This window comes from Polyodon spathula, chromosome 8, assembly GCF_017654505.1.
Source record: "Polyodon spathula isolate WHYD16114869_AA chromosome 8, ASM1765450v1, whole genome shotgun sequence".
Taxonomy (NCBI): domain Eukaryota; kingdom Metazoa; phylum Chordata; class Actinopteri; order Acipenseriformes; family Polyodontidae; genus Polyodon; species Polyodon spathula.
Genome location: NC_054541.1, coordinates 6,340,783 through 6,394,924, shown reverse-complemented (window position 1 = coordinate 6,394,924; position 54,142 = coordinate 6,340,783). Strand labels below are relative to the sequence as shown.

General features: G+C 36.8%; 1 protein-coding gene across 1 annotated transcript; it reads right to left on the bottom strand.

Annotated features, from left to right (window-relative positions):
* Window positions 1-5,288: 5,288 nt before the first annotated feature.
* On the bottom strand, window positions 5,289-52,782 carry LOC121320167 (regulator of telomere elongation helicase 1-like). The gene is made up of 34 exons (XM_041258424.1): window positions 52,711-52,782; window positions 51,945-52,055; window positions 49,772-49,967; window positions 47,005-47,098; window positions 45,936-46,017; window positions 44,954-45,014; window positions 43,660-43,735; window positions 41,179-41,263; window positions 40,695-40,760; window positions 36,599-36,746; window positions 36,244-36,282; window positions 34,524-34,602; window positions 30,919-31,009; window positions 29,975-30,076; window positions 28,824-28,895; window positions 28,498-28,579; window positions 27,707-27,839; window positions 26,947-27,060; window positions 26,664-26,704; window positions 25,765-25,850; window positions 25,605-25,682; window positions 25,189-25,266; window positions 23,467-23,613; window positions 21,820-21,935; window positions 21,353-21,476; window positions 20,815-20,989; window positions 20,497-20,648; window positions 13,865-13,960; window positions 13,425-13,632; window positions 12,055-12,192; window positions 10,468-10,614; window positions 7,642-7,875; window positions 6,629-6,790; window positions 5,289-6,165 (listed from the first exon to the last, which is right to left on the bottom strand). Exons 2-34 carry the CDS (start codon window positions 52,044-52,046, stop codon window positions 6,086-6,088), a joined length of 3,684 nt encoding a protein of 1,227 aa, XP_041114358.1. The 5' UTR covers window positions 52,047-52,055; window positions 52,711-52,782; the 3' UTR covers window positions 5,289-6,085.
* Window positions 52,783-54,142: the final 1,360 nt, after the last annotated feature.

The following is a 54,142-nucleotide window of genomic DNA, read 5'->3' as shown; positions in this document are numbered from 1 at the left end:
AGAGTGTACTTCAATACATTTTGATAAAATAAATAAATAAACACAATAAAATAAAATAAAATAAAAACTCACCACAAACAGATGGTTTCGCAATTCTTAACGACATCGGTGAAATTTAGTGCTGTGCTCACAATCCGTTTATTTATGTATTTAATTTATTTTATCCCAGATAAGTTTCTCAGAGGTCCTCTGATTGTTATTATTATTATTATTATTATTTATTATTATTATTATTATTATTATTATTATTATTATTATTATTATAGGACATCGCCTCCTATAAAATTTACAATGCGTCCTGTCTTTTCACTCAATTGCGAATCAACCATGTAAGTGCTATATTAGAATTGACAGTATTTATGCAGTATTTCTGGAATATTCGCCTAAAAGCAATACCGGCCTTTACAAGAAACCGTAATATGGTACGCTCTGTCCTGAAATTGTACAGTTCGGTAAAACGCAACAATTGGGCGAAAATACAAAACGTACCGGTTACTCTTAAAACTGTGTGCTTTGAACGGTGCTTTTGCTCTGTGCAAGGACGAAATGGTTGTTCTAGCTTTTGGAAAAGAAAGTACAGTGGAACCCAGTTCACTGTGTTTACAAGTCATGCACAAAAGCGACGTCCGCTTGATCTACTCTGAGAACACCTGATTTTGTCCAAGAGACGTCAAACTGAATAATCGGGTACAACAATCATTCAGTACAATACACGTAAACAGTAATCCGTAACAACTAACTGGGGATCTTAAAGTAAATGTGGTAGAGACAAGCAGAATTACTATCCTCAGGGAAAATATTTCATAAACAGGGAGCAGCTTAAAAAAACGATCGAATATCAGTGTTAGTTTATATTGAGGGACAGTATTATAACGCCCTTTCATTCTTTTTCTTCTTCTTTAGTAGTAAATGCGTTCTAAGCAATCGCCAATCAAAATATCAGCAATTAACCACCTTTAATATTAGAACATAATGAACCAGTGACAGTATTGCTAGTGCTAAAAGGAGATAATAAAATTAAAAACGTGTATTGTCAGGGCCCCATTTCTAGAAGTATCCTGTGACTTCGATATTATCTTAAGATTTCTGGAATCAAACCCCCCAATTTCCCCTTGAAACAAGAGCAAAATAGATCTTTGTTTTCACTAATGAAACAACAATTGGCATAGTAGCATTTGTGAGTATTCCTAACTTTAGTGATAAATCTCAACAGTATGGAATGCTCACAAGATATACTGTAGAAATAAATCACTGCATGCACAATGAAGGAATGGAAATGCCATACACACATCATTGGTGACTAACAGAATCATATGGTATCTGAACTCAGTAATGACACATACTCATAAGAACGCTGGTTGAAAAATGTCACAAGCAGCTGATATCAAAAGATTAACTTAAAATATTTCCTTGGGCATTTGCTGTGTAATTACCCATATGCCAGGGGAGACACAGAGACATATAGAACTATTAGGGGAGACCGGGGTTAGTTGTCACATGGGTTAGTTGTCACAGTGCTCATAGCTATGAAAGTAGATGGTGCAGGCAGGTGATACTAACACTGAAATGTGTGTTCTGTTGTCTGGAAGTCAACCAACGTGTAATTTGGGGTCAATTCCATCAAACATGAAGGTTAGCACATATTTATTTATTTATTTATTTTTCATACCCAAAGTAAAAAATGCATATCTTTTTATTGATGTTATAACTCTTAGTAGTATTGGAGTTTGTTTGAACTAGTGGCCATGTTAAACAGAACCAGATACTGGCTAACTTTTGGTGTAAAATCAAAAACAGTAGGTTCTTCCAGTAGTCCGGAGAGAATTAAATTATCATGTCAAGTCTGGTTGGGGCAGGTTGTCACATAGTTTTGGGGGTTGGTTGTTACATGTAAATACTATAGGAAGAAGTCTTATATTTTTTCTTTCTACTTTTTTTACACAAAAATGTGGGATATGTCACCATGTAACACTTATTTAAATTATTTACTGTTTGTCCTCTGGTTCTGTGGAGGCTGTGATATTATTTTGTAGCATGGGTCAACATTTCAAATTATATATATTATATATATATATATATATATATATATATATATATATATATATATATATATATATATATATATATATATATATATATATATATATTTTATTTTCACATAAAAAGTAAAAATACAACTTTTTCTGTCATTGTACACAGTAAAAACTTTGTTATTTAAAAAAAAAAAAAAAAAAAGTTGCATTATTGTCTACTGTAAAAGCAAGAACATAGGCTGTGACAACCAACCCCAGTTCATGTTATGCGCATTTCTGAAACTTATTTTTAAAAGATTGAGATCTGCATGGTTCATGGCAGTATTTTCTCTCTAACAAAAAAAAAAAAATCACTCGTTCATCTCGTAAGCAGCAGTAATGTACTCAGCTAGCTTGCACAATTACAGAAGGCAAGACTATAGTCATATTATTGTCCTTAAATGATACAGGCAAGCACATATTTAATTTTGTACATTTGTTCTACCTTTAAGATCGAATATTTTTCAAACACAATTCTATTCTAAAGCCTCTGTTATTCATTATGTTTAGATTAGATATTAAATCTCATCGAATGACCACATGCACAGGTTGGATTTGATTGAGTAATTTTAAGAATATTTAACCAATGTGGTGCTGCACGAACAGTTTTTAAAAAAAAAAAAAAAAAAAAACATATGTTTTTACACACCATATAAAAGGCATAGATCTTTAGCAAATTCGTGTGAATACTCCCAACAGGTATTTTATTTAAAAAAAAAACAAACAAAAAAAAAACCCACTGTCATACTACATATCCTTAAGAATTTTACTGGCACTGAAAGAACAAAATCAACACTTGATGCCAGAACACAGCCAGCTTGGACATGAGAGCGAATTGTTTTTCATGTGTTCTCTAAAATGAGAGAATATCTCTGATCACTCGGGGCAACTTTCTGTTCTAAGTATGTTGAGACTTCGTCTGCTACCTGTTCTCCCACATCCACACTTCCCACAGATTAAATTCAAGCGGAGATGCACAGCCTGAGCCTGTTCGATCTGCTCTTGGATTGGAATCTACTGCTGGGACATTACCTTCCTGTTTTCTGTTGTGATCAGTCCCGGTTTCTGCTGTTGCTGTTGCATCATCCCTAGCTCTTCTATAGATCTCTTCCCTCTCTTGGTTGTTAAACATTCGTAGTTGCTTGAACTTCGGCCACAGCAATACTGCCAGCATACCGTGATGCACAAGTGCAATTTGGTCTGCAAATAGTGATTTGCAGCATTTTTTTCAGGATCCAGCACTCTTATGTTAGACGGAGAAGGCCGGCAATGACTTAGCAGAGTCGTCTTCCACAGCGCAAGGAGAATTGATAGTAGGATATTTTGACCCACTCACTTCTTCACTTGCACATTTAAATGGTCAGAGAAAACTAACAAGTAGCTGAAGCAGGTCCTTAATGATGTTGCTTATTCTGTGCATTTTGCCACGGCTCAGAAGCGTTTCAACATCTTCAAATGATTTCAGCACCGATTCCACCGTGTCAAACTTTGTATTCCACTGTGTTTCACACCTGAATGTTTGAAATAGGTAGAAAATTCCTTGGTCAAGGGCTGCAATTCTTGTTTCTGCGCTCTTTTGGACATGTGCATCAGAATTGTATATTGAATACAGCTCAAATGTGACCACTGACCATAAAGCTGCTTGAACATTGTCTGCCTGATCACTGACAAACACAAGATTGGATTGTCATCTGAAAAAAAATCAACAAAGTCTGATCTGCTTTACCATTTATGATTTTGTTTGCAGTAGTTTTTGATAGGTATGGAAAAGCAGAAGTACAAATCACACGACATTGCAGATTCCAGTTTTCATCGATAAAATGCAGTGTTATACACATGTAGCTGACTTTTCTGTAATCATCTGTCCACTTGACAATTTGATCACTGTCAAAATTTCTTTCCTCGTAGCACATTTTTCGTTACTTTAATGAGAGACGGTCACTGCAGAAGGAATGAGATCTCCTGCATTAACTTTTCCATGTGCAGCTCCTATGTCTACAAGTGACTGCGCAAGTTCTAGCAAAGACGGGCTTTCAAGCATTCGAAAAGGTCGTCAGTCTTTTGCACAAATTTTTAAGGCATTTGTCTTTTATCCTGTCCTTATATTTTGTAGGCACTGTACCTGATCTGACAACAAATTATGTAATAGATGTCTGGGTTGGTGTTGTTGCTTTAGTGCATCCCTATGTTTCAGGAGACTCAAACTTCCTGTTTTAACTGAATCGTATTGCAGCAGGGTTCCGCAGTCAGTACTTTTAGCTGCGCCCACTGTTTTCCTTTGTCCACAATGACAACAAATGTTCACCACATTGCAGACTTGGATTTTTCCTCATGGTATTCATTTTTTTTCAAGTTTTGTTTTCACACACTTCAAAAAAAACACATTACTTCCTCCGACTTATGTAAAATAAATACAGCGAGAGCTGCAACTCCTTCACACGCCTTGCGCACGCAAGCCATACCCAACCGACCCGAGTGTTTTGACAGTTTCAGACCCTAAGCCCGATTGGGTAGAACCGCGAAGACCTCTACTCCGATGGTTAGGAGACTTTTGAAAAACAACCACCACATTTCTGAAATTCAACCAAATCAATCTAAAAATTACAACAAAACACATGACAATAACAAAATAAAAAAAGACTTGACTTATACTTGATTTGTAACTTTCTTCTCTTCCTGGCCCCAGAACAGCAGTACTAATAAGAGTGGTGAAATACAGCATCCAATATAGAAAATAACACTAAGACATCTGAATTCACGATTTAAATGTATAAAATTACACCCTAAACCATTAAGCGCTTAAGTAAAATAATGCAACTGAATTAAAACAGCATACATAGTCAAATTAAACTTTTAAGCAAAAAAAAGATTTTATTAAAAGATACAATTCAAGAAAAGGTAAAGACTTTTTTTTTTTTTCCTCTTTACAAAACTGTACACACTGGTATTTACATATTTCCAGAACAGTGAACTGAGAACAAATTCTGATTTACAATGACAACCACTAGTTATAATTCTATTAACTGATTTGCATTCAGGGCAATTCCTGAGTCCTATCCCCATGGGGATATTCACCTACATTTCTGGGTATCTTTAAATGCAGGAGTGTCCAATCCTGGTCCCGGAGGGCAGTGTCCCTCCTGGATTTTGTTCCAACTGTGCCCTAAATTACTAAATTAGAACAATAATTGGTAATAATTGGTCTAATTAAATAATTTAGGACACAGTTGGAATAAAAACCAGGCGGGACACCGGCCCTCCGGGACCAGGGTTGGACACTCCTGCATTTAAATCATCCACGGCTAAAGACCTAGAGAAAAAGTGATGACAGATAAAAAAAATAACTGGTTCAATGAAGTAATTGAGAACGCAGGTGGAATCAAAACCAGAAGACCCTGCGGCTCTTCAGGACAGGGTTGGCCACCCCTGGTCTAGAGCATGTGAACTACTCAATCAATTGGGATGAAACTAGTTATGGGCCCTTCAAGTTCTTGATCACATGCATACCTTCTGTCTGCAGGTCTAATTTCTGATACCTTAGGAGTCACTCATTCAAATGGAATTCAAATTTGTGCAGGCATTGGTTGTTCCCCACACTGTGATAGTAGGTTATAGGTACTGTTGATGAGGGGGTATAGGTACTGTTGACGAGGAAGAGGACAGCCGATTGGCTAAAATACTGACATACAGTAGATTGGGAACCATGTAAAACACTTTTTAAGGCACCATCCAATAGCATATGCAGATGTATATTACTTCAAAACAATGGCAAAAGTGTATAAGTCATGGTGCTCATGAGTGGTGTTGTATGGGACTGAAAGTGTCACAGCTAAACATTATACAAATTATATTTGTTACTGTGCTGCATTTCTGAGGAACTATTACAGCAGCTATCCAACACGGTTATTTTCAAGTGTAATTGTTCTCCAGTTCAGAACTAGGGAGATGACACAATTCCTGATCTGTGCTTGGATGCTGTTTGTTCCAGTCTGTGCAAGCGTGTTTTCAGATCCTCATTTAGTGTTGTCACCTTTCATAAAGAACGACGTGATGTTGCTTTGTGCTTTGACAGCTTCGCCTGTCTTTGAAACTACTGAAACGAGAAAGATGGATAAATAATAACATATAGATTGTAATTCTGAACCCTTACTTTCCTCCAAAATTCTTGGTCAAACAATGGATATTCCAATCTGTTTAAATATGCAAATATTGTCATTACAAAAACACAATAATTTATCAGTCATTCAGTTAACTTTATTGTTAAGCAGATGACACACATGACAAACATAACTGAATTCTAACCTGCATTTAGATTGCATGTTTGCAAAGTGATTAACACAATGTTACAACATTTAAGAGGACAGACAACAATGTTTACTAAAATGATTATCCTGGATATGCATTCCGTGTTATAAATTTAGTTTAACATGCTATAAAGATAATGCAAATAAAATGACCTAATAAATAAAATGTCCTAATCTGGCTCCAATTTGAAATACCAAGTCCTAATTTCCCTATTAGCGTAACCACATATGGATCACTTTTATTTTTGTTACCTGACTGATCACGGCTTGTTTCAGAGTGTGCGCTGCTGTCATCTTGGCAAGATGGTTTTTCTTCCTTTTGATCCTGTCGAGTCTCCTCCGCTGTTCCTGTCAACTCTTTAGACATCTGAATAAACTGTTGCTTGTGGTAAGGACGAACAAACATGGAAAACCCTGAAATAAGACAACAATGTTACACAATTGTGAACCGACACGCCCAGTTTATTCCACAATCCAGAAAATGTAGAACCTGTGGGTCCACAGAAGTGGTGTACACTGCAGAATTAATACCAAGACAATGGTTGTGCTTTATGACCAACATCGTCCAAACACTGACCATGTATATATTGTATATGAGGCTCCCAGTATAAAACATGCACATTTTTCTTTTTGCCAATCTTTTTTTCCTGCATTCTAAGACTGCATCCCCTTTTCCGAATAAAATCTGACTTCTGAATGCCTTGAATCAAAATCTATGACGAATATCAACAAAAATATACTTGATGAAGCCTTTATTCACATTAAGGACCTTATTTAAAATTGGCAGTTGATCTTGAAACATTTACTGATAAGGGGCATTCCCAGTATTAACACTTTAAATGACAAAGCTTAGATCCAGCACATTTAGATTACTTGAACGACTTGAACTTTAATGCTCATCACAGTCTTCAAAACAAGGTTTTTGGCATAGTATCCGACAGATCACTTATGCCATAACTCCAGAAAGCTGTATTTGTTACTTTCTACAAATATTTATTATTTCTGCAACTACACACACAGATTATTTAAACTTTTTTTTTTTTGTGGCAGATGATTTCAACCAGTTCGACGGTGGAAACAGAAAAATCCCTATGCCCACATGACTTTCAAGGGCAGAAACAGAATTACCTGTACAACTGAAAGAGTCTCATAATAGGAATTAAGAGCTACCATGATTCTAGAAGGATAACCACAACCATGCATTATTACAGTACCTAACCCATTTATTATACATTGGAATATTTGTTGAGAATATTTACACTTACTTCTTAGTAACTCAAAGTCCTCTGTTTTTTCTGTGAAAAGGGCTACAGTTTCAGAAACCATGTTGTCATAATTATCTGTCCTTTTATATGCCTGTATTGCCACGTAGAACTGTTTGTACTTGGTGGGCCCCAAAGCCCTTTTCACATCCTCAAGGTACACTTCAAGACATAGCTTCTGTGGTGCAGACATATTCATCTCCTTGGAAACCAACTGAACTGGCAAGTGGGATTCCACTGAAAGGTATCAAGAATAAATCGCAATCATTTGCAACTCCAGAACACTTCTTATACATACTAGTATTTTTATTAAAGGGCAGATGTAGGTTAATATTTGCAGTCATTCATTTACAGTTCTATATTTTTAACAGCACTGTATTATAGAAGGGAAACACCACAGTAGATTTAGATTCACTTTCTCTGAATAATTATACTGGAGATTTGAGATCTTTAAAACAGAGTAGTGTTGACAAATTTGCCAAATTGAAACAAAGCGAGACACCATCTAGCCTCTTTAATTTTAGTTTATTCATCTGTGTAAACATGCTATTTAAAAATATTTCCATTGCGTATTTTATACAAATTATTTAAAGAATAAGCACAACACGCACAATTACTGCCTGAGACGATCTAACAGAGTGAGTCAAAAGTTTGCGTAAACCAGGTTTTTCATGATTATCTGTGTTTTTGACTGTATAAACTTGTCTATAAACACTTAATATTTCATTATATGATACGTGTACTTATATAAGCTGATAAACATAACTGAATTGCATTCAAAAAATACATTTTTAAATGAAAATTTCAATGAAATGGTCACCCAAAAAAGAAATGAAGGTCAATCTTTAAGACAAATTGCAAGAACTTTGCAAGTGTGTGTAACTGCTGTGGTCAAGACCATCAAACTATTTGAAGAACCTGGCACTCATGAGGACCGAACAAGGTCAGGCAGGCCAAGGGTGACCTCAGAATTAGAGAACAAATTCATTCGAGTCACAAGTATGCGAAACTTGGGGCAAAAAACACAGAAACTGGACGTTTGAGGAGTGGAAGTCGGTCTTATGGACGGCAGAGTCAAAATTTGATATATTTGGGTCCAACCGCTGAGTATTTGTAAGACGCAGAGAGAGTGAGAGCATGAGTTCTCCATGTGTGGTTCCCACTGTCAAGCATGGAGGAGGCAGTGTCATGGTCTGGGGTTGCTTTGCTGATGACAGAGTTGGTGATCTTTACCAAGTCCATGGCAAGCTCAACCAGCATGGCTATCATAGCATACTTCAGAGGCATGCCATTCCATGAGGATTATGGCTAGTTGGGCAGTCCCTCATTCTTCAGCAAGATAATGACCCGAAACGCTTCTCAAAGTTGTGTAAGAACTATCTGGCGAAGAAGGAAAGTGAAGGACAACTCAATCTAATGACCTGGCCTGACCTCAATCCCAGATAAGGTATGGGACGAACTGGACAGAAGAGTCAAAGCAAAGCTACCCACAAGTGCCCTACATCTCTGGAAATTGCTGCAGAAGAGCTGGGAAGACATGTCGGGTGATTTCGTGCTGGAACTTGTTAAACGAATGCCTCGTGTTTGTGAAGCTGTTATTAAGGCAAAGGGTGGCTATTTTGAGGAATCCAAGATTTAGAGACAATTTTAAATTTTCCTGAACATTGCTTTGATACTCCTTATGTTTTGTTTTGTAATGTTTATTTCATTTTCAAGTATTTACAGAAACGTATACGACGTAAAACTGTCAATTATGAAAAAAGCCTAGTTTCCAGCAAGTGTACTCAAACTTTTGACTGGTACTATGTGTGTGTATATATATATATATATATATATATATATATATATATATATATATATATATCGCGGGAAGGCAGTATTTAAGACAAGAACCTATGCAATAGTCAGCGTACCCCCAAACAGCCAAGTAAGATAAATTTATGCCCGTGTCCAAATTAATTTGAGGACCACTCATTTAACCCAATGTTGTAGATCTATACTGAACTACTGTTGAGTTCAAAAGTTTATTTTATATGACCTCATATGATTTCTTATATACTGTACAATGCTGCCATTTGTAAAAAAAATATTAACTTTGTAAATCTATTCTAAATGGTAGTTTAGTTTTTTAAAAGTTTTTTAAAAGTTTGCTGTTGGTGTTTGGAACTTGAATATGAACCTGCAGCATTGCACGTCACTCTGTGAATGTCAGAATTTACATAATGCATATGTTTATTGCCACCGGTACTGGCAAGAATGAAACCTTATCTGATTCTTACTTTTTCAGTTGCACAAGAGCTTATAATGGTCCTTTAACTTGACAAGGAAGAGAACAGCAATTTGCAACACAGAGCAATTTAAGAATGACACCCATAAGCTTGTAATATATTAACAAAAGATCAATTCTAACCAGAGTATACAATATTGGTACAGTGCATAATAACAGAAGGCTGTGAGCACAGAAAAGCTCTAAATGTAATAATATTTTTACATTTATTTTTAAGTAATACTTTTGCAAAATGAATTCCACATTTACTTATACTGCATACCAGCATTGTCTCTAGTCCTAGTCCTATCCTTACTCATATGGACTGCTACATAGTCTAAAGTACTACTAATATTCCCTTCAATTTGGAATGACAAATTACATTCCCTGATCACCTCAACTCCCCACAGAATATGAGAAGAGCAGATCAGTGTGTGTACTCTCATCCCAGTTAAGACAATCGCCTCTCTTCACCCAGGAGCTTGACAAGAGTATGCCAGTGAACCACAATGAAAACGTAACTTTGCCAATACCAGAATTAATTTGAAATTGCGCTGACTCACCTTTGGTTAACTTTTCAGTGTTGAGGTGGGAGCCTCCCTTGTTTAGTTGCTGACTTGTGTTTAACTGTGAGGATGAACTTGCTGAAGAAATGAAAGAATTCGCAGAGGCAGTAGGTATCTCCATCTTTGTTTTTTTTTCTGCCAGTACTTTTATTTCCCCCAGTAACAATGAAAGAAATAATAAAAGATTAATTTTACATGTTCTCACACACAATACAGTGGCACCAAAAATGACTGTAGCAGGTACAGATAGTTTCAATATCTGCAATTATATACCCTCAGCTAATTAGCAATGTGGTTACCTCAATGGGAAGCTCCTTTCATAAAAAATTTAAACATGTTGAAATCGCAAAGAATTGGCATAAATAAATACATAGTTTTAAATGTATTATTTATACAAAATAATCACATTATTTTCATATTTGCAAGTAATTTACCCAAACTAAGATTTAAGGAGCTATAAATTTACATGTGGGAATATGTATTATGATTAAATTAATTAACCTATATGAGATTAATACCTATACTGCTAAGCTATGCTGACTTCCCAAAATTGTATTTTATCCAAACTTGTCTTGACAACATCCGAATGATGGCAATTAAACATTTAATTTTAAAACCAGAAAGATAAATGTATTCAAAAATAATATAAGTGAAAGAAAGTTCAAACAGTTTCATAATGATATCGTCTTGTGCTACATGGTTTGCGCCTTTAACAAGAACTAAAAACTACATTTTTTTTTTTTTTTTTTTTTTTTTTTTTTACACCTTTTGACTGTTTATTTCTCCTAATCTTGTTTTGTTGTATGTCTGTCTTTTCTGAAACAAATCTGAATAGTTAGGGTCCTCAAAGTCACGGTAATTACTACATTAATTCTTACAGGTGAAAAAAAAAAATACAGCAAAGCCTGCTTAATGTCACCCTCTGCTCACCAACCTGTATACAACTATGCACATACCAAATCTGACATGAAATAGCACTTTTCTTATGCATTTTCCACTATGCAAATGCCCACACCTAGCTAACTTATAATTTGCACTGAACTGCAAAAAAGGAGTTTGTCAGCAAATTGAGAGATAACTGGTTCAAAGGGAAGTCTCGTTCAGTTATTTTTAGATCAATGACACATTTACAGGCAGGCACAGATTTTGTACAAGTCTCAGCTACTTGCAAGTCTTGAATGCTGTAATGCACTTGTCTTGTGCCTTTTAGCTACTGCAACGAATACAAAAGCATTTTGTAGTGTGGAGAAAACCAGGAAGGCCGTACAGGAAATCCAGCAGAGATTTGTTATTTCTTGAGGACGCCTGATCTGTGACCAAACGAATATTTCGCTCAGAATTTGATTAATATTTTTGCTGTGCCTAGGTTTTTCAAATCACCCTTATGCATGTATTAAGAGATGAACTCTTGACTGCCCTACAACAACATATTCCAGTAGGATAGTGAGAAGAAAGCAAGGGGACTCATTAGGGGCAGGATCACAACTGGACATATTTGTAAAGTAAATGTAGACATCCATTTTCTCTATTCAGGTGCCTTCTATTATACATCCCCTCAGTGGGAGGATGTACACTACTTCTTACCTGCTGTTTCCATTAATTTCTCCTTCTCCTCCTTGGACAAAGAGTGTTCAGATTTATAGCCACATCCCTCCCCAGTCAGTTCACAACAGGCCTCATGAAACTGCTTTTTGTGATGCGGCCGAACAAACTGATAAAAATCTACGAGAATAAAAAGTAAAACATGTAAATATAGAAATCGCATTATGCTTGTACTTACTAAGCCAGACCGCCACATTTCCCAGAAAAGTTGGTTTGGAACCCACCCAAAAAACATTTAAAAAATGTTTTTTATTCAGTGTGGCTTCTTTATCAGTGCATAATAGCTGTTATAAATACTCTTTAATTTCTTTAAGTTGAACAGCGGCTAACTGAACTCGTAGAAGACTAATGATCTAGACAGACTTGTTATGAAACAAGATCTAGTGGAAATCTGGCACTGAGGATATTACACATTATCATACAGTAAATGACTGAAAAGTTTTTTTTTTATTTTTTTTATGCAAGATGGCCTACGTAATTAAAATGGTAAAAAAGCTGCATACCTAAATGTTAACTAAGCAAAATATGCCAACATATGCTTTGCATTTGAACACGAAAAGTAAAATGACTCTCATTACTTTCCTGGCTGACATTCAATGGGTGTTCATTTGCATTTACGTCTTGCTATAACGTCAGCCGTTTTGTATCGGTCATTAGTCTTATTGCAATTCAATTACATTTGCATAACGGATGTGTGTCTTGCAAATGAATTCCCCTTAATGTTGTTATTCTGAGAATTATGCTAATGTAAAACATTGTCAACTTTCCTCCAAAATTTACTGTCACTGAATATTGCACTGATGAAATGTCTTTCATCTAAACCACCTCCATATTATAAAAAATATTCATTATTTTTTCAACACCCTCCAAAGCTTCTCTGTACTCTTTTAAACCTATTTATACTTTTCAGTTTAAAAATAAATGTACATACCACATGAATAAAACCATAAAAACCTAAAAAATATATAAAGCCCCCCCCACCCCCAGGAAAAAACCTAGAACATTCACTATGTATGACAAAAATGCTGCTAAAGCCTCATCAGTACCAATAGTAACTTGTTGCTTGGTGGTCCAGCGGATTACAGAAAGGGGCTTGTTACTAAGATGTTCCAGGTTCAATCCCAGCTCAGCCACTGACTCACTGAGTGTGACCCTGAGCAAGTCACTTAACCTTGTGATCCCTCCTTCGGGTGAGACGTAAAACCGAGGTCCTATTGTAAGTGACTCTGCAGCAATTGTGATGCATTGTTCACCCCCCCCAAGCTGCTTTGGATAAAAGCATCTACTAAATTACTAAATAATAATAACAGTCGTCAGCTCAATGTTAAATATGGTTAACCCGATTAGCCTACCTCTTAATAAGTAATGCTTATTAGGATCTCCAGTGAAGAGAGCAGCCAGATCAGCCACCATGGCTTCAAAGTCATCAGTTTTCTTGTATTTCTGCATTGCCTGTGTGAACTGATCAGAATTTGTCTGGCTCAGCGACTTCCTTACTGCAGCCATGAAAAGCTTTGCCTTTTCTGCTTTGGTCTGCTCAGAGGCTGGCACTTCATTCTTCTAAATAAAACACACAAAAGAAACAGGAATAAAGCTTTTACAGATTTTATTTTCTCAAGAGAACACACAGGGTGGCATTGCCACCTTTCTGATAATGTGGAAAGCACTGTCTTGAACTCTGGATCAATGTAGTAAATATGCAAAACATCCTGTTTTAGTGTTGGACACTGCAGCTTTAAAATGTTTCATGTCTTTATTTTTCTCCTGGTTGAAGTCAGTTAGAAGTACATACCCAATCATGGACCAGTTTAATTTTCTTTCTGAACCCCCGCTGCTCATCCTCCAAGCGCTTGTCATGTTGCAGAGACAAAGTTGATAGACGACCAGCCTTTAAGCAAAATGGTTTTGGTTGTTAGATTAAAATCTAAAAGCAGACAGCAAGATGAAAAGTTTGAGAATAGCATATACAGTAAAAATAGGTAATAATGATTATTACTGTACTTCTTCACCACCTGTTTAATGTTTGGTCACCACAATCTACATTCACAAAAAGTGGAATAACTTACAGTAAGAAAATTCAATAGAAATGTTACTCATTTGGACATGCAGTACTGACTTTGACGGGGATCAAGATCTTAAAACCACTAAAATATATACGTGACACGTGAACACACTCTCAGTGCCCTTTCTCAATGCACATTGACCTTGCAAACAGGACCCTCAATGAAAGAAACATGCAGGTGGTTATACTGTTGAATCACAAATGAATGACACTAGTCTCTGGCCCTTACTGTGCCACCATGGTTAATTATTTGACAATTGAAGAAACTGAAAAAATTACAACATGAAACCTGAATTAAAAAAAAAATAAATTAAACCCACCCGCTCACACATCCCTGTTTACTTTATTAAACCCACCCGTTCACACATCCCTGACGGTTTACTTTATTAAACCCACCCGCTCACACATCCCTGACGGTTTACTTTATTAAACCCAACCGCTCACACATCCCTGACGGTTTATTTTATTAATCCCACCCGCTCACACATCCCTGTTTACTTTATTAAACCCACCCGCTCACACATCCCTGACTGTTTACTTTATTAAACCCACCCGCTCACACATCCCTGACGGTTTACTTTATTAAACCCACCCGTTCACACATCCTTGACTGTTTACTTTATTAAACCCACCCGCTCACACATCCTTGACTGTTTACTTTATTAAACCCACCCGCTCACACATCCCTGACGGTTTACTTTATTAAACCCAACCCCTCACACATCCTTGACTGTTTACTTTATTAAACCCACCCGTTCACACATCCCTGACGGTTTATTTTATTAATCCCACCCGCTCACACATCCCTGTTTACTTTATTAAACCCACCGCTCACACATCCCTGACGGTTTACTTTATTAAACCCACCCGCTCACACATCCCTGACGGTTTACTTTATTAAACCCAACCGCTCACACATCCTTGACTGTTTACTTTATTAAACCCACCCACTCACACATCCTTGACTGTTTACTTTACTCAAAGAATAAGTAAGAAGTGAAAGTAAAAAAAGGAAACCTAAAAGTTCAACTAATCCTCTGAAACTATATTTATTTATTTATTTATTTATTTTTTAGACATTTCAACACCTGTAACATTAAATATTTAGAACGTCATGTGACTTTTAAAAGCATTTCATGGGGTGGAACATGGCCACCTGCTGAGATGTTTTAGGACATAAAGTTAGTAACCATTAACATATAAAGAGATGTTCTGTCCTTCAAAAGGCCCTACACATAACAGGGACTCCGTCATTGAGGAAACCCGAAAAACAGTAGGGGGGGGTTCAGTCGCTGAGGACACCCGACATACAGGAGGGGAGCCACCGTCTTTGAGGTGACCCGACACACGAAGAGGCTCACGAACCAGAAAACAAAGTTAGAAGATGTTAACACACACAGAGCGGGGTGTTCTGCCTCTTCAAAAGCCCAACATAACAGAAAGGGGGTTCCATCGCTGAGGAGACCCGACAAACAGGAGAGGGGTTCCGCAGCTTGAGGCCCTCACATGAATAGAGGCATCAGAGCCTGAAACAGAAGTAGAGGAGGGGTTTGGCCAGGGGTCCCCTCTGACTCACGGAGAACCCTCCTCTATCAGGTAAATGAAGCGACGCTTAACAAAGGGTTGGAGAAAGTGGAATCACTAATCCCCCAAAAGATGGACCCCCGGCTCCCCGCTGAAAACATTTATAGGAAGAAAAAAGAGAACCGCCGATGCACATAAAAAGAAAAAAAAACATTTAACACAAAAGAAAAAAGGCTTAACGTGACATAGGGGTTAGTAACTGTACCCTACTGACTCTGTGAAGACCCTCTGCACAGTGGGAAGGAAAAACCCTCTATTTTATTAATTTTATATTATTTTAATGGAGGAAACCTTCGGCAGTCCAGGCAGAAAGGTCGTTCCTGCTCTGGACATACTAGCAATGGACTGATGGCAGATGCTATTTCGGTTGGTGAAGAACAAATGTAGCTTCGACTGCTGATGAGGTCCAGCGTCCCATATTTTTGATTAGATGCTGGTTAATCTTTGCACCTGCTGCTGAAGTGGCTGCCCCGATTCTGAATTAATGGGGAGTTTAGAATTGAGGGGGAAGACCAGCTCTGGAAACCAAAGCGGACAGCTGAGGAGAAAACCAATGCCTTGAAACAGACCCGCTTGCATTGATGAACAGGGGATCGGAAGGAGATTTAGGATTACGTTCTGTAATGTATCTCGGTATGGAAGAATATGGGCATAGAGGGGAGTCAATTTTTGAAAGTTGAATACATTGTCCTTGCTGAAGCTGATCAGATTTTTTGAAATGTGAAGAAAGAGAATAAAATGAGAATCCAGAATATGAGTAAGGTCGCTGCAGCGAATACCCAGAGTGGGAAAACTGAAAATGGAAGGGACTGTATATTCAGAGCATCTCAAAAACCAAAAAATACAGAAAGAAACTGGTGCCAGATGCAAAGAATCCTTTGCATGAACTATAAAAGGCATGATCCAATTTTGATTGAAAGAAGTAGGATTGATCCTATTTTGAGAGCAGAAGGTTACATAACAAGCCCAACCTGTAGGACTAAGAAGATCTGGTAGAAGGAGCAAGTGCTGAAGCCATGTAATCTTGAGCTGAATTAAGTAGCTTATTGATGGTTGGACTCAGTTGAAAATGAGCTGGTTGAACTGAGGAGTTGTTGCTGGGAATGGCAGAGCTATAGGAATCAATCTGTGAAATTTGGCTACCTATGAACGAGAGAGAGAGCATCAGCTGCAATATTACACATGCCCGGTAGACGACAAGCTTGTATTAGAAAATTGTTGGATATTGAAATCCAAAACTAGCCGCCGCAGTAATTGCATGATAAGAGGGGAACTGGAACGGCCTTTATTTATAACATAAACTGTAGCAACATTATCGCAATAAAATAAGATTGATTTCTTGGACAGGAGATGACCCCATGGCTGGGCTGCTGCAACTATTAGATAAATCTCAAGAAGAGCTGTGGACTTTAGCTGTGGAGATAGATTTTCAATTTTCAGGGGCCATATACTGGAAAACCATTCATTCTTTAAAATACCTCAGAATCCAAGAGATGTCGTTTGGTGCTGAGATGAAATAGTCATAAAACATGGATAAGCCGTTCCAATGCTGAATAAGAGCAGACCACATTGTTATATCTTTCCTAGCTTCTGATGAAATATTAATGTAAGAGTCCAAATTTTTTGCTGTTGATGCAAGGACAAATAGACGAGATATAAACGTCCTCCCTTGGGGAATAATGCAAATTGCAAAATTGAAGTGTCCCTGCAATGAAAGCAGAGCACGTTTTCTGATTGTTTTATTAATCTGAAAGTTCTGAATAAAAAATCGAATATGATTGAGTTTGGACTCAGGGAGACTGGCTTCGAATTTTTCCGTGTCCAGAATGATTCCAAGAAAATCCAAAGAATGAAGGGAGGCTGATTGTTTTTTTCCTCTGAGAGCAGTACGCCAACTTCTGAAAACAAACTCTTGAGTTTAGTAATTGCTTCTGCTGGCGGATCAGATGGAGGGGAGATCAATAAAAAATCATCAAGCAGGTGAAGCAGAAATGGACCATGGTAGGCACTGAGCAGTATTCAGCTTAATGCTTCACAGAGTGTCAAATATCTTCAGGCTGCTGCAGCAGCCGAAAGTTAATTCAGTGGCAAAGTAAAACTTTCCTTCCCAGAATATGCCAAACAGGTGGCAAACAGGACGGACAGATTGGCATTGCCTTCAATGCATCTGATATATCTGCTTTAACAAGCCAGGAACCATGACCTGCTAATTTAATTAAATGAATTGCATCTGAAATAGTAATAAGCGAGTTGACACTGCTGATGCTTCAACCCCACAAGCTGATAAATCAATGATAAGACGTTTTTTCCCCGACATTTTCCGGGTTGCTAAACCAATAGGATTAATTCTATAGACTGGAAAAGGAGGAGCTGAAAAAAGGCCAAATATATATCTTTTTAAATTTCATTTTCAATGAGAAATTGACTAACTCTGGATCTTGATTAGCAGAGTGAAGATTTTTAATTTGAAATAAGGAAGAAGGAATTTGGGTGAGACCGGTTGAAAACCCGTTTTTTAATCCGGCAATTAAGTAATTGGTGAAATTGATAGCAGGATGGTTTTTTAATTTATTATATAAAGCCAGAATGTTAATGGGAGTGGAGACTATGAGCATTAGAGAAAGTCACTTGCGATTTAAAGGGCAGACTGAGTTGGCGTGAGCATCTCCATCATTGCTGCACATATGAATTAAATTACGTCGCCTGTTTGAACAGAAACCGGTGGTGATGTTGTTACAAATTTGTCTTCCTCCTGTGAATGGAATTTTGCGCCCGTATTTGTCTTGTCTTGTGGATAGATTGGGTAGAGCTGAGGAATGTATTGGATTGGGAAAGGAAGATCCGTTTGAATGATTAGCAGTGGTACCAGGTGCTGCTTTAGAAGTAGACGCTATAGCAGTCTTAGGGCAGAGGGATGTTGAATGACCCGTGGAAGCACAGACCCCACATGCGTTAGTTCTGAGGCCGCTGAAAATCTGGTTAAATAAATCTGGAGGTGCGTCCCGAGCCCGGAGTCATTTAAAACGACGAAGATTAGCTCCTTGGGAAGCTGGAGTACTGAGAGGATCTTGGTTGGGAGACAGCTGTTTGGATCTCACAGAGCCACTGGACGGAGACTGGAATGAAGGAGTGATTTGACCCTGATTTGAAGCTGCAGGTGAATGATCTGCTACAGACACAAAATCCTGGGAGTCCTCTGAATCTGAAGAGAGTTGCTGTAAGTAATCCATTTTGTTCTTTGCTAGTTTAACAAAAAAGAATGGGTTTTGTAGTCCGCTTTGGTTTACACAAGAATGAAAATACACAAGACAACTTGGAGACGGGCGATGATGATAGGGCGCACGGGCCTAGTATCAACCCCTGAACCTCACCTATAGGTTAACATTTAAAGGCTGTGGTTTCTTGAAACAGGAAAAGCATTGCTAAATGTTATTACTGGTAGTACAGTGTGTTATCTTGCCAAGGGATTTGAACTGCTCTCCCTTCAATGCCACAGCATGGCCCTTTAACTTACAAATAAATATGCTAACTAGAATAAAAAAATGAATACAAAAAAGAAAAAAGACCTTGGGAGTCCATTACAATGATCTAAACAGCTCAAGCTTTTTATTATCCACATGATAATAAATGATCTCACATGATCCCCTCTGGCTCTGACACAGACCCCTTTCCATTGTATTACACACACTTGAAGGGACAAATTGATAGATAATATTGAGTTAAAGGGTGGTAGTACACTGGTGGACATAGAGCTTATAATATTATTCTAGTAAATCGTTTTGAATATACATTGTAATCACTTCACAGGTCTCACAGTTCCCTACTTGAAAGACACAAACACTGCGGTAAACGTGTATCGATAGATCCTTGCTAGTATTTCACTGCTACCTTCTATTGATGGAATGCAGTCGACATTGATAAATACCAGTCACAGGAAAACCAGCGATTTGTTACTAAGGGCAAGCCTCTGAGGAGTTTCAGTTCTTGTAAAGAAAAGAAATGAAAGCAGTGCAGCATGTTTAAGATTCGTCTACAGAAATATGTATTTTTAAAAATAAATATGCTCAAAAACTGAATCAGAATCAGCTCCTATTCCTCCCTGCTTGTCAGTTACTGATTTCCCTCCGACTCATGTGTTTTCAATTCCAACTGCGTTCATGTTCGCTAAATGCCATCATTTGTGTGTCTTTTATAAAGGAAAGTGTTTTGGTAATACGTATTAGCCCATTGTCTCATACCACCCTCAACTGAAGAATAGCAATGATGAGGACTGATGTTGTCAGTGTACAAATGCTACAGCTCGCTGGTATGCTGGGATCGCAAAGGAAATTTGAGTCTAATTATGTTATGACATGTGTTTTACTACAACCCCAGGTCAGGTGTTGGCTAAAAAGGAGGTTTTCTTTGTTCTGTTGACAGGCTTTCTACATTCTCAGTCCCTGCACTGAGACAACTCCCTACATAATTATACTGCAGTAGACAGGAAAGGTTAAAACAAACAAGAAGGAATCCATTTAAAAAGTCAGACTGGTTTAATAACACACACCTGGTTTGATGCAAATCAAATGTGTCAGAAGAAAAGCATTTTGGTGTTCTTCATTAACCATCACACATTCCTTAGTTCTGCATTTTTTTGATAGGAGGTTAATAGTCTATAATTACTGACCACAGCAGTCAATCAAGATGTGTATCTAGACATACAGCGACTTTAATGCACCCTTTATGAATCACAATAGCAAACAATTTAGTCATGGAGGCTGGTGTTGTTGTTTGTTTACCTTTTCTTCCCCTACAAGTTTTTCCGCCTCTTGCCCTGGCTTATCATTGTGCTCCAGAGCATCCAGCAGACCCACTGGCTTCCTTCGCACCGAATCCATATCAGTTTCATACTCGATACAAAGAACATCCCCGTCGGAATGCAAACCAGTATCTGCAAGACAAGCGAGAGGGCGCACACAATACAAAATACTGCAAGAAGTTATGACATTAGGAAACTGCAGTACTTTTCCACTTAGCAACATTGTAAAACGTGTATAAAAAGAAATAAGGCATTAAGTGAAAATATCCCCCATTTCAAAACACAGCTTTCCCCATACCTAGCCGTCTCTTTTTAAAACTTGGCACGTGGGAATCCAGCATCTTGTCTTTCCTCACAAAAGAGTTCCCACCAGGTGAGAATGATCCACCTGATGACAAGCAGCCACTGGATGAATCTTCAGCTGAACAAACTGCATCACAGTAGGCTGAAAACTTGCTCTTGGGGGGTGGCATCTGGTGAGTAAAGAGCACCAGCTGTTATGAATACAACTTTCACACTGTATACTGCTTACTGGAGATGCCATCACTATCACCCTCCCCACATTACACCAGTTTCTCTTGCTTATTGTCCTTTTTCCTGCATCCCGATTTCCCCAACTTCACCTCCAGCAAGCGCACTCCTTTTTTAATATATGGAGTTACTGTAAATTCAGTGCAATGAATTAGAACTCCCTTGTTATAAAATAAAAATTCTTGGTAAAAACCCTTAACAGAAGGAGATTAGCAAGAGTGATTAACAATTCTAGGGAAAAAGAGAGAACAGCTTAAAACAAATATGTATATGTATGTACCGTAATCTTGTGCAGTTGGACTTACAATTTTCTGAGCAACTCTGAAAAACTGGGACACATCACGAATTATATGACCAAAGTTGTCATACACTTTTACAAAGGGACGAACCCATGATGGCAGCTGTGCTCTAGCATCGGTATTCATAAACCTAAAAAAAAAAAAAAATGTATGCAGTATTAAAAATCATGCTTGGGAAATGGGTGGCAGTTGCTTCTCAGAAAACCCAAACTTCTTCAAACTCCACGAACACAATTCCCATTATACAGAAGGTTTTTGGTATGTGGATAATTAAACATTTCAGGATAGGGGGCCACTTAAAGATTGTTAAGTAGAAGCTAATATTAATTTGCAGCTGCCGGTAACATGCTTTATCATAAAAAACAAACAAACAAAAAAAAAACAGCCGCTCACACCTTGTAAGTACCCAAAATCTGGGACTGCTTTATAGACAAGAATAACATTTCAAAGAGGAGCTTGAATGTGCTGCAAACCTGTGATCACAGAGAAATATTGCTCCAAAATCGTGTCGATGCCTGATGACTCTGCCTATGGCCTGATTCACAGCTCGAGAGGCCTGTTGTCTGTACCATTCCTGCCCTGATAAAAACTGAACAGAGAAAAAGAAAGAGGTTATGTTTAGACCATGGTGGACTATTTAAGTCTATCAATAGTGCTTGCACTACCGAGCTGTACCTCTGCTGGCCCTAATGGCCATAACGTGACGAAACTATAATTCAGTTGTCTCCACGTACAGGAACACCTCCTAAGAGAACACTTCGGATTAAGGAAATACCTTGTGGTGAAACTGAACGTTCCCATTGTAAATGTGCCGCCTTACAGAACAGGAACTTTGCTTAAAAGAACACCTTTTTGGCACGAATAGCAATTTTAGCTGCCAACCAATTTAAAACGGATACAGTACTGTTTTATAACCTGATAACTCATCATCATTCTCAAATTGAAATGGTTTATTTATTCTTTTCAAAACTGACTTGTGATCACAAGAGTAATCTAGAGCTGCTGCTGCTGCTGCATTTAACATGTGCAGGGCAGTGTTGTATTAATAACCACTGTGTTAAAATTCATTCTCGTGTTCAAAATTACTGCGAGAGCTGCTGCTGCATTATTACTGTACATAGGGATGCCTTGTTAATTCAGTTTCTAGGTTAGTTTATTAACATACGCTTGTTTATTGCTTTTCTCTTACTTATTCTATTAATTTAACATGTTGATGCATGTGCATCATGACATAAACTGCTCTGCAAAAGAGACAATTTTTTGGGGGGGGGGGTAATACTACCATAGAATCAACCTGCTTTAATACTACAATAGAATCAACCCGCACCATCTACAGAAGGTCATGTCATGTATACGTTTAAAAAAAATAATAATTTGGACACATATTAGCTGCTCATGTATAGTTTACTTTGAGTTGTGATCACAAGTTTTTATATATATATATATATATATATATATATATATATATATATATATATATCCTGAATGTGTCCAAGACTCTGTCTTAGAGATCACTGCGGAGCACTTCACTTGTTTCCCTAGCCAGAGACTATTATAATTATAAAACTATATAACTAAACTGCAGTGGAGCAAAAATGGTAAGAGTTTAACTATTACTGAATGTGAAGGCAAAAAATAAAATAAATAAGTGTACAGGTATCTTTCTGAGAAATACTATTTTGTATATATTGTATATATTTTGTTTAATCCTCACAGTAATTTGGCTTCATGTATATTATGTGGATGTGCTGTAATACGTCTCTGTACTGCTCACTGCTGAATGACATTTCACACTTACATTAAAGGTCATTGTGTCCCTCATAAATTTCATATTGCCCTATGGCATTAGCTAGATTCAAATAGGTTTGTCAGTGGCTAACTGATCAATCACAGTATGATTATGTAACATTGGGATACTATATCATAGATTATGGTGTGTAATAAGATGAAATGATCATCACTGATCCACAATTTTACATAGAAAGGGCAGCATGTATTCATACTATAAACCCCAGTGATTCATAACATGTATTTATCATTCAAGATTCGCTGGTCATCTAGTACCTATACAGTACCTCTGGTCACATATCTATCAATAGGAGACTAATATTGTTCATTACCTTTACTCCACCAGTTGCTTTCCTTCGCATTTCATCCAGAAACTGCATCTTTAAAATAATTTTGGGGTCCATTCTAGGGGGAAAAGGTAGACCTGTGATGATGACCGCCCTGCCATTTGTGTCTGAGAAATCCAGCCCTTCACTAGCCTACAAATAAGACACAATAACATGTATGTTGTATAGCAGTGTTTTAGTTCATTATATACAGTCCCTATAGAAAGTCTACACCCTCCTTCAAAATTTTCACCTTCTGTTGCCTTAGAGCCTGAAATTAAAATGCTTTATTATATATATATATATATATATATATATATATATATATATATATATATATATATATATATATATATATAATAATCTACACACCCTACCCCACAACTTCAAAGTGAAAAAAAAAATCTACAAATTTGTGTTACATTAATTACAAATAAAAACTGAAATAGCTTGGTTGGATAAGTGTCCACCCCCCTTGTAATAGCAATGCTAAATTAGCTCAGGTGTAACCAATCGTCTTCAAAATCACACATCAAGTTAAGTGGCCTCTACCTGTGTGAAATTGTAGTGATTCCCATGATTTCAGGATAAACCTGTAGGTTCCCTATGCTGGGTAGTGCATTTCAAAGCAAAGACTCAACCATGACTACCAAGGCGCGTTCAAAAGAACTCCGGGACAAAGTTGTTGAAAGGCACAGATCAGGGAATGGGTATAAAAAAATAATATCAAAGGCCTTGAGGAGCACGGTCAAGACGATTATAAAGATGTGGAAGGTGTATAGCACCATCAAGACCCTGCCTAGATCAGACCGTCCTTCCAGACTGGATGACCGAGCAAGGAGACTGATCAGAGAGGCTACCAAGAGGCCAACGGCAACTTTGCAAGAGCTACAGGCTTTTATGGCCAAGACTGGTCAAAGTGTGCATGTGACAACAATATCCCAAGCACTCCACAAATCTGTATGGTAGGGTGGCATGAAGGAAGCCATTACTCAAGAAAGCCCACCTTGAATCTCATTTAAGAATGCTCAATAAAAATCATGTTAAGTGGATGTTTCTTATTGGCAGGGACTGGAGCACTTGTCAGGATAGAAGGGAAAATTAATGGAGCAAAGTACAGAGAAGTCCTTGCGGAAAACCTGCCAACAGACTCACAGCTGTAATTGCTGCCAAAGTTGCTTCCACCAAGTATTAATTCAGTGGTATGCACTTATCCAATTATGATCTTTTAGTTTTGTATTTTTAACATAACTTTTTTCCTCTTAACAGTGTGGAGTATGGTGTGTAGATAAGTGGGGAAAAAATTAAATGCATGAAATTCTGAGGTACTGAAATAACAAAATGTGAAAAAAAGTTAAAAGGGGGTGTAGACATTCTATAGGCACTGTACCAAGCCACTATGAAAAGAAGCATGAAATGTTATTGTTCCAAGAGAAGAACACTGTGTTTTGTCTGGAAATAACCCTGCTAATGTTACAAAACTACCACCAACCCAGATACAAAAGTGTACTCAAGTTATTTGCGGTAAAAGCCTTGACGCATAGATAATGCAGCCAGGACCAGATTGGGGAACATTTTACAATGGGCAACAGTTCATTAAAATACAGAGGGAAGTATACTGTTTCAGACAAATTAATACAGAAACTGTCAGCACTAGTAATCCACCTATTAAAAAAGCAGTACAGATATCAATATTTTAAAACACACACAAACAAATTATATATATACCTTTCCTCTGCATACTGCAAAGAAGCTTGCTCCACTTGCTTTTGGATCACTGACCTTTGCATAATAACTGTCCATAACCTAATCACAGAAAAAAAATACATACATGATAAATCTATGGGTTGATTTGTCATTCAGTTATTATTTTATATGACAGATGCATTCAAACTACATGTCAGGGTTGCTGGTTAGTAAGTGATGTGGTACTAAAACTCAATTTTTAAAATGTACATATATATATATATATATATATATATATATATATATATATATATATATATATATATATATATATATATATATATATAAAACAAGACGTTAAGGATGTAAGCCTCACATTACAGGTGTCTGCACAGTGAAAAAGGTAGAAAAAGATAACTGCAGGCAAAACTATGGACAAATACTTATAATTAACTAACCTCTGTGAACTCTCCTTTATTTCTTGGTTCCACAAACATGGGCTTCACGCCTTCTATTGTGCTACCATGCCCATTATCCTGAAAAACGTAGATTTAATGTTTTCTCCATAAACTAAACTAAACAAATGTCCCAATACCAACTCTCAGGTAAACTACGTACCTTCCAGTATTCAATAGTTTTATCCATGACAGGGTAGGAAGAAAAGAAAACCAATAACCCATGTGGTACCACACGCCCAACATTAGCTGGCAACAGAAAAGAGAAAAAAAAAAATATTTATACCTTCCAAGAAGTTCTTCAAAAACTACATCATCATCCTACAGGGTAACATTCAGTGCATTCATACATTGAAAAAAAAAAAAAAAATCAGAACATTTGTTTTCTGTTTACAAGACTGAAAACGGATTAACTATAATCCCTGCAAAGTAACCCAACAATGTGCACACTGAAAGTGATCAGTCTGTTTGAAAGGACATTTTCCATAACAGCATCTCTTCCCATCTCACAGCAATGTGGATTTGTTGATTTCTGGCAGGAATCCAGAAACAAGTGGGAATCAACTGGTGTCTGATTTTGTCACCAAAGTGTCGCTAGAGTATAATAATTTGCCAAGTACACACATATTGACAGCAGGAGGAGGGCGACGGAAAATCCAGCTCCAGTAACTGTCTGTTGTCTGTCCTTGGTACTGTCCTAAGGGACTGCTTTGTAAATTAGATCATGCAACCCTTGGGAAAATAGAAGCACGAACACAACTGCACTACTGAAATATATGCATGACTCCTTTTATTTAAATGAGTTATACGCTTTTCCGAATGCCCTGTACTCCACCACAAAGCCATGTGAGCAAATCATTTTCCCTACAGTGCATTTTTTCCACCTTGCATTATTACTTGGAGTGTACTGTTTCCACCCTTAAAACCACATGCCTAAGTGTAATAATAAATGAGCTAGTATGCGATAAACCATACGTCTAGCTGTTGTAATATACACTAATCATATCAAAAAGCAAGACTTCATATTAGAATTATAGAAATATAAGATAGTATGCCACTTACTGACAGTCTTCCCCAGAGATGCCATGTAATCAGGTGTAAATCTTAAAAGCAAAAATAAAAGGCACCACATTAAATGTCTTTCAACAACACTCCGCTTTCAAATAACATTTTCTATTGGTTAAAACGTTGTTAAAAAGTTCACTGTAAAATTACACACACATCAACACAATACGTTTGTTGTATTTATTGTACTTATTCTTTTGGTGCGATAGGCAACTTGGAAAACTGTGAAACAAGAAAAAAAACACATATGGAATGTGTCCAACTGATATGACGCATTTACCTTTTGTCATACGCTGAACTCAGCTGGATCCCATCTGGCCCTTTAGGGACAATTCCTACAAAGATCTGATGTTTATCAATCACATGGGGGTTTTCCAGGGTAACAGGAAACTCACTACAATAAAAGGTACTATCTATTAGGTTTTGAAACTAACAATAAAGCAATCTATACATAACTGCAACCCAATGCAATCTAATTTGGCAATGTACATTTACCCTACATTTTGACTTCCTACTATTGCTAAAACTGATGCTTAAATATGGGTTTATTCAAAATCACAAGAGAGAGAAACCACAGATATACAGGGGTTTGCAGAATACAAACAGGTCTTAAATGTGGTTTAATCATCAAATTACGTATAACATTTCTCAGTTTACTGTTTAAATGGAAGAGATAGCAAGCAGTGCTATTCCTTTATGTCGTTAAAATGAAAAATGTGATCCATAATTTGAGCATTACATCACATTTATTTCTCCATAGAAAAAGCTCCAAATCAAAATTGCAGTGTGAGAGTTATAATTGTCTGCTCTCCGGCGACTGCAGCCTATTTTGTGTTTTTACTTGATAATTTTAATAACTAGTGCCATCATATGTTCACAAACTGAATATTCAAGGAACAAAAATTGGTTCACTTTGGTTCTTGGAAATTCTTATTGTTCTTAATTCATCAAAAAAATAAAATTATTTCCTTCCTCGTTTTTAAATTCTCGTTTGCTCTTGAATAAAAAAAAAAAAAACGACACCTAACAACATGACTAACATCTGCATTTCGGATGTGAAAGAGGAGAGTGGGGAGAGGGTTCCGCTTGTCAGGATGATGGATCGTACTCCTCGGCGTACCAGCTCATTCATGCTAAATCCAGGAGAGAAGCACCAGTAACTCAATATTTTCCCTACAAAAAAAAAAAAAGAAAGAAAGAAAAGTCAACTAAACATCTCCTACACAGCAAAAAAGTTTCCAGGAACCGATGTATTTTAACCTTTATGAAGTTAATAGTATTGGTGTTTATTCAAAACCCCAAAGGACTTAAAGGTTACATGAACTGCCACCTGCACTATTTTTCTATAAACATACTCATGATTGATTTGACACAAACCACTACACAGGATGCATGCTCTATGATTTCCATGTATGATACCACCATAAACATATGTAATACAGGCTAGATCAGCAGTGTCTGCTTAGTTGTAAGAGCCAGTGCCATCTAGTGTACTGGTACTGTATATTGACAGCAATACAAAAAGAAACGTAATTCACTAGATCAGTGATACACAACTCTGTCCAGTCCAGGTTTTTACTCCAAGCATGTTTTAATGTAGTTAACTGAAGCTGCTAAGAGGCAATTAACTGATTTAGGACCTGGTTGCAATTAAAACCAGGACTGGAATGAATATCGTGGGCCAGAGTAGAGTACCACTGCAGTAGATGGTGCTTCCTCTAAAACCTGAACAGACACATTAAATGTCACATGCTGTACAGGAGAGAAAAAATATGAACTGCTCAGAATGTAATCATCATAAAAAGGCATGAGGACAGAAAAAAAGCCATACCTTTCTTTTTTGTAGCAGATGCCGACCATATATCAGTATTCTGTTTCCTTTTCTGATTGCTATTATCTGGTTGGATATGTACCTATTAAACCAGATTTTTAACACACAAGACATAAACAAACAAACAAACAATAAACAAATTTAATATATATATAGATATATATATATATATATATATATATATATATATATATATATATATATATATATATATATATATATATATATATATATATATATATCACACACTTTTTTATAACCACATGCTAGATATTATTTGTTCAAAAAAAAAAAAAAAAAAAAAAAAAAGCACAAAATTGTTTAACCTTATAATGCTGTCCAATGTTCTGCTCCAGTGCAACAATACTGCCATCTGTTGGGTAACTGCTGAACACAATCTAACAAAAAGGAGAATACCGTAACTGAAGAGCTTTTGTAAAGAGTGTTAGGAGTAAAGGGCCACTAACATGACAGAGTGTGTTTGTCTTTCAACAAGGAGTTGAGAAACACTGGAAGAACTACAGTAATACTCACAACCACCTAGATTTTTTCCTTTAATTGTTTGCAATCATTCTTGCTGATTCTTGCTGCAGTTACTCAAATACTGTATTTATTTATTGTTTGGTAATTCTGTGTTCGGCAGCTCTGACTGCGTGTTCAGGAGCTGTTCTTCAATACAAGTTTCACATATCTAAATGTAGACTAGATCAGGCTAGTGTCTTTCTATTAGTGCCAGGACCACCTACTGCACAGTAATCCAAACTGCCATCTCTGGATCGTACATCTTTAAAGACACTTTGTCTAGGAATGTAGGCTGAATGTAGGGCAGTTAACTATAACTGAAAAGAACACCATTTAAAAAAAAAGTCATATTTGAGTAGTTACAGTAATAAACATTCATTGTCTCTGTAACACATCATTAAATACATAACACATAAATACAAGCAATCAATAAATAAACTGTTAGATATTTACATACAGTACAACTTACTGCACAGGCCAGCAAAATACAATTAGGGTTCTGTGTTATAAAATTTGAAATGCGTGGGAAATTGCTACAGGGTTTGTTTACTTCAGCACAGCAGCATGTCACTGAAAGCCACGCTGAAAATTAGATTGTAACAGTATACCTGCCACCTTATAATACATTAGCAAGGGGCTTACTGGAATATAGCATAACATTTCCACAGCATAGAACAGAGACTGTCAGCAAAACTCAAGCAAGAAGAACGAGTTTCTAGGGCCAGGGCAATATTGCCTGGAATGACTTTGCACACAAAAATATGATCACACAGAACATCCAAATACATGTTTTTTTTTTTTTTTTTTTTTTTTTTTTTTTTTTTTTTAAATTGTATTAAATTTTTTTATTGTATTTCCTTTTAATTCAACTTCTTCATAGCCATTAAAGGTTACAGCAGGTTCAATATCAGCGCTTAAGTCTCACTTGTCTCCACACTGCACTAGCTTTCCTTACCTCAATAACATCTGAGAGCTTTTGTAATCCCAATGTGTTTATAAAAATGCCATTATCTACAAAAAAAAAACAAAAAAAACAAAAAACAAAACAAAAAGCAGACTTAAAAGTAATCAAGAAGCCAAGCAGCAAGGCTTCTCAATAGGTATTGATCCTTTTTCTTCTGCGTCATTACGAGGTGACCTGCACTGGTCTGGTTCATTTCTCTCTCCCCCGACAGTTAACTATCCATGCAGTGCCTTAGAAACTGCCAGCAGACATGAAACTCTGCAGTGACAGTGCTTGCAATCTGGTGTCACATGTTTGTTCTTTGATGGGAAGCATTCATGTGATGTAACAAATACATCACTGCAAGCAACATGCACGGTGCTAATCAGTGGAATGATGCTCCCAGGAGTGGTTAATGGATTACTTGTAGATGACACAAAAGGGCAGCAAATAAATTAACCCTTGATTCATCTTTCTCTGCACCTTTGTATATCAACATTAGATTCAATATAAAACAAGCACACATTGTTAGACTGAAAGTTTTCTTTTTCAGGAAACTGTTACAGTACTCTATCACTTTTGCAAAGACATCAAATCCTTCCCTTTACCTCTTGAAGGGAGAAATGAAAAGCAAACAGTATAAGACTACTGAATTAACAGATTCTGCAGGCAGAAATCTGCAGGCAGAAATCTACCTAGATTTGTTGGTTATAGTTAGTTCTGCATGTGTTAGATAATGCCACATAACATTACAAACATATAACTATATTAAAAAATAAATAACACAATTGCTCAAATGGTAGAGTAACTTTTGCTATGCTAAGTCTATTATCATATATTACAACACACAATACCTCTTATATTTATTATAAGCATGACTTTAACTAGCCATAATAAAAGATGATGAAAGCACGTGTTGTTAAAATACAGTAGACTAGTAACTACTTACTTCCTGCCAGATACCCAATTATCGTCTCCACAGCTTCCAAAACACCAGATTTTGTTTCAAATGTCAGATGCGCCTTTTTGAAAAGCTCAAATATAAAGCTATATATAAAAAAGAAACCCTTGGTTAATGCTCATTTTTATATTACAGATGAAAATCAGACATGTGTGATCTCAGGAGGAGTACCTAGTGGGCTTGAGTCACTTCAAAAGCAGTCTCATATGAAAAATTCACCAGATTGTAATAAAACACAGCACATTGCTTTTAGAGCTACAGTGCCTATAGACAGTCTATACCCCCTTGAACCTTTTCTCACATTTTGTTGTGCCAGTGCCTCAAAAATTCATGCATTTAAATGAGGATTGTTTTCCACTTATCTACACACCATACTCCACACTGTTAAGGGAAAAAAATGTATTGAGAAAGACTATATATTAAAGATACAAAATTGAAAGATCATATTTGGATAAGTCTCCACCCCTCAGTTAATACTTGGTGGAAGCACCTTTGGCAGCAATTACAGCTGTGAGTCTGTTGGGATAGGTCTCTACCAACTTTGAACACCTAGATTTGGCGATATTTGACCATTCTTCTTTACAAAACTGTTCAAGCTCTTTCAAGTTGATTGGGAAGCGTTGATAGACAACAATAAGTAATACCACAAATTTTTTATTGGATTTAGGTTGGGACTCTGACTGGGCCATTCAAGGACATTTACTTATGTGTTCCTTAGCCACTCCAGTGTAGCTTTGGCTGTGTGCTTTAGGTCGTTGTCATGCTGAAAGGTGAACTTCTGTCCCAGTTTCAGATTTGTTGAAGAAGGCAGCAGGTTTAAGGACTTTTCTGTACTTTGCTCCATTCATTTTCCCTTCTGTCCTGACAAGTGCCCCGGTCCCTGCCGGTGAGATACATCCCCATAACATGATGCTGCCATCACCATGCTTCACAGTAGGGATGGTGTTCTTTAGGTGATGCGCTGTGTTGGGTTTGCGCCAACATAACGCTTTGCATTTAGGTCAAAAAGTTACATTTTAGTTTAGTCAGACCACAAAACTTTTTGCCACATAGCTACAGAATCTCCTGAGTGTTTTTTTTTTTTTTGCATACTTCAAACCGGATTCAAGGTGGGCTTTCTTGAGTAAAATGCAGGCCAGATTTGTGAAGTGCTTGGGATATTGTTGTCACATGCACAATTTGACCAGTCTTGGCCATAAAAGTCTATAGCTCTTGCAAAGTTTCCACTGGCCTCTTGGTAGCTACTCTGATCAGTCTCCTTCTTGCTCGGTCATCCAGTTTGGAGGGACGGCCTGATCTAGGCAGGGTCTTGATGGTGCCATACACCTTCCATATCTTTATAATCATCTTGACCGTGCTCCTCAAGGCCAGTTTGAAGGGCACACTTCCAAATCTCAATAATCGTCTTGACCGTGCTCCAAGGGATATTCAAGGCCTTTGATATTTTTTTATACCCATCCCCTGATCTGTGCCTTTCAACAACTTTTTCCCCCAGAGTTCTTTTGAAAGCTCCTTGGTGCTCATGGTTTTGTCTTTGCTTTGAAATGCACTATCCAGCAGAGGGAACCTACAGGAACTGCTCATTTTATCCTGAAATCATGTGAATCACCACAATAACACCGGTGGAAGCCACTTAACTTGGTGTGTGATTTTGAAGGCGAATGGTTACACCTGAGATAATTTAGGATTGCTATTACAAGCGTGTGAACACTTACACAACTAATCTACTTCAGTTTTTATTTTTAGTTAATTTTCTACAAATTTCTAGAGCATTTTTTTCACTTGGAACTTGTGGGGTAGGATTAGATAAAAGAAAAAAAAATGCATTTTAATTCCAGGCTATAAGGCAACAAAAGGTGAAGATTTTGAAAGGGGGTATAGACTTTCTATAGCTACTGTATATAATAAAGTCACATAGAATATTTGCTATTAGAAAATACTTCCAGAATTTATGTGCCTCGCCATGTAACAGCAGCTAAAATCCATAGTCTTCACTGTCTTAACTTTCCAGCAGCAGCAAAGTAATAAGTAAACTGAGAGCAATAACATTTTCCAGGAGCCTGTCTGGAAATAGCGATGCTAGAAACTTTGAAAACATATTTTTGAAATGTATTCAGAGGCTAAAATGACCATGTATAAAATAATGCAATGCAATGGAAAATGATGCATAAATAAATCAAAAATAAATCTGTAAGAAATACAATAAAAATTGTTTGGACTGGGATTTGATAGGTAATATGATACTTGCATATACTGTGTGTGTGTGTGTGTGTGTGTGTGTGTATATATATATATATATATATATATATATATATATATATATATATATATATATATATATATATATATAATTAGCCAATTTGTCGGAATGATCATTTGAATCTTGAAAGAATTCTGGAACATGAAAAACCCATGTTCATCATTTTTGTTTTAAATTCAGCTCCACTCTCATTAACCACAGTCAGAGTTCTGTAATTCCTAACAATCCTTGTTCGTTATATAAAGGGTTACAACGTGTCACGCAATCAGGGAGATATTAACTGCTGTGTCAGTTTGACAGTGCACTGCAGTGGCTGGCACAATATCTGCAGAAGCACGGGCTGACCTTCTGATACTTTTAAAATGGCACAGGTAAAGCTACACAAACAAGCTAAATAACTCCCTGTTATAGCCAAAACTCACAGACAATCATAGAAGCAGCCTTTTCAGAAATTACAATTGAAAAAAAGGAGGGTGGTATTTTTTATGCAAACAACATCAAACCTAATTTACAGCGACAAATCTATGCCTAAACGACTAGTCATTCGCTCAGTCTCACGCTCTCTTAATTTCAATGTATGTCTGATGATGAGCAACGGATTTGTAAAAATATTTAAAAATACAATATTTTGTGAAGGAAAAACTTAAACCTTTAACAGCTCAGTCTCAGTATCATATAGATCAGTATGCAGAAGATAGAATGACCATTAGCCTGATACTCATCAATAGGCAAGGTGACCCCACAGCTTATTTTTGGCAGCACTGTGTATAGTTATTCGAGTACTTTGCCAGTTTGTAATAAATTACACCTAGTTCTTACCCAAACTATTTTTGATGTGCAATACTTCTTTTTTTTAATCATTTTTTTCTAAGAATTTTATGGTGCGTAAAACTACGTTTTCTGGAGGGAAAATACATTATTCCTGGTAAAATACACTAATTATTCAACAAATGTAAGAAACAAAGTTCTCCCATCAATAACCTTTAAATATTTCCCGCAGGAATTCTGTGAGGAGTTTAAACTATTGCAGTATTGTTGCAGTTTAATGAGTTCCCCAATGTTCTGCACCAGCTCTTTACAGACTCTAATTACTACCAACTTCAGCCTATGCAGCCCTGCCTCGAGTACTCGTGGTATGTGTCTGTTTGAGATTGAACAGCTACCTCAAAGTTCCTATGCTTCATACAAACTGTAGCAACGCCAGTACAGAACAGGGGCTTGCATATTTATATCTATAGACTTATGTAAACCTCAAATCAGAGAGATCAGCAATTTAGAAATGACTTCAAGTGTTCAAAACTTTTTGTTTAATAGAATACTATGAATTTCTTGCCACTCACCTTCCTGGTTTAGTTACTCCTTTGCCATTTGCAGGTAGATCAATTGAGTCAATGGCAGCTTCAAGATCCAGAAGAATCACTTTGATGGGAATAAAACAAAGATTCAAAAAAAGGTTGTTTTTGTATTTCATTTTTAAGGAATTTACACCTCATTCAGGCAATGGTCATGTTGACAACATTAAAGGGTTAAACAACATTAAATCAATTTAAAAATAAATAAATAAATAAATACATTAAAAATCCTTTAAAAAAGGTTTCCAAAATGTTGTTTTGTACTGATTTATAAATCAGTGATCTTGCCTGCACTAAATTCTGCTGATATAGTGGACTCTGCGGATTCTCAGTCTTGCCCTGCACAAACGGAACACAACTTGCAGTGCTGAACAGAACACATCTTTGTTTGCTGTGCTCTACTCCGAGTCAGTCAAGCATGCAAAACAGAAATCCCTGTCATTGACTAATTTCCTTGTATAAAATGTCGGGGGTGTGATGCCCTGTCAAAGGCCTGTGGCCGCAACCCTTTTGCTTTGACCTGAAAATGTTTTTTGTACTCTTCTTCAGAATTTTCTAGCGCAATACATTCTTGTAAAACTGGAAGGCATGATTGCTAGCATTTGGCGTTTCTACTTTTTTTGATATATTGTGCATTTAGCGTCTCAAAAAAAATGTTACATACAATTTTACAGAGTGCTCTAAACAGCAGTCTCACTGATAGGTCGTAAGGAGCAAACATAATTACGTTTCCAATGGATTTTTTAAGCCTCTTGTTTTACTTTGTGGTATCTGTCCAAAGTCCGCTATCTATATATATATATATATATATATATATATATATATATATATGTGTGTATATATATACATTGTTTTTCATTTGCTCTGGGAAAACAATTCAAAACATTCAACATGATGCATGCAAATCCAAAAAAAGTCTATCTTTCATGCTTGCGTATATCTATTTTAGGTACGATGTAATTTGGAATACCACAATTATATCAACCCAAGGTCAGCCCACTAGGTTGTCTGATGTCTAAATGATGCCAAAATAAAATACAGAAAACAAACAAATTCTACTATATAGAAACATGTTTTGGCAGATAATTTATTGACGTATATCCATTAGATAACTTTAAGGGCTGCTAATTCCAAAACACCAGGTTTTGAATGTTTGCCAGTCATCACTAACATGTAATGCAGCTAATCCTGAGTTTCTTAAAATCTCAGGGGCTGGCACAATATTGCAATCCAGACAAAACATAGAAGCCACAGATAGCAAGGGCTTTATGGTATTCATGAACAAAAAACATCTTTGTGCTGTTTTGGCTAATGTAAGATTAGATTCTGCACCAACAACACTCATTTCATGGGATGCATCAATGGGACTTGACTTTCCAGTATTTTAATATGCACAATCCAAAAATGACTTAGCCTATTCTATTGTGGTATACCAAAAAGAAAAAAAAAAAAGAATCTCTAATACTATAACAACTAGATGTTGTTATAACAATTACAGCCCTTGAACATCTCAAACTCCCTGGTAAGCTCATTACCATCCTTATCCAGCAAAGATATTCCATACTGGCAAAAATATCACATAGGCTCGGCATTCAATTTTGCAGATTTTTCAAAATAATATTCATTTAAACCTGTTACCCGATATGGCAGATACAAGTTAGCAAGATATATTTTCGTTATATAAATTAAATAAAGTCTCACAACTTACTTTTGATTTTAGCTATATCAACGACATCCATTTTCAGTCCTGCAAAAATTGTAGATATTGTAAGTTAGATAAACAGTAAGTGTAGATACCGGTCAGCAGAGCCCTCAAGGAATGTCTTTAACTGATTTGAAGTTACTTACAAACACAACTAAGGCTTGAACTAAACCAAAGACTACAGCACTGCCGTAGTGGTGGTATTATTAGGATTTAACCCAGACCACAGTGATGGTGATAAAGGGGTTGGGCTGAATCTACTAAACACAGTTCGAGTTTTTCGAGTTCTGTTTTAAAGCCTGTAAACCAACAGATTATTCGGTGCTTCACATTTCATACTGCCAAGCTGGCAAGGGCAAACCTGAGACAGCCGCTTCCATGTGAAACTCTTCATCACTCGGCCCAACCCTCTTGGCCCGCTCTGAAAGCACTTGGTTCACAGCTTCGATCGCAGTTGCGATGTCATAAGGCGTCAGGTCGAACGAGGCAGAGTCCTCGCACATCTTCTCCTAAAAATCAAAAGAATTGTTGAAAATAAAAGGACAAATCTTTCAAACTGCCTCCATTATACTGCTCAAAACATTTCCTTGGTATTGATTATACACAGTAGTACAGACACATTGGTGTGATGTGAATATAACATAGATTTAAAAGGCATTCGTCTTTACTGTGTCTGCATCACTGCCCATGCAGTTTTGTTTTTCCCTTTATATTTGCAATCTCGCAGCTGACATGCTGGATTTTGTTCAGTATGACAGATGACATTGCAGCACAGCCTGCCCTAGGCTTGCAGCTGCAGGAAGCAAACCTTGGCAGAAATTCAGATCTGCCTCCCCAAGTGCCAATTATCTTGAAATAAAAGCAAGAGTACCACAGCATCAATGGTGGAACAGAAAAAAAAGGAACTGCATTTTCTTAACAACTGTAACAGCAAACAAAAGAAGAAAAATGTTGCTGCAGGAACGGTAAAGCAGTTTTTACTATTAGAAATCATGTTCCAACTGTGTAGAAAATAAAATGACACAATCCATGCCTTTACTTACACCCGTTATTAAATCTACCACATAATGTTGCTGAATGCAAAATGCTTCTCTTATATAAAAGTGCACAAATTAAGAGCAATAGTCAGAATTTGTCTTCCAATGCGATACACCCCATTTCAAAATAAGACAGGATGTTAGTAAAAATCAACCACGCCGAGCACATCACTTAACTCTCTCTGGAGAAATGATCCCATGTGTGGCTCAAGCTGCATGAATGACGTACTCATCTTTCACAACCCCATACTGTAAAACAAGGAGATCTTTATGTGTGCTTGTAATGAGATTGATTTTAGTTACTAGTTAACCTATACTCTGTAACCACGTGTATATAGGATATTCAACTTACAGCACCTACAATGAATGCACACACAACTTCCAGATATCCATTTATTTAGGTGTAATATGTAACAGTGTCTTCATAAACAGATGCAGGCAGCAAGCAATTTCTAAATCAACAAAAACGTGCATCTCCTGCACGAATTTTCTTTGTTTTCTTTTATTGTTTTAAATTATTCTTTTCTAAGATGAATCTTGTTATGGGATGAGGACTTGCCTCCATGTTAACCGAGACATGGCTGTCAAGACTGCACTGCATTTCAGAAGGGAGAGTTACTACAAGACAGAATGCTTGTCAGAGCTGTCTGGAATAACATTGGTTATACAGACCCTGCACAAAGCACAGGTTCATTGCAAACGGCAGCCAATGCTTCCTGCAATTTGACAATACAATCCTCTGGTACATTGTACCACTTTGTTTTCTATTGAAGATTTCTTACTTTTGAGAGCCACTGTATATGTGTATATTTATATATATTTATATATATATATATATATACACACACACACACACATACATACACAGCTCTGGAAAAAATTAAGAGACCACTGCAAAATATCAGTTTCTCTGGTTTTACTATTTATAGGTATGTGTTTGGGTAAAATGAACATTTTTGTTTTATTCTATAAACTACTGACAACATTTCTCCCAAATTCCAAATAAAAATATTGTCATTTAGAGCATTTATTTGCAGAAAATGACAACTGGTCAAAATAACAAAAAAGATGCAGTGTTGTCAGACCTCGAATAATGCAAAGAAAATAAGTTCATATTCATTTTTAAACAACACAATACTAATGTTTTAACTTAGGAAGAGTTCAGATATCAATATTTGGTGGAATAACCCTGATTTTCAAGCACAGCTTTCATGCGTCTTGGCATGCTCTCCACCAGTCTTTCACATTGATGTTGGGTGACTTTATGCCACTCCTGGCACAAAAATTCAAGCAGCTTGGCTTTGTTTGATGGTCTGTGACCATCCATCTTCCTCTTGATCACATTCCAGAGGTTTTCAATGGGGTTCAGGTCTGGAGATTGGGCTGGCCATGACAGGGTCTTGATCTGGTGGTCCTCCATCCACACCTTGATTGACCTGGCTGTGTGGCATGGAGCATTGTCCTGCTGGAAAAACCAATCCTCAGAGTTGGGGAACATTGTCAGAGCAGAAGGAAGCAAGTTTTCTTCCAGGACAACCTTGTACTTGGCTTGATTCATGCGTCCTTCACAAAGACAAATCTGCCCGATTCCAGCCTTGCTGAAGCACCCCCAGATGAGTCAAATTTTCAGCTTTGCCCAACACCTGGTCGTCTAATGGTTAGACAGAGACCTTGAGAGGCCTACGAGCCACAGTGTCTCGCACCCACTGTGAAATGTGGTGGAGGATCGGTGATGATCTGTGGGTGCTTCAGCAAGGCTGGAATCGGGCAGCTTTGGCATGAATCAAGCCAAGTACAAGGTTGTCCTGGAAGAAAACTTGCTTCCTTCTGCTCTGACAATGTTCCCCAACTCTGAGGATTGGTTTTTCCAGCAGGACAATGCTCCATGCCACACAGCCAGGTCAATCAAGGTGTGGATGGAGGACCACCAGATCAAGACCCTGTCATGGCCAGCCCAATCTCCAGACCTGAACCCCATTGAAAACCTCTGGAATGTGATCAAGAGGAAGATGGATGGTCACAAGCCATCAAACAAAGCCGAGCTGCTTGAATTTTTGCGCCAGGAGTGGCATAAAGTCACCCAACATCAATGTGAAAGACTGGTGGAGAGCACGCCAAGACGTATGTATATCTGTACTAGAAAATCAGGGTTATTCCACCAAATATTGATTTCTGAACTCTTCCTAAGTTAAAACATTAGTATTGTGTTTTGTACATTAGTATTGTAACTTTTTTGTTATTTTGACCAGTTGTCATTTTCTGCAAATAAATGCTCTAAATGACAATATTTTTATCTGGAATTTGGGAGAAATGTTGTCAGTAGTTCATAGAATAAAACAAAAATGTTCATTTTACCCAAACACATACCTATAAATTGTAAAGCCAGAGAAACTGATAATTTTGCAGTGATCTCAATTTTTTCCAGAGCTCTGTGTGTGTGTGTGTGTGTGTGTGTGTGTGTGTATATATATATATATATATATATATATATATATATATATATATATATATACACACACACAGCTCTCAGGAGTATTCACCCCCCCTTGGACTTTTCAACATTTTATTGTGTTACAACATGGAATCAAAATGGATTTAATTAACAAGAGTTGAAAATTGCTGTTCACCAAAAGTCCCCATCCAACTTGATGGCGCTTGAGCAATTTTGCAAAGAAGAATGGGCAAAAACTGCAGTATCCAGATGTGCAAAGCTGGTAGAGACTTATCCAAATAGACTCATGGCTGTAATTGCTGCCAAAGGTGCCTCTACCAAATACTGACTCAAGGGGGTGAATACTTATGCAATCAATTATTTTCTGTTTTATATTTGTAATTAATTTAGAACAATTTGTAGATTTTATTTTTCACTTTGACATTATGGACTTTTTTGTGTTGATCAGTGGCAAAAACTCCTAATGAAACCCATTCTGAATCCATGTTGTAACACAATAAAATGTGGAAAAGTCCAAGGGGGGTGAATACTTTTGAGAGGCACTGTGTGTGTGTGTGTGTGCGTGTGCAAGTGCGTGTATGTGTGTGTGTATATATATATATATATACACTATATATATAGCTACTGTACTATTGTTTTCATTCTCTACATTGTCATTCTAATTCTCATACTCAATAAATCGATGCAAGACATATCAATAGTGCTTTCACCACATCCAGAGGTTTGGGAATGCCCAGAGGAAAGCAGTTCCATTTTAAATAGCAGCAATAGTATGGGATACTACTCACCTGCTGTAACAGTTTTCATTGCAGTCAACATATAAAACATGTGACTATTATCTTAGTAATAACTGAACCACTGAATTTCCTATTGTAACACATTTCTTTCAGTTACATAAATTAAAACATACTTTTATTTAAATTACAAACAAAATCACCACCAAAAAACTTTTTGTCGAAACTGCTTACCACATTGTGGGCTTCATCAAAAATGATGACAGCTCCATTTAGCTCTATGTTGTGCACTCTTCGACTCTGGAATAACAACACATTATTTGTTTTATTAAAACAAATCCACATAGAGAAAGATACAGCTGTCCATCAGGAATTAAATCTGAACTTTGATACCCCAACCAAATAACAACACTGGAAATGGAAACATTAGAAGGATTAACAGCTCTGTTAGAGCAAGATAATTACATCCCCCTTTACTAGGATGTCTGCTTCATTAGGGGCAGCAAAATTATAAGCAAAACAAAACAGCAAAAGCTACCTTTTAAAAACGAAAGCCATTTAAAAATCTATAGGCATAAGTGATTGTTATCACTGGGGAATTGTTGCAATGTTTTGGATGAAGCCCCATATAACTAGGTAGAAATACATAGCTCACAGACATACAATGCAATAAAGAGAGGATATATTCATAAAATAGATCATAAAATATATAAATTACCTTTAGATCTAGCAGATAGTTATAGGGCATGAAGATAATGTCTGCTTGCTGCTTCATTGACCGAGACAAATAGTATGGGCAAACTCTGGAAAATTGCAAAGATTTTTAGATTTTTTTTTTTTTTTCACTGCAATTTTTTTTTTTTTTTTTTTTTTTAAAGAAATATTTTAATATAGCCAAAAACAAAACAAAATTAAAAAAATTAAATTAAAAAAATGTGTCCGTTATGAATTCATCTGCCAGGCTTTTGTCAAAAAGTTTACAAAAACATGAGCAGAGAATGGTGCTGCATTGTGCTAGCCCATGTGAATTTCATACTGAAATTACTGTACCTGCCACATAGAATAATTGTCCTAAAGCATAAAGTGCTGCATATTGTCAATGCAAAACTACAAACTTCATCATACATGTATTAGTTACATTCTAATGAATATTCATCATAACACACAATCATCAAAAATAATACATCCAGATTGCTGTATGTAATGTTTAGTATTTTAGATACCCAATAATTGGGCACTGCATTTTTCACAACTTGTTTTTTTTAACCTGCAATTCAATCCTAAACCTCAAGATGTCTGTGTAACCACTCCAGCTTAACTGATCAGAAGAATAATTAAGTAATCAACCCATAAAATTCTGACTAATTAGAAAACATCCCTTAATTACAAGGGACAATTATTGCCATTCTAGAAACTGATGGGTTTAAAAGAAGAAAACACTTACAATCGAGACTTGTTTTAAAACAAATAGATGCACCAACTAACTCAAAAAGCATTTCTTTGCACAACCACACGCAGAAATAGCCACCTGGTGTGCTGCACACTGATGGGCATAACTTATTTTGAAAGCTGTAACGTTGGAATTCAAACTTATAGTAAAGTTGCATAATTAATAAATACAGCTGAGCACTGGCATAAGAGTTACACTTAAACAGAACTGGAGGGATACCAACTATATGCAAACGGTAGTGCCCAACTTAGCAAGAAAGGCTAAAATATATTTCTCAACTGTTACCAATTCTGTGGATGGTGAAAGAAGTGTTTCTTCATATGGACACATTTTCACAGAGCAACGTCAATCCACGAAAGAAGACCGGGTTAACAAAACTGACGATGCTTAAGTTTAATAGCAAAATATACTGCACAACTGAGAATTATTTATTTATTTATTTATTTTAATGTTTTTTTTCATGCAAACATACGTAACACTTATGGGCTTTTTTTTTTTTTTTTTTTTTTTTACATTATATTTAAAGAACAAAACAAAACCACTAAAACAAAGCAAAGAAAAAAAGAAATAAACAAACACTGCTTATGTATGTTACAGAATCTATCAAATGCCTAGATTCCAATAAATGGTTATAATATTTGTACTGTTCTGGGATCGTTGCCATAAACAGGAAATCTATATAATATACATCTTCTATTCTGTTGACGAAATATATATTTGTGCCCGATGACATCCAGATATCAAGAGAATGTAACTTTTTTTTTCTTCAAAATGATTTGCATAAAAGTGCACTGGTAAGTTAAAACCTATAAATAACGTATTTACACAAATTTCAAGTTCTCTGAAATAATATTGAAAAAATCCTGTTATACGTATTCAGAGATGTAAGGGTTAAACGAAGGTCAGTAGCCATTTACAGTGTTCTGACATAATGAATGATTGTTGAATAATTGCTCAACAATAGCAACATCTTGGAGCTATAGGACTGAATTACAGGGGGATTCTACGGTACATTGAAAAAAGCACTTCACTTGCCCATTTTGAAATTCTGTTCCCATTAAAGCTCATTACTATGGATGACTTATCAGAAGCCACTGTGAGACATATCTTGTTGTCTCAACTATATCAGCTTCATACCATGGACAGCCTGCCTGCTGCATCCAATTTACCGTTCGACGGGAATACTTGCTCGCTTGCAAAGTGTCATCTTAAAACAAGACTTACGGGTTGCATTGTAAAAAAATTATTATTTTTTTTTTTCCCTCAGAACACACACAGAAACAAAATGTGAGCTTAATGCTACTAAAGATGCCATTATACGTTTGGTCCTGTTTTGTTTATTTTGCACAATGACTAAAAGGTAATAGAAGACAGACTCTTATGATCTCCTAGCTCCTCCTGCAATCACAAAGTAAAAACATACCACTCACTCACTATCAGTGCCACTGCACAGTGTTATTTCTCTTTTCAAAGTACAGTAAATATCTTTTTTTTTGTGGTCATTACGCACATTTCTCACTCATAGCAAATAGGCTGCTGCAGGTGATTTTATTTAAGCTGCACATCTTCAGCAGGTTTTCCTTTTTCAAAATTCAAGGGCTTTTGATTGCTTGTGGCATCTTACATTAATATTCTGTGTGTTTTTCTTCAAAGATCAAATATACAGCCTTAAAGCTTTCCTTCATACTTTTCCCTATACCATAACTTCAAAAAAATTAAGCTCACCTTGAAAATAATAAGAAAATGTACCTGTGCTTGTTGCCATTTTTCACTAAATCTTCCACGTCCAAAATTGTGTTCACAAGGTCTTTCTCTGTGCTTTTTTCTGGAAAAAAATAAAGAGTAAATACACAAAGTGTGCCAGCTTAGCCCCTATACTGTACTGCTGCTTTAAGTCTGAGATGTCTTCAGGGTGTACGTGTATCCACTAGCATTACCATTTGAAATGCTTGGCAAGACATGTTTTGGGGTGCTACAGTATACTGTCAACAGTACATTAACAGATGTAACACCAAATTGTATAATTCAGACATTAGGGGAAACTGAAACACTTAACAGAATTACACAGAAACCAAATATATTCTGAAATCAGCCAAATGTCTGATTCACCACCCCCCCCCCCCCCCCCCCCGATCTGTGTATTGAATTACATGAACACAGGTTTATACATTCACCAGGCCTGAAGAAAAATACTTTAGATAAGAGACACTCATCATGATGGGTACACAATCTTACAAAGATTGGAAAACGAAACACTGTACTCCCACTGGACAGCAGTTTCAGCCAGTTTATGATAACTGCTTGATTCAGCACAAAACACTACTTTGGTAGCTATAAAACAGTGTCTTTATTGTTCAGCGGGCATTTTTTTCAACATCCATCTATTTCTGTTGTGTTTTTCGATGTGTTTTTCATTTCATGCGTGCTTGCTTTCTAGATGGGAAGGTGGTGTTATACCTAATGTTTCCACCTCTGCATCATCATGTTCTCTTTGCTAGGCAAGATCTTTTCCATAGAAACAGTGCATCCAAATACACCCAGTCCTCATCCTTTTCAAAATATTCTCGGCCTCTCTCTCGCTTTAGCTCTCTGCTTGCCCAAAGCCAAACCATGCAATATTTATAAGGGAATGAGTGTGTCCATTTAATCTGCAGCAATCGAAGCACATAAATTGCTTTTAAAAACACTGGGGAGCATTACCACAGCTGCAGAAAGACTCCTGTGATATCTGCCCTAGTCCCTTCTTTTTTAAAGACAGCTAGCTGCAGTTTGACAGGAAGTAAACGATAACACCTAGAGTATACAGGCAACCTTTAAAAGTGACCAAATACAGTGAAACCTGTATTAAAGTCTACATGTACTGCATAGTATGACTATCTGTCCAGCATATCTACCTGAAGAATCCATGTGTTGGTATTTCCCATTCTGGTATATAAATACCACTTTTAGATCCCTTGAACAATCTTTGTAAACTAGACACACTTTAACCTCATCGTTGTTGCATTGCTCATGTTAGCTCTTTTCAGCAACACTTTCACTGTACCGTCAATATTGTTATAGTATTGGCAGGAGTGAGACGCCAACTTCGCTCTGCACAAGTGGATCTGGAAAAATAAAGGAAATGCATTTACATGTTTTACTTTTAAACTGCATCTTTATCTAGTCAATTGGTTATTGACACCCACATTAAAGAAGTATTTACAGCAATCGCATTCTGTTGGCATACCTATAGTACCCAGACAGAATCACTTAACATCATTATGATTGAGACAACATTCGCTACCAATAGGAACCATCAGTACTAGCACTGTACTATACTATACTTGAGAAGCCAATCACGGACTTAGTGTTGGTTTTAGGAGCAGTCAGCAGGTTCTCACTCACACAAGGTAATTGCAGTAAACACTACTGGGGTGGGTTTGATACTTGAACAACTGAAAGCGTTTTGCCTGCCATTGAACTGCTTATAAACTACAAGACGAAAGAACTTGAAATAGTGTGTACTTTTCCCGACGGCTTCAGTGCAAATGATTGGACTGCTTCTTAAAATGAGCGATGGACAATATTAAAAAAAATATTTTCTTAACAAGCAACATTAACACTGCCCGCCCCTTTCTGTCTTGTGCTGAAGATGTTTTCGTTCTTTATTGCTTAGTGGTACCTGATCACTTCATGTCTTATTGATAAAACTCTTGAGGTGGATTTCAAAGCATTGGTAGCACTCTTTTAACTAATTTAAATATTTTACTTATCATGTAATCAAAGAAACTACAAAATGATACTGTCTTCCAGAAGATATAAAAGTAGTACAGTATTTCATGTTAGATTTTAATATGTCACATTTTTCAATTTTTGTTAGTATATTGTTAAGTACAAATTGAAACTACAAAGCGGTATATAATTCAATGTTAATGTAACATTATTCAGCAGTTTTCATTTTCAAATGAAGCTAAATTAGTTCATTCTACCAGATGATGCAAAACGTTTGGCCATAGTAGTATGTATCTATTTTGTAGCTTTGTTACCTTCATGTGGTTACTCGTCTGTTTCTTCACCTCAGGGTTGATACAAAGCTGCTCTCTTGATCCCAGCACACACATCTTAGGCCTGTTGCAGAACAACAAGGAAACACAGATACAAAATACTGCAGTAGCAGATTTGAGAACTAACTTTCATTACAGTAAGACTGTTAATTTAGGGGTTATATTTGTGAGCGTTTGTTTGACTACTTCTCCCATCTTATGCATTCAGTCATTTACCCAGAATAGCTCTTACAACCTATGGCATGATTCTAAAAAAATAAAAACCAGGTGCCCTCAGAGTTGGTCAAAGGCACAGGACGTCTTGGAACCAACCAGACGAGGGTTAGTTTTCATCAAGGAAAGTTAGTAAATTCAAAATGAAATGCAATGTTCTGGCCAGAGGTGGTGCTTTTGTGCATGATTTACAAGCAATGAACCGGGTGTAAACATCTAATTTCATTGTACCTTCTTTTCCAAAGGCTAGAATAACCATTTTGTCCCTTGAGTGATATGCATTTCCATGCATATATTCAAATACATCGTTCAAAACATCTTTTTTTTTTTAAGTCAGCAATTATGTTTGTATTTTCGTCCCTCCCCAGTTTGGTTATGCACACTCGTGGTGTCTTACTGAACTGCAGAATCTCAGGACAGAATGTACCAATTTTAATATTGTATTATGGTTTGTTGTGAAGGCTGACATTGCTTTGAGGCGAATACCCTGGAAATGCTGTATCAACTCTGACAGAGACACTGACACAGTCGACTCGCAAGGGATTAAAGAGACACAGAACGATTGAGTCTGAGATTTAACAGAAGGTCCTGTAAAAAAAAAAAAAAAAAAAAAAAAACAGGAGAACAGAGAGAAATTATCTGTGATAAAAAGAAATGCACAATTCGCACAGGACTAAATTTCACTGAACCCACATGTGGTGATTTTTAGTCCCATGCGAACCGGGCTTATGTCAGTTATTTGCCTCTATAGCAGGCTAAGCCCTAGCCTCTTATCAGTCAATGGGCACTGATATCAATTTCAGCTGAGACACCACCTTTACCTCAAGAAATACTTTACCTGTAAGAGGTGTTCTTTAACTCATTAATGACATGAGAAAGTTGTGAATGTGTCCTGGAGGCATATATTATCTTCGGGATATCTGTGTAATACGCTAAATAAAAAGAAAGCATAATTGGTTTAATGAATTATAATGCTAAGTAATGCTGTAAATTATACCAGACATCATAATATAGTAACCAGAAATGACTGAAATCTGCAACATTTAAAAATAAATAAAATAAATTAATTAAAACATTAGATAGGAATTTATTTTTAATTAGGCATCATCATCCAACCAATGCATTAACATTCTAACAGCAGCTGTGTTCTTCATAACAGCCAGGATGCTGGAGAAAGCTCTAGTTGCCACTTTGACACTGGTACATGTTCACAGAAGTTGATGGTGGTCATTTGAAAGTTCCTATTAGAGGACAGGTATGTATGCAATGATACCAGCAGAGCACACACAATTATGGATCACATAATTACAACATTAAAATATTTTTTTAGGGTGTACAATAAGGTTCAAGAATTCTTGAAAAAACAAAAAGTTTCCTGCTGCAGTGTAACTTTTATTTTGTTTTTTTTTTTTAGAACACATGAAGGTTGTACTTCCAAAAAGGTTTATCTATACATATATATATATCATATATATATATCTATATTATATACGATATATTAATATATATAATATATATAGATTATAATATATATTATATATATATATATATTAAGAGATTTCCTTCTATAAAAGTTATAAAATGTTATCAGTACATAAAAAAAAAAAAAATCACAATCATATTCAGTGTAAACTTTTAAATTATAGTGTGGAAAGTGCAGCTTTAAACCTTCTGGTTTATAGGTTTGAACACCACAGGTTTAGCTTCCATCTCCCCACACCTTCCCACAGAGGCTGGCCATTTTACACACACTCCGCTAATCTACAGCTCCAGACACTGCACTGTGACAGATGACTTCTTGTAAAAATGTCTCCATGGTAATTGACTGTAAATACTTCGATTCACCCTTGGTCCTTAGAAACCATTGTTCACGTACAAATAAAATGAGGTACTGGAAATGTCAGGGGTTACATAAAAGCAGGATTTGAGGTAGTGAGGCAGACAAAGAGACAAAAATGAAGGCCTTTTTTGATCTCCTTTGAAACAATGGAAGCAGCAGCAAGGCTAGACATGTAATAAGCACCAATACAATTCATCATGCCTACACTGGTATAGTTTTCAAGAACCTGCAGTATTAGTACAACATGTTCTCCCTGAGCATTTTAATAAGCATACATTCATATAAATATTAATCACACTGTTTTGAAATCCAATAAAGGAAAACTAAAAATGAGACGGACTACGTGGCAGAGATACTGTAGTAATGCATTAGCTCAGTGCCACCCACCTTATCACTGGAAATGAGAGAGGGCATCTGTGTTGACTTGAGGGAACTAGTTTTATTACTGGCTTATGTTGCTTTCGGTTAAAAGATTTTTTACCCTTTATTTTATCTGCCATTAAAAGTTTTAAAATCAAAATGTCTGAGGAATGCCATTAGTCTGATGATGTTGATGCCTTATCGAATTCAGCAAACATTTCACTTTCATGGAATAACCTTACTGTATTTTTCCCACAACGGCCCTTTATGCATTGAGGATAATGTCTTAGCCACTAGGTGCAGGCTATATCTTAATAAGTTATTTGCATTTCCCAGCATCAATAAAAAAAAAAAAAAAATACTTGAACCGAGCCATTTAAATAAAATTGCCTCCAGGCATTTTAAATAATGATTCTTTCAGGCCACCATAACTGTATGCCAGTGATGCATTTGAAAGCTCCTATCCCTTATTAAATCACTGGGCAAGTGATTGACAGTTACACCCATGTGAATATAATTAGCCAAAGCACTCCCCCACCACAGCCAGTTTGAAAAACCCCACCCATCTATCTCCGGGCTCTCCCCCTGCATGGAGCAGAGACAGGAACAGTGCCAGAGCCTGCTGCACAGTGCAGAATGGACTGCAGAGGCCTGTAGCGCCCACACGCCTTTACAGCAAACAGAAACACACTATCGCTATGTCAAATGGGTCAGCAGAAATTAAAATGCAGCAGAAACTATGATACTGCATTTAAAATAAACATGTCAATCAATACATGATAAAAACAAACAAAACAATAGGTTTTGGTAATAGCTTGACAGTATTATTAATGCTTAATTCCAACTCACAAAATAACTACTCTTGCTGAATTGACCTGTGTTTGAAATTGTAATAGAAGACTTCACTGTATTGCTAAAAATCTATTTATGCCTGATGAGATGCTTATCAATTTTCACTCCCTCCCTCACAGATTATGACTCAGTTTAATATACTGAACCCGTTGCTTAAGAGGGTTGGTTTAGAAATAATGTGTAAATATAAATACAGTACAGCACAGAAAGATTTGCATAGCATGAGTTTACTGCAGTACTATTTCAATTAAAATCTCAAAAAGCCTACTTGAAGCATACGGACTATGACACAATTCCTGAAATGCACTGACTCAACTCAGATCACAAACCATGGGTCGAAAGCAGGAGTAACAGCAGTTACTTTATGGATATTCAGAGGTTTGTAAGTGTTCCCATAAAGTCCTTATGAAGGAAGGATGCTTTAATAATTAATAATTAAAAACTGAAAAATAAGAAAGAAAAAAATAATTTTAGTACTGCGTGCTTTTTATTCGAAAAGCTACAGCAGTACAATATGGACAACGGACCCTTCCTCAAAGGGTGACTAAGATACCTGATGTTTCTCCGTCTGTGGCAGAGTTGCCCCATGATGACATCGGTCTGTCAGGAAAGAGCTCCGCCCCGCCCATTTCGGATATCTTCCTTGCAGAAATGGTGTCTTTAAAATGATCTCTCCAGGCCAGCGTGGAACACAGCAGACACAGGGTCTTCCCCGTGCCTGTGGGGCTCTCAAGCACCCCATTTACTTTCTACAGAGATAAAGACACAGGGCAAAGGGCAATCTATGTTCTTCTCTAATGCGGTCCTCCTGCTGTTTTTATTGAAAACAAGAATTAATACCAATACCCAGATGCACATACATGGATAGAGGTGGTAAAGAAAAAGCACTGCCTGGGCAAATACCGTAAGCTTCTAGTAACAGCCCTGACTTACAGTGCCATACTGGAATTATGCAGTACTGTACTGCAGGCCTGGGCCTTTATTCTTCTCAGTCCCAAATACAAGGTAATGCATGACATACACACTTAACATACCTTTTGACTGCCACGCAAATAGAACATGTCTGTTCCTGCTTTTCCACAGTAAAAATATTTCTTTTCCATCATTCTATTAAAAGCATTTTACAAACACACAGTGGATTATTTATCTAAGACAGGGCTGTCAAACTCAGCTCCTGGAGGGCCGTAGTGTCTTCTAGCATTCGTTCCACCCGAGCTCTCTGTTGCATAACTGGTCTAATTATTTGATTAACTGGACAAAATTCAACACCTCTCTCCAGGCCTCAAAGTGTTTCATAGGCAGTGTACCTCGAGTCAAGTACATTTTTTAAATCATCCACTATAAAAAACCTTGAAAACATATTAAATATGTCCAGTTGAACAAATAACTACATCAATTAAGTTGAGAGTGTAAGTTGGAAAGAAAACCAGAAAGCCCCTCGAGGACTGGAGTTTGACACCCCTGTTCTAAAAGGAACACTCTGGAACAGTCCGCTCGTCACTCACTGACACTAGGAGAGAAGTGAAAAGCCACGACCGTTCGTCAAAGGCACTGAAAAGGTTAAACGAATGTGTTAAATGACAAGTGCCTGGGAGGAGTGTTCATAACAGATGTCTCACTGACCACAATGCAGCTCAACGAATATCACGATTAACCCTGAACTGCTTCAGTGTTTATTTGATTGTTAAAATGGATGCTCTGTCGAGTACTGTGCTTTGAGAGTTAACATTGCTTTCTTGTTGTTGTATGTTTCATTTGAGGGTTAAGAGTAAACATCACCATTTCAGTGATACAAGTGAGGAATCCAAAGATGTCATTTCATTGTCATTTTACGGAATTTCTGTGTGAGCATTTAATAACTTTAGTGGGTTTGACTATCTTTGACAACCTAACCTGCAAGCTACTCCATAAAATATGTTGTATGACTGTCAGTAGAGGTTTTATGAATGCAAACTGCAGTAAACAGTTTATATCTCACTAAATTCAAAATATACACATGTCTGAGAATGTCTTCTCGTTTGAAACACACAATCACTGATTCAGAGCTGAACTCGGACAGCGAACTCCACTTTCCCCATTGCTGTTTCTACTACACAAAAATGCTAACAGCTGTGTTTGAGTCTAGTCTTTTTAGCTGACCGATCAACAGATATTCATGAAACGTGCACTTGACAACATTTTACAGATCACTGCCTCCTGCCTCTCTTCAATATGTGTGTGAATTGTGTTGACCAGTACAGTATATACTGGTCAGTGTTTATAAATGCACAAGGCCAGTTTCTGTTGCAGTGGTGAAAAAAAGCCTATGAATGTGATTTAATGATATGCCTGCCTAATATGGCAAGCATGTGTTGCCTTGCCTTGATAATATCAGACAGCAGGAGAATGCAACATTTTCGCCACCACATTCGAGATCCTTCAAATTGTGGCAGCAGCTCAAACCACCTATAATCACTCTGTATAGAACACCCCAAGGTAGGGGTGTCCAATCACGGTCCTGGAGGCCCATTCCTCTTCAGCATGAACAGGTATAATAAGATAATGAACCACTTCAGGCTCTGGATGGTCGATAAACTGTTTCAACTAAACAATTTAGCATAAGGTTGGAACAAAGACCAGGAGTGGAAAACCTCTTCAGGACCGTGATTGGCCACCCCTGCTTTAAATGGTACAGTCATTTTAAAAATGCACACACTAATACCATCATAAAACATCTCTGAACTTACATTCTGTAGACACGTAATCACTTTGGACATATAATCTTCTTGGCATTGATATGGAGTAAATGGAAAGTCCACGGTGATGCCATTGAGCTCGATGGTCGGCATATCCTTTTCCTTAAAGATAAAATGGATACAAATATAGTTCACATTTATGTGATTTAGCCCATTTTCTAGGCAACTCGCTGCAAATGACATTGTCAAGCTATTTTAACTAATTAACATGGCAATAATTGCTCAAAAAAGGCACATACATGTTTTTTTGTAGCAGTACACAAAAACGTTGCCCAGCACTAGATGGTTACAATATGCAGCGTAGTGACGTTTCTACTTCTCGTGCAGCTGCGTTGATCTACATTTCACGTCATTTATCATAAAGTATTAAACTGTAAAGCGCTGTAACACTAGTGACATCATATTAAGGGTCATGAAGTCATGTTGTTGCACACTGCACGCAAAACTCACATCATCTGAAATAATTACAAATTAAATATGCTAAAGCCTGCTGTGGATAAATAACTTATTACATCGGTAAACAGATTTCATATACGCAAAATACAGTGCCAATACTGTCTCCTGGGATAAGTCAGGTATTGCACTGCAAAAAATATTGTAACATTCCAGGCCAGCACCACGTGTATGGATTCCTAAATGCTTTTGCGTTTAAAATATGTGTCTTTAACAATAAAATAACGACTTTCAATCGTGTTTTGCTACAACAAGAACGTAGGAAATTATTTACAATAACCCCCCCTACCCGAACTGCTTTTACCTTCTGTACTGCTGTTTATGTTTCTATATCCCGCTCACATTTGCAGTTCGCGCTGACTCACAGGCAATTTTCTTCGCGCAGGCGCCCTGAGTACAGGCGTAGGACACATCGATGCCTTTTTTTACAGGGTTGCAGGGGCGCTGTGGAAGCGGTTGTTGCTAGGGGAAGAGATGTTGTAGAGCAGATAAAGTCTGCCTTATGAAAGCAAAATGTTAAACCTTTTCAGTTGACTAATGCATTGATCAATTAACATTATTCTATATATTATATATACAAGCTCTGTATGATCCACAGTAAATGCATGCAAATTGCATAGTACATGTGCATAACTGATAATTCCATTGACAGGAAATATGCTTCACAACAATTGCAGTAAACAGGAATGTTCAGTATGTATGCAATTAAGATTAACGCACTATCCTATACAAGAAACATATACCCTGCTGCTGGAGTTATTGTGTATGTGTGGCAACTATATATTATGTATTATTTATTTTAGTTTACTGAATCGATTCTCTATGTGCAATCTTTATTCTACATTAATTTCATTCACAAATTATCCCATATATTATCCCATATTTCAATGAAATATCTATCGTTCATTATATCTATAGCAAGCTGCTGTAGCGTCTGAAATATAGCTGGACACTCCCTATTAGAAATTGCAGCTGTAGCCAGTCCTGCTCTATACTGGGCTCAGCTGGCATTTTGCTAGTATTTAATTTTGCTGGTTAAGCTCGTCCAAAAAATAAATAAATGACTGAACATTTTAAAGTCAATTTGGTTGTTTTATATGCAACTAAATGAATCTGTTTGGTATTCAGCATCTGTTCCAATTCCCAATTCTGGCTGATCACTAGCTCAGTAGACGTGCTTGTTTCAGAGGGCTGGTTATATCCGTTTTAATTTCTCTACTCTAATAAGACAGACGTGGGAAAATTCCCTGTTGCATATATATGTCAACAGCACATGAGCAAGTGCATTGGGCACTCAGCTGTGGGATACAATTTCAATTATCACTCTATTCATCAGGTTTTAGCAGGAGTGCACTCTGCTAATGGATCAAATGGCATTGTCACAGTGTCTGAATGTAAAACAGGAATGATAGTGTTTTTTTGTTTTTTTTTAACAGATGTGTTGTAATCTAACTAATTTTGCGCAAATGTGATACATTTATGTAAATGTATGCATATATGGATGAGAAAAGTCGATGAGAAAAGTTTATTACTGTACATCGTGCAGCCTATTGGTAATAACACCCTTCCAAATTACCAACTAAAAAGGTAACAGAATCAGATGCAGTTTTTTGTTACATGCAAAGAAATGTGTTATTCATTAAAGGATATGTTGAAAAGAACTGTGAGGATCTTTTAAAGTAATAGTTTGCTGTTTGTTGTTAGTCTTTCAACAGATGGGGAAAATTGCACACAGG

What these genes read in the sequence shown, in the direction of transcription:
- LOC121320167 (XM_041258424.1), bottom strand. Translation starts at nt 52,046, where the DNA reads ATGCCGACCATCGAGCTCAATGGCATCACCGTGGACTTTCCATTTACT. An exon ending in ATCTGCTACAAAAAAGAAAG is followed by an intron (nt 27,840 to 28,497) that starts GTATGGCTTTTT and finishes TTTTTTTTGTAG; the next exon opens with GGAAAATATTGAGTTACTGG. An exon ending in TTTTAAAAAGAGACGGCTAG is followed by an intron (nt 20,649 to 20,814) that starts GTATGGGGAAAG and finishes CTTGTCTTGCAG; the next exon opens with ATACTGGTTTGCATTCCGAC.